At 46.2% G+C, this 60,948-nt stretch overlaps 2 protein-coding genes across 3 annotated transcripts; both read right to left on the bottom strand.

The window, feature by feature from the left end:
* Nucleotides 1-4,057: 4,057 nt before the first annotated feature.
* LOC115324537 (RING finger protein 150) lies at nt 4,058-38,023 on the bottom strand. 2 transcript variants are annotated; one of them, XM_029985184.2, is made up of 6 exons: nt 37,456-38,023; nt 26,385-26,638; nt 24,976-25,047; nt 21,343-21,425; nt 9,977-10,085; nt 4,058-7,050 (listed from the first exon to the last, which is right to left on the bottom strand). In XM_029985184.2, exons 1-6 carry the CDS (start codon nt 37,889-37,891, stop codon nt 6,766-6,768), a joined length of 1,239 nt encoding a protein of 412 aa, XP_029841044.2. In that variant the 5' UTR covers nt 37,892-38,023; the 3' UTR covers nt 4,058-6,765. The 2 variants fall into 2 exon arrangements, with proteins under 2 accessions (XP_029841044.2, XP_040072163.1); XM_040216229.1 differs by having other exon boundaries at nt 9,989-10,085.
* A 20,444-nt stretch (nt 38,024-58,467) lies between these two features.
* Nucleotides 58,468-59,010, bottom strand: LOC120844450. The gene has a single exon (XM_042289592.1). It carries the CDS (start codon nt 59,008-59,010, stop codon nt 58,468-58,470), a length of 543 nt encoding a protein of 180 aa, XP_042145526.1.
* Between the last annotated feature and the right edge of the window lie 1,938 nt (nt 59,011-60,948).

Here is a 60,948-nt window from a genome sequence, read left to right as displayed (position 1 = left end):
TCCATGCACAGCTGCTGCAAAGCGTCTATACGGCTCTGCCGCTGCCTGCCTCTTGAACTAGAAGTTGGGCCAGCTTTCTACACGCTCTGAACGCTGGGCAAGATTGGTCCGTTGGAAAATTTTGTAGCCAATATTCTCCAGAAATCTCGAGCCTTGTTGCACTGTCCGACGAGTCAGGTATCCAACCCTGAACAAAGTATCCAGGTCCAAATTCTAGATCCAAAATTATTGTAAACCAAACCTAAAGTTAACAAAAAAAAAAAAAAAAAAGTAAAAACGGAGTTTTTTTTAAGACCTGCTTGTAAAAAGCCTGGATATCGAACTTTGGATAGATTTATCTAAATAAATGTGCCCTTCAGAGTGTAGTAACTAGAACATACAGTACTTGCGACTTATATAGAGTAAAAAAAAATACAGTGAAACCCATTTAGAACGAACCCATGTACAGCGAATTGTCGATATCGAACTGTGGGAAAATTTTAATAAAAATGCATGTAAAAAGTACTTTTTATAAACTTCTTAGTGAGCGCGTTGGTAATGATGTAGGTTTAGAAAGAGTTATATATAACTCTTTCTAAACCTACTTTTTATAACTAACAACATATTTGATATATCGAACTTTTCCTCCGGGAAGGCTTCCAAAAACGCGCAAACAGTCGTCTTCTAGCCTGTCCCTTCCCCCCAAAAAAGTAGGGAAGAAAGAAAATTCCAAAAGCTCAAGTTGCAAACAAAATTGGGCGAAGAGAAGCGATTCAGAAGGGGAGAAAGCTAAAAAATACCCTCTACGCACGCACAGAAAAAACACTTTTCATCCCAAAACGGTTGCCCACGAAGAGAAGCGATTCAGAAGGGGAGATAAGCTAAAAAAAAAAAACTGCACGCACGCAAAAAATTTTTTTTTAGCGCGTTGTTACAAGGCGGAAGCGAAGAGATCAGAAAGGAAGAGAAGGCTCGCCTCACAACGAACGCACCGTGGAAGTTCATTGTAAATGGGTTTTGCTATATCGAACCGATCATAGCGTTTCCTGCTATTCGTTATAAATGGGTGTGACTGTATATATAAAAGTTTTTTTTTTTTTTTTGAGACCAAGGATTACAAAATGTCTGTGTGTCACTTTCAAAGACCAACTCCGCTGGTTTGGATTATTTATTTATATTTCAAGCTTTCCTCGATTTGTTTTATTTACTTTGTTCTGACACCTCTTGTAAATACTGGGTGCTAAGCACAAACATGAGCACATTATCCAAGAAAACTGTGACCGGGTTAATGGTTTCTGTTCATGTCTACAATACCCTCGTTGAAAACTGTGCCAAAAAGTAGTATGCCTACATATTCCACGAACAGCAGATAGTGACTGAACAGTTTTTAGCATTCTAAAAAGCGGTATTTCTTGAAATTCATACACCTGGGAGGTTTTGCTGACGTGTCAGTGACGAGGAGACATGAAAGAGCAATTTCATATATTTGCAAAAAAACAAAAGAAATGTACATACACCTTTTTATTCAACAGCCTAACCAGTTAGGCATTCATCACAATAAGACTAGCACAAATTTTTAATGCTCTAGTACTATATATATATATAATATACATATATAAACGCGCACAAAGTAGGATCTTTTCTTTTTCTTCCTGGAGACACCAAAAAATACGCGGGTCCTCCGAGCTGGTTGTTCTCGCATAAAATCAATAAATAATTGCCTCCAAGAAACGAAGCGAAAGCTCCGACAGAAACGGTGACGCGACAACAAACGCTTACGTCGCACACAGAGCAGGTCTAGCGGTTCCTTGGAGTTGCCGAGCAAACCGCAACTGTCTTGCAGAAATTTTTTTCGTACGGGTGTAGTGCCCTCTAGAAAAATGGCGGGCGTGCGCTAATTTGAACGATGGCATCGAGCGACGAAGGCCCTCTTGCAAAGAGAGCACAAACTATGTGCGGCCTAGACCCACCAAATGAGTTTCGCTTTGGAGTGACGACACTTTGGCCGTCTTGTCGCGTGTACCGTTGTTGCCAGTTGTCTAAAATCGCACGAAAAATTTTTTCGTTCCCCAGAAATGTTAAAGCAGTCCGCAACAGAAATCAAGACGTTGCATTTTCGAGTCATAACTATCGCCGATTGCGACCGCTTCGTGCTAGGCAACGCAAACGGCGGTGCCCACGAGGCAGTCGAGGAAGTGAGCGTCTGTTCTAGTACGGCTCATGAACTTTAGCCGTAAAGCCGATACGCCCTTTCCCTCTGAAGAGGAGCCAAGCGTGTGGTCGCGTAAGATCTAAATGTGAACAACCCTGCAAGCTTTCTCGCTGTGCCAGCAGTGCACAAAAACGTCGTTGCCTTACTGCTATCGGAACCTTTCCAACCAAAGGACTGAGTGCAACGAAACGTGCATGCCATCCTTGGCCAGGTTGCACGCAAAGCATGCATGCAATTTGGCGGATCCCGCACACAGACTGAAACGTGCATGCAATCCTTGACCAGGATGCAAGCGACTTGGCAAACGTAGCATACGCAGGACGTGCAACCTTCCGCCAGGTTGCATGCAAAAACGAAAATAAACGCAATCCGTGGCCAGGTTCCACGCAAGGTTTGCACGCAACTTGACAGAGGCTGCATGCAAAGAGCATAGCACATCATCTAATCCCTGGCTCGGTTGTGCACAGAGCTTTTTCGACCTATACTTTTTAACAAATGTGCCCGACAAACTATAAAACTACAATAGTGACATGTTTACCATTAACTACCCTGCCTCTCACAATGTTTGGAGTCGAAATCCCCGACACAATGGGAATTTTGTCCCTGCAATCTGTACTAGAGGGAAGTCCCATTCCCTTTTTTCTCCTTGCAATTAGGTCTTTACCACTAGTGCATGCAATTCAGCCGTAAGGAACCATCTATTTCTCTCTACAATTATTCCCTAATCTGGTTCAATAAACAAATGTACTTATTTCTCCAGTATTTTCCTCATCAGCAACGAATCCACGCGCCTGTTCCTATGCGTCAACTGCACGGTAAGAAAACAGCTTGTGTGTTCGGCTTCAGATATTTCACGAGCACACACCCTGGCTAGGGGTTATAATCACGCCTGCTAGCGTCTAGCTGATTGTCACCATACTATTGTCCCTATCAAGGGCTCAATTCTTGCTGTAGCCAAACTACAAAAAAAAACACAACTGAAAAAAGGACAAGTCTTAGATAGCTACACATCAGACCAAATGGAGCTTGAAGCTTTAGATTCAGGGCTCGCAATACCGTAATTACTCCGTTACCAGGTGTGTGCATCTAGTTACAATCATGCAGGCATCACTCAAGTGTAAAATGAGAGACTGTGCGGAAAGACAATCTAAAATTTCTCGTAGTTTAGATTAATAATCGAGTAATTTTTTTGTCAGTTGGAAGGTAGACAATCCAGTTTCCATTTCAGGGAATATCTCCAGTTTTTGCAAGAAACGTGAAGTCTGGCTGACGTTTTCTCGAGAAAATCGGGACACAGCCAAAGTGAATTTTGGTTGTGTACTTAAGAATTATGCGCAGTGAGAAAGAACAACTAAGAGACCCTTTCCCTTCGGAGTGTCAGTGGGAGGTCTAAGATCCCGTTTTAGTCCGAGCGGAGTTTCCGACGTCTGTTCTCGTTCAACTTAGATGCTGCAGGTGGTGGATGCACCCGTCTAAAAGACGTTTCAACGTCCCGGCAGACCCCCTTTCGGCCCGATTTCTTGCGCTTAAAGGGAAGATGGGGCACTTCTACATTTAAGAAAAAACGCTTGAATTGCGTTCATTTGGCTCTTAGATTAACAGATATCAAAATTGTATTTCAATGCGATGCGCAGGAGAGCCATACGAGCAATTTCAAAATAGGACTGAAGCCCCGCCCCCCTAGCCTTGGGCAGCCAAAAGATCCGTCGATGACGTCACGGACAGCGACTGTCTTTCGCGTTTTTCTCGCGTTTAACAATTCTTACGCAGCAAATGGTTTGGGTATTCGGGTTCACGGGGTAAAAATACACAAGAATTCACTTTTAACTCATTTTTTCCAAGAACCTCCGTAGCTTCCCTTTAAAGAGACAGCCAAGGACTGCCCCCACCTGCACGTCGCATTATCTCGGTTCGGGGAATTCGTGCAACGAGGCAGGTAATACGAGTTTGAACACCAAGGGCCTATTTGCTCAAAAAGCGCAGTTCAAACTCCTTGGCTACGGACGCAGCATGGGGCTTAACATCAACATTGTGTTGGCACTCCCCTGCGCGAGGCCCGGTCCTTTTCCGTTTGCATGCCGCTACGACGGGTCGGATTCCACGCTGTTGTTTGATTCACCGTAACTTCCCAAGTGTGAACGCTGTGATCCCTGCGAGCCAGTCGGAGTGACGGAGGCAAAGCACACGACGGCCCTTACCAAAGGTACAAGTGTCACCCAAGCCTCTTTTGTGTGTCTGGGACATTGCTTTTCTCCCCGTATAAAGTTAGCCTCACGCTCAAAATTCGTACAAAAGTAGCTTTGACAGCACTGCGTGCAACTAGCGAGATAGCGTATGGACATGTGCCTTCTTCCGATGCATCGATTGGCTCGCCGGGACCGCAGCTTTCCCCGTTTGCCAAGTTACGGCGAGACGCAGCATGGCGTTGATGCCGCACCGACTTAATGCCATCTCAATGCTACGCAGCACGCTTAAAGAGGCCTTAACGAGCGTTTCTGTGGGAAGAAAGGAAAGGTGGACGAACAAAGTTATTCAGTCTTTGATGCTTCGGGTTTAGGGCAGCCAACATAGGCATGACTGGAAGGCGAACAGAGTCTGGCAATTATGGCATAGCAATGGATTCACAGAGCATCGTGGAAGTCCTACGACTTGTTTCGTCGGCATAGACACTTCTAGAGCACGGAAGCACCAGACCGGACATTTTATGATCCAACGGGCTCCGTCGAGAAGACGTCCACAAAAAAAAACTTGAACGACCAAATCGACTCTCGCTCCTTTTTGTGTCTCGCCCCCCAAAAAAGCCAGTCCATTGAGTACCACATATGCTAAGGTGCTGTTACGTCCCAGTCAAAGACCACAGCACTGCACACAGTCTGGGGCAGCACAAAATAAGATGAGGGGGAGAAACTATGTCAAGCCACCCGAACGATGAGGAAAAACAAATGATCGCGGTTTTGAGTTTCAACAGATTTTCTGCTAAATTACCCGAGCATCAAGGACAATGCTGGGAATGCAGACGAACGCAGCGCTCGTAAATAATGAAAACAAAGCTTCAACGAAAGCACGCGCGACGTGCCACTTGTTTTACATTTCTGCTTTAGAGCAGCGAGTGCTGCAGACCAAAGCACATTTGGGGCACGCAACTATGCTCGCAGCATGCTTTTTTCTGGTGCTTGGGTAACTTAACAAGGTATATACTTCACTGCCAGACGATTGCCATTCGAGTTTTGCCAGCCTCCGTCACCTAGAGCCATCAAGGTACAAGGCAGCTCACGGTATTCCGCTTACTAGACACATTGTGTGACCAGGCTTTCAGAGAATCCACGGCCGTAACGAGAACACCGCGAGCCACTCCGCGTCCCAATCCAATCCGCCCGCGCTACATGAGGTTGTCCGAGTACGCAATTGCCGTCTGTCTCGCGACCATGGCGGCAGTCTAACTGGTTTCTAGGAACACACAGGCTCTCGGCAGGATTTATACCTACGTAGAATCTACGATGGGAGGGGAAGTGACTTGCACACTACACAGATCCATATCAAACGACGCCGCGCCCGACTGCAACTTGAAGCTACCGCGTGCCGTTCCGGACGACGGCCAACGTAACCCGTCCGAACCCGCCCTGTCCCAACAGTCCGCTTTCGTTCCCAGACGTCTCCCAACTGCTGCCAGCGCAGTGATGCTCCGTCCATTCGACGACGTAGGGAGGAGCTTACTTGCCACTCCAAACTATGCTCCGTTTCGCCTTGCGATGGACTGCAGGGGACGCTACGAGACATTTCGGCCAATCCGGTCCTATGATTGTTGTCGAGTAACCGCACATCCCGCTCGTTGCAGCGTCCTTCCTGAAGGTCACGTTTGAAGTTCATGTAACGCTTCCATGGCATTGGAACGGCTTCGATGGCATGTGGCATCCTCTGGTTTGTCGTAAAGTGAAGCGGAGCGCGTGCAGCGTCTTCGTCGCAGCGTGGGCGGAACAGCTCGGTGAGGCATGTTTCGGCGAGGCTTGTCTGCTTCATGGCCTCGTCAAGGTCTGAATTTGGCTCTAGTTAGTCGCATCACTTTTCAATGAGACTACCGTAATTAAAAGTGGCACAAGTTCATCTTTTACCGGTTTTACAGAAAGCGGCGAAACGGTGTTTAGTCTCACCGATCTGTTCAGCCTATGCTGGTGACAAATGAACTCTGAAACACAAGTGGCCAACTCCCTCTAGCCGTAACTGTGACCTTGGTGCAGTAGTTGGAGTAGCACACTAAGCCATAAAGCAACGGAGTTGCTTTATGGTAGTTACCCGGGTACCACGGCGGACACCTCCAACACTGACTCGCCACAACATTCCGCTCTCACATCGCCCACAATACAGCCGCTGTCCGCTCAACCTTACCTACGCGTACCAGCCGCCGCTAAAAACGGCGACTCATTCCAGCAAATCGTTTCTGCACCACCAATGGATCGTTCCAGCGCCACCGACGGATCGTTCTCACAGCGAGCGGAGCACTTTGCTCGTGTGCATTGAGTTGCAGTCCGCACGCCGACTTGGGGCACATTGCCTCTCGCTCTGGGACGGAGGGACGCTCAGGGCGTCTGCTCCTGGCACGTCTGCTGCTGTCCCAGTCTCGGGACGAGCGGCTGCTCCTGCTGGGTCGACGCGGTCTCAGCGTCCGAGTCGTCCCAGGAGGGGGGTTCGGCAGCCGCCCGCTGCACGTCGCGTGAGAGCAGCGCGGCAGTGCGCGGCGGGGAAGCGCCGAACGGGCGGTGCAGGGGTGCCACCTCGGCCTCGGCTTCGCCGTGCAGCGGGAGCGGCCGGTGAGGCTGTAGCACCTCCTCCATGTGTAGCACGCTCTCCTGGCTCCCCGTGTACTGCAAAAGAAACAACGACGACGGACGTGTCTTATTGAGCGAATCCTTGGAACGAATTCTAGGAAACGAATCCTTGGAAACGAATCCTTGGAAACGAATCCTTGGAAACGAATCCTTGGAACGAATCTTTAAGAAAGAACAATAGGCGCCTTAAAAACGGGGACCGAAAACGAGACGACTCGTCACGCTTTCTGTCCCTGCCTTTGATGTGCTTCTTCTTCTTTCGATGCACAGACCAGCCCCATCATCCGTTTTGCTACGGAACCTTTAAGGGAAGAGACTGGTCTTTAAGGCAAAAAACAACAAAAAAGAAAAAAAAAAAAAAAATTTTAATTTTTTTTTTTAAGAGGAACAAGCAATAAATATTTTGTCCCGAACTAATATATTGCAATAAGTCTCTTTTATCTTGAAAACATAGTAAAATGAGTCTGCGCATGTTTTCTGCTATTACTGTATTTACTTGCAGAATGAAGAAACTTTTTTTTCCCCGAAAAATCAAAACATAATGGGGGGTGCGTTTATTACACGGGGTAAAACTTTTGCATTTACACACTTTGCACAAATGTCATTTTAGCTGCCAATGTGACACGGCAGGGTACTGTGGCACGTCTCCACTGACGGAGGCACACCCTCGGCTAGTCATGGTAGCGCCACAGTAACCATGCTCTATAAATTGCAAACCTTACGGAACTTTCGGCGAGCCTTTTTGCCAAAGGCTAAACGCCCTACGAAGCTCACCAAGCACAGAGAGCGACGCGACTGTTCTGAGGCCTAACCACGTTTATGATTTCACTGTCTGCAAGCGGACCACAGACAGCGGTGTGTTTGTTTACATACACCTGACGGGCGAAACGTGTCGGGCCAGGCAATTCCTCTACTTCACTGTTGATCACCTCCGCAACTACACACTTGCAGCCATTACGAGCGCGTATACTGCTATGCTTGACTTGGCTTCGTTTGAGCCAGCTGCTTGGCAGCAAAAGAAAATTGGCTTCGTGGGCTTGGTGGTTGGACGCAGTTCGAGACTCACTGAGCCGAAAACTGAAGGTGTGTTCATTACGCGAGGGAAAAAAAGTCAAAATACCGACACCCGTTGTGGGGGTGCGTTCATTATGCAAGTAAATATGGTTTTTCAATATTAAATATGTAAACACTTTGATATTTTATGAAAGCCCTATCTCCACTTTCACGCATCCAATCTTAAAAAAGAAAAAGTCAAATTTATTTGATTTACTACTAGATGTATTCCTTAACGTTGATTGATCAATATGTCCGATCACTGAGAACAATCAGCAAGAAATAACTACTGTAGTACAGTTTAATTAAATATTTTTATATTGATGTAATCCCCACCATTTGATTTTTCTTTTGCATTCTAACTTGATTACAATAGGACACTCCTCTTCTATGTTAGTTCCTTTTGCATTCTGATTTTGTTGCTATAGGATGTTACGTAGCTCAGGAACAAAGTGGAAAATAGAAATCAAGCTCAACGCTCCGATTTGCTCGAGAGAGCACTTCTTTTTGCTCGCGTTCAGCCTATATACATTTTTCACGCTTGATAATTCTTTGATTTCAATACAAAACAAATGCAGATAGGAAGCATCAAATAATAGACAAATGTAAACAAAAAAAAATATTTGGGACTGTTGTTTGCAGGAAAGGTTTGATATAAATAATCATGATAAAACTGACCTGATTTAAACCTTAGTGACTTTCATTCTCCACCCTTCCGCAGGGTATTCAATAAGCTGCATAAATATGCTAAATATGGCGTTTTTACACTTTCTGCAATAGATAATTTTCAAACAAAATTCAAGTTTTATATATATAAAAAAGCTATAAATCATCCTAAAGCTTTCATCTATCCCTTATTGGACTTCACAGAGCTTCCAGTTTACTGAGGTATGTTTATTTTCTGATTTCAGTATTTCAATATGTCTTACTCCTTCCCATAATCTGCAAATGATCCGAGGGTCCCGCGTACAAATCGATTTATACGCAAAACTATCGTGCCATTTCCAAACCAAATTTAGCAGATATATAGGAACATACAATGTGTGCCAGCAGTATAGTAGTTATCCCATATTTTATTTTTGGCATATGTCCCAACCCCTTTAAAAAAACCTTAGAAAAGAGCAAAGTTGTTCGACACAGATCGCTCCTAAGCAACGAACAATGTCCACTGCACGATCTTACTGTCACTAGGTTTTACTACGTTCGTTGTTTGCCATACCTGCCAAAGACGACCTCTATCATTCCGATCTTTAGTGCAACATTTGGTGGCAGATGCTTTAGTGACCAAATCTGCTAGATTCCCAAATGTCCTATTTGGGCATCTGACTCGTCTAACGTTGCTTGAGCTTCCAGCAACCAAACTCGAAGCCCAGAATCCTATGGGCCCCGTGTTTACCTAATATTTGTGCGTAGCTTACTGGGCCCATTTTACATGGCAGACTTCGAAAACTAAATTCCCATATTAGTCACAAATCACATAACAGTTTGCCACTGTAGTACCTCAATGGCGTCGCAAGCGTTACCCTCATCGACAACAACTCTGCCAACAGTAAGTAGAGATAACATCCCCACGACCCTATCTTACCACAAAAATTAGGTTAGGTTCCGTAAACATAAACTCCGGAACATTTTGGACCACCAGAAGAAAGCACCAATGCAACTCGACAACCGCTAAAAATCCTGCAGCCCCCAAAACGGCCATTTCTCCCGCTAAACGGTTCGGAAAACCGCTAAACTGAGTGGGAAGACCATCAAACCGACAACCACAACTCTCAAAGAAGGGTAGCGGCATTTATAAATAAATAAACAAATTGAACGGTACAGCATTGTTATCTCGTAGGCATAGATGATACTCGGAAATCCTTCCCCCCCTCCCCCCGGAGAGCGGGTGAGCAAGAAAGGTGCCTACATAGCAGCTCACCACCAGGCCGTAATGCTTGAGTATGTCCATCTTGCACATGGGGCAGGAACGCTGCTCCAGGAGCCACGGGTCCACGCACGACTTGTGGAACGTGTGCCTGCAATGCCCACAGGCCCCGGACATAAGTCTAGCAAACTGACTTAGATAGCTTAGTAGATAGATGGTCTTATACTTTGTTTCAGCTTAAGAGGGCGCGGTACCTCTATTTATTCGTCCGTTTCAGCCACCAGATGGCGCGCGGCTCGAAACGTGGTTGAACGCGCAACTTCTAGATGGCGCCAGTATCGAGGTGTGAAAAGGCCCGCGTTATCCGCTGCGTGAAATAGATCCCGAAATGTGCCGTGTTCTCCTGGCGGAGGAAGTTTCTCCCTCCCTCGCGCGCGCTTGGTATGTACGCGCGGTGGCCGAGTCCGGCCTCTGCGCTTGTGATGCAGTGGGTGGCGCTCGTTTCTGTTCGGAGGTAGGAATAAAAATGCCGGTCCCCTTTTTTACGACGCTCGTTTCTATAGCTTGTTTTTCTTCTCTTTTTTTTATCTCAAGTGACCTACAGTACCGCCTGTTCGAAATCGTCCTTTGCGGTGAGCGATTGAGAGTCAGGTTAGCATTTTATTTGGGTCCGCACTACACGTTCAATGGAGACCTCGGGCGGCGATGTAAATATGCATTGCTCCCCAAAGTGTGTCCAAGGTGCGCAATGACAATTGGAAAGGGTATTGAAGGCGCGCGACCGTCGGTAGGTAAAATACGTGCGTCAGATTCACTTATTCAGTCTAATCATTTTTGCCAACGTCTTTTATCTGTTTCGACAAATGACATGGTCGAGTCTATTGATAACCTTAGCTAGATTGGACGTACGGAGTGTCCGCGCTTTAAATAAATTTGCTTCGTTTATGTGAATGAATAACTGTTTTCTCTTTTCCGTGCTCGGTGCTATGCAAAAATTGCTGAGATGTTATGGTAGCTCAGTGTGGCGGCGTTTTGCACGCTGACTCGCTATTGCATTCGCTGTGCACAATATGTGTTCAGATGGAATGTGCCAAATCGTATTTCCGATCGATATGATAGATTTACTTTGCTACAGTGTTAATTATATTTTCCTGATTTAAACTGGTTCGTCCCTGATCTGAGCCTAAGTTCAAATTCGAAGGGCAGACAGACTTAGCGTCGTAACAGCCGTAATGCGCAGAAAGAAATTAGTACCATGAAAGAAAAACAAAAGGATACGAGGTGGCTCAGTGTTATAGAAGTAATGAGTGTGCAAAAAATGCCATCGTACGTGTTTTTTTTTTTTTTTTAACTCTCCGCATCGCTGGGAAACGCTCAAGGTACCAGCAAAGACAGCAAACTGGCGTGAAATTTCCATCGAGCGGAAAACGAGTGTCATTTTTATTTCATCATGCACTTTCATTTTGATATGGCTCAAAATGGGCGCGAAATAGTAACAGGTAAGGCAACAAAATTTAGATGTTAGGTCTGGAGCACCGCCATACCCAGCCGTGTTGGGGGCATCTCTCGCGAGTCAATACGGCAAAGGTATTGCGCGTCGAACTGTACGTGAGAGTTATCCATTTCAGCGAAACCTTGATTTCGCAAAACTATTGTGGCTCGAGTCGTGGCTTCCAGTACTTGGAAGCCACGAGCGAGAAATAAATGACAGTTGATTTTGAAGGACAATCGCGACGTGGAAACCCATAAAAGAGAGTTCCAATAAGACGAGAGCTTCCCCTTCTCTTCAAGTGCGTGGGTTACGCTCTCAATCCTGCACCTGTGGTAACACTGCAGGCTCCTAAAATCGCTTTGAAAACGTTCCTGATCGCAACAACTTTTTTTTTTTTTGTCGAGGCGCTATTTCATTTTTTTTTTCTTTTTGTCTACCTTGATACCCCATCAGCACAAAAGCTACCAATAACTAAAAAAAAAAAAAATAGTGGGCATACAACGACAACGCACCCACTGGGACCCGAGTCAAGGCAAGAACAACTAACTACTAAAAGGGGAAAAAAATCATGTTCGCATACACGGACAGAACGCCTCCATCGAAAGAAATGAATCATGCGCTTGTTCTGCCAGTCTCGTTGTGCGTCTGTCAAAAGCCACAAAGGAGGAAGACAATCAGAGCCTAAACCACTCCCCTCCCCCCCCACCACCCCTAAAAAGAAGAAAAAAAAGGTTTCTTGGGCGCGCGCGCGGTCGCCCAAGCGATGACCTTGGAAGGGTATGCGATTGTAGCACGTTTGTCCCCCGGTTGTGCCCCTGTCTCAAATGCCACGGTCCGTTTCTCCCAAGTGCCTGTCTTATCTTCCCGAGTATCAACTCCGCAGTGATTCTGAATCATTCCGATGCTTTCCAACGTTGCAAAACTGTTAGACGAATATTTGCACAGAAGTATACACTGTTCGCAGAACTATCTACGGCGCTAAAATTCAAAAGCGCCGTGTTGGATTCGGGAACTCGTGTAGGTTTAGCTCCTTGCTGGAACATTCTTATTCGCTCGATGAACTCCACAAAACGTGTAAATATTAGAATGAACTTTCCAGAGAACGATAGTTGTTGTCGGGGTTCCAGGCGACCGGACAGGTCGCAATTATTGGCTGATTAAAAATTTTATTTCATAATCACAATCGTATCATCAAGGGCACGCCATTTCCTCATCACTTCTTCTACGAAAAGAGTTGCTGTATTCGTAGCACACACAGACGGAAACGGTTGAGACTGTGCCCAAATAATATCTTCTTTTGGCAGGTACTGCGCAGCGATTACACACAATACCTCTAACATAAACATGCTGCTCCACATGTCTATTCACAAGATGCAATACATCGTTCTCCCAACTTTGTTGAAATGGCCATGAAAGCGCGTAACCGTCACTTTTTTGAAGTTCTACTTAGAGGTGAAGTGTTTACCGTAAAAAGTCGTTAATTATTTATTTTTTTCCGTTCCACTACAAAGCTCGATTCCCTTAAATTTTTGTTTTTATATCGTCTCTACAGCGTTTTTACGTCGTTACTTTCGTGCATCACATACTGTGCGAAAAAAAAAACAACAAAAAACGGTAGGATCGATGCTGCATAGCCTTTTTTTTTTTGTGGACATCAAGAAAAAAAAAAAAGATAGTAGTTGTCTTCACTTCGCACTGCATGTTTTAGCACGGAAGTTCCTATTTGGTTATGATGTCTTTACTTTCTTAAAAATTGTATACAGTAATTTAAATTACCGAATTACAAAAATGTCGAAATTGTATAGACGCTTTCAGCGAGTCAGTTACTCGAGCTGCCACCAGTCGGCGCGCCCTTCGCGCGCTTTCCGGGCCGCCATAGCCGACCTTCATTTTTGCGCCGTTGCTCCGCGTTGTGTGCTGCACAGGCCACTACCGGAGCTTCGTTTTCGTGTTCTTTTGCGTTTCGCGTTGAAATCTTGTATTTTCTTTAGGTCTTTTCGATATTTAGGACTTCCATTTAATCATTCGATATTTATATTTCGACATAGCTCTTGTATTTTCTTATTTATGGAATGGAATCGGACAGCGAATGGGTCGACGATACACGATTATGAGGCTTCAATGACCATGTAAGTTCATGCCATTCTTACGTTTTTGTCGCTAATAAAGGGCGGTAACACTATTGCGACATATGTAAATTGCAACTGACGCAGTAAGGCTATCACAGTCGTGCTTCTCGCTGCATGTGCGCGCTCGTTTCCGTGAAGCCGACCCGCATGTAAGCGATTTAGCGCGCGATGAGACGAGCAACGCAGATTTCTCACTGTCGCCCGTCGCATCGCTCGGTTTTTGGATTTCTAGAAAACGTCGCTCACCGTCTTGGTCGCTTGCTCCGTCGCTTCCATGCGGTTTGCCTCGTCGTGCGACTGAATGAGCGACAGCGAAGCGGGTTGCCGTCGCTTATCTGGTCGCTCGCCAAATCGCTTACATGCGGTTTATACTCAATTAATTTCGATGCACACAGTATGTAACCATTGGCGCCTCGATATTAAGAATAAACCGCAAGCAAGCGATTCGGCGAGCAACGAGACAAGCGACGGTGACCCACTTCGCTGTTGCTCGGGCAGTCGCGCAACGAGGCAAACCGCATGAAAGCGACGGGAGCAAGCGACCAAGACGGTGAGCTACGAAACCCAAAAAACCAAGCGATGTAACAGGCGACAGTGAGAAATCTTCTTCGCTGACTGTCGTCGTTGTCGCCGTCGCTCGTCTCGTCGCAGGCTAAATCGCTTACATGCGGGTCGGCTTTACGGAAACGAGCGCGCACATGCAGCAAGCAGCACGACTGGATAGCCTTTCTGCGTCAGTTGAAATTTGCATATGTCGCGATAATGTTGACTGCCCTTTATTAGCGAGAAAAACGTTAGAATGCGACGAATTTACATGGTTTCTGAAGCCATAATCTTGTATCGTCGATCCATTCGCTGTCCGATTCCATTTCATAAATAAGAAAATTCAAGAGCTATGTTGAAATATAGACATCAAATGATTAAATGAAAGCCCGAAATATCGAAAAGACCTAAAGAAAACACACGATTTGAACGGGGAACGTAAAAGAACGCGAAAACAAAGCTCTGGTAGTGGCCGGTGCAGCACACAACGCGGAGGAACGGCGAGAAACTGAAGGGCGGCTATGGCGGCAGGGTCACGTGACGTCAAGATGGCGGCGCCCATGAAATGTTGCCTGAAAGGGTCTATAATTGCTTTTCGTTGGGACGCCATGACGACAGCGACACTCGTGTTCCCTCGTGGCTTTCGCCAGCCTTTCTACGATGAATTGCCAGGATCGCGAGATGCAACAGCGTGACACTCCGTCTTCTGTGACGTCATTTGTTGCACTTCGGAACCACTTTTGATGTATGGCCAGCATAAGACGCTAACCACACCAGTCAGAGACGCGCTGCAGGTGCCATAGTACTGCTCCTAAAAGTAGCTGTCACGTGCTTTGCTCCGCGACTGTGATTCCCTCACAGCAGCCCTGACTGAGGGTTACCAAATTAGGGTGAAACGGAGTATAGACAAAACAAACCGGAAACGAGCTGCCAGCATACGATAGTCAAACTCCAACAAAAAGGATTAGTTTCTTCCCAAGCTGGACGACATTTACCGGGCATCTTTAGAGCTGCGAAGCTCAAAATCACGCGTACTCATAAGATTTTTTTTTTTTCGCGTGTTTGTGATTTTTATGATGTCCTGCAAGCAAGAAAAAATATATATGGTGAAGTCACTCCGAGGGGGTACCGATAACTGCGAGCCACGAACATGAAGGATTCGCTAGCATCCGTCAGGAGTGTGAACGGTAAATAGTCACGCAAACATATTCTCACAAGCTGCAAATATTTATTTGGCTTAGCAAGTAGAATACTGGTATACTAACGACACGTGATTATTGTACACAAGATACCATTTCTCGGTTCTTCAAAACCCTTTCCCTAGTCTGAACGGTCGCGCTACGGGCCGCGGCTAGCCGTGCCCTCGATAGACTACGGAGCTGCGTTGTGTCGTCTGCTACTGTACCGCCAACAGGAGAGCGATAGCTCTGTGTGCTCGACAGATGCGTGTTGCGGTATAACTCTGTACGTCTGTCCTAGAGGAAGACAAAAAGATAGGCTCTGTGACCCCCTCCTAAGCTAACAAAAACAAACAGAAGTATACTCGTTTGGACTGAAAGGTTTACAAAATAGTGACCAGACATTGGAAAAGCATATGTCACAGAACTTGGTTTATGAAATGGCATCATTGTTTCGAGCAAGAAATCACCTGCTCACCACTGGGACGATGAAATCGTCACTATTTATTGCGTCAGGTATATTTGCGCTCATGAAGAAAAATCTGAACACATCCTTCTCCCAAAGTCCTATGTCGAATAATAAACACTTTTTTAAACATCTATGCACAAATAACTCATTTTTTTCTACACTTGTATATACACGTTAATTAAACGACGTCAAACCGCATTTTTGATTAGATCTTGATGTCTACACCAACTACATTCATATTTTTTAGGGCTTTATTGAACGATAACTTCAACTATAGTTAATGGAACACGATGGCTCGATCTCAACAAAAACCTCAACGTGCGAAGCTTCCACAGACGGTCGCTTGCGAGTATTCTCAATGTGAGACATCAGAAGCTTTCGCTTGCCATATGGAGCTTGCTTTCGACTACAGCACTGCACGGGCCCGGAAAGCGCGGAGCGCGCTGCTGTAGGGAGAGGTTGACTTACAAGATGACGTGTTACGTGGTCACGTAAGATGGCGTCATTTCGTGCAGCGTGATCACGTAAGATGACGTCATTTCGTGTAACGAGATCATGTAAGATGACGTGTTTGTGTCACGTGATCACGTAAGATGACGTCAGTTCGTATGAACTGACGTCATCTTACGACAACGCCAACAACATTAGTGCCGTCCGGAACCATTGACCTTAGAAACGCGCCTCTTCGCTTGAAGAGCTGATATGCGTTGATTGTTATTTGTTTCTTTTGCCTACTACAGACCATTCAAAAACTCGCCTTCTGGGTGCCACCAACTTCGTCTACTGGGCTGTGAAGCGCGTTCGAGCGTGCGCAATACCTCTCTAGGCCGAAAGATTGTACACTGAGTATGCGTTCACAGCTCAATGACTTAGGCATTTTTCGTCAGGATAGATGCTCCCACGAGAAGAGCGTAATGGATATGTGAATAGAATTGGAAATTTGAAATGTTCTTGTCCAATCGCATTTTTCTTTGGTTATCAACGCTTTTTAGCATCATCACAAGACGTTCAACCCATAATACACTGGTGATTAAAAAATAAGCACCGAAAAACATGCACCGGTTTTCGCTCAAAAATAAACACCAGAAAAAACATACCGTAATCATTACCCATGTCACCTTTTTGGGTGATATGTGAATTTCCAGAAGAACAGCAAGTTATCACCCTCCCCTAGGAATACCCTGACTACAGAGCAGGCGACCCGTTTTTCCCCGCGTTAGATTGCGGTGACCACGAACCATACGGAGGTCACAGGACGTCCGTGAAAAATAAAAAGGAGGCAAACAACGATCTACTCTGTGCACGCTTCATCCCCGATTTCCACGACCCCAAGGCCGAAGGACGTTTGTGTGAAGGATAACAATAAAATAAAACTTTGCGTCAAAAAAAAAAAAAGCCCGTTTTTAAAAGAAAAAAAAAAGTAGAAACAAGCACAACGCGTTGACGGACCGCGAGGTTGTGGAACACCTCGCGGTCCGCTTGCCACAGGACGGTTGTCTTCGACCCATAGCTCCAAGGTGAATTTGCCACTTGCGAAAACACGGAGACCTACCCAGCGAGAACCAGGAAAGCAAGACACGCACACTGACGCCTCGGCGTGCAGAATGAAACAGGATACGGGCGCGGAATACGGCCGCGGAAGAACACCTCGCACAGTGCCGATCCGGCCGATCTCCGAACGGACGATTTCGCATTTCGTGGACAGCGAGCGCCACCGCACGGGAGAGAGAGGTACCTTAAAAACGACGAAAACAAGCACCGACACCTTGGTTCTTTATATTTGCTGTAGTTACGGAACAAATCGACTTACATGAATAATTTGAATATTATTCGATTCCGTAATAAATTTAGAAGACATTAAGCGCAATATTTCTTATGTTTAAATTTAGATAATTTTGTAAATTCGCTCCGAACGCAAGAGTGCCGAATTAGCCGATTTTGACCATTTTCATGATTTTTTAAAGAATATAAATAAATTTATGATGAAACATTTGTTGCGCTTAGTGACTCGATAATGACTCAATGTCTTTAAAGCCGAAATTTTCAAGAAGATCCGCGCAGCCGTTATTATGTGAGAATTTTTTTAATTTGGTGAAAAACCTCATGTATTCTCTATGGGGCTCTGAGGTGCGCCCCCTCTTAAGTCCAGATACAGCCAACGCTACGAGGTAATGGGGGCAACCAAGCAGCGTCGGAAGCGCAAGTCACTAGGCCTTTTTTTGTTTACGATTGCTTTGGCAATGCTGGAACACGTAAAGAAACATGATGAACACCATGATGGTGCGTCTTTGACACTGCCCGATTGGTCCCATCCCCAAGTACCGTCAGCTGCATCTGGACTTAAAGAAACACTGATTACCCAATCAATATTTTGCTACAGCATCACATATATTTTTAATAAAGTAAAAAAATGCAACTGCTCGAAACCGGAACCGAAACTGGGGAAGAAAACAAAATCTAGAGGAGAGTGTCGTCAAAAATCACGTAGTTGTGCAACTTTTTTTTTTTCTTTTTTTTTTTCACTCAACATATTTGCAGCTTTTTAAAAGCCACAAGATATTAATATAACTTTTTTTTTTCTATTTTTAATATTGAGTGTGTTTCTTCGATGACCCACGACTTTGATTATCTTTGGTGGTTGTGTTTAGACCATAGAAAACGGCACATGACCACAAAGAAGAGAGAGTGAGCACGCCTAAAACTGGCTGGCTCTCGATCGGCGGTTTCCGGGCGGAAAGAAAGCGAATTTCGAGCTGCAAATTGTGTTCTGGGTAGTTGGGCTCTCATATTATCATGTCATGTAGAAATGAAAACCTTCGCAAAAATAAATACCCTGTCAGTGTCCCTTTAAAGGAACACTGACAGGCAATTTATGCTTGCCAAGGTTTCTATTTTTACATGACATGATAATATGAGAGCCCAACTACCCAGAACACAATTTGCAGCTCGAAATTCGTTTTCTTTTCGCCTGAAAACCACTGATCGAGAACTCGCTGGTTTGAGTTGCGCTCACTCTCTTCTCTGTGGTTACGCGTCGTCCTGCGTGATTTAGACACAACCACCAAAGATAATCAAAGTCGCGGGTCATCGAAGAAACACGCTCAATATTAAAAATAGAAAAAAAAAAAGTTGCACAGTTACATGATTTTTGGTCACACTCTCCTTCTCTACATCTGTTCTTCCTCCCCAGTCCAGTTTTGGTTTTTAGCAGTTGTGTTTTCTGACTTTATCAAAAAATACATGTGACGCTCTAGCAAAATATTAATTGGGTAGTTTTCGGACACCATAACAAACTGCCTGCCAAAAAATTAAAAATGTTTTTTTTTAGTGCTGTTAGTGTTTTTTTGCTGAAATGAAGTATAGACAGTCTTAGATAGGTAGTGTAACATATGCAGTATTCCACAGTCTAGCTGACTTAAGCCTAACTAAAAAATGAGCGCTTCCACATTCGTTTCACACCGTTACTTTTTGTAGCCTGTCTGGGAAGAGCCGCGTTGTCCCATCATAACGACATTCGACGTCACATTCCCAGTGTTGCTGACAGATAGCCCACCTAAAATTGAGAACAAATCAGGTGAAAACAGGAAGTGGGCTAACTTTCAATGTCTAACCAAAAAAAGATTAAAAGAAAAAAAAAAAGAACTTGTAACAAAGGAATGTGAAAGTGTGTCGCTTCGTTTGCTCTCCCTCAAAACTTCTAAACGAGCCGTCGTCATCACCGCCCAAAACAAAATGTCGATCACTTCGTCACATAGGTCGTGCAACCTTTCAAACTTGTTATCGCAGCGGTGTGGGCGGGGGTGCTATGAACCAAAGATGACAGTTCTTCGCAGTCAGCATTTGTCACCATTTGTCACCTGCCTAACTTTCCCGTCCTTGTTTCTGCCGACATCGCCCATGGCCCTGCCGGTGCAATTACTAGAAGTGGGCCATCTTTCGGTGTTTCAGGGAAAATACAGAATCGTGCCCAAAGTAGGGGTGGGCCATCTTTCGGGGTGGGGTTTCTTTCGGGTTTTACGGTAGTTTGGGTGCGTCTGATAATGTGTTAAACCAATTTTGAGGAAAATTGGTAACGAAATTTCGCCAGAGCTTTCCTTTAGAAGCTGAGCTACAGAGTCATACTACAGACACTCGCTGCCCCACCTAACGTTTTATTTACAACAGGGTGCCGAACCGGAACGCTTTTCGGTTACGGTTCACACATTTTGGTTCGGTTCAGGTTTCATTGCAGAACGGAAAAAATAATGGCTTCAACTGCATTAGCTAGAAGCCAAATTTTTAATAGTGATTAAATCGGTAATGTTCGAAGGAATACAGAAAGTGGAATCGTTACGAGATTTTCCTCCTGTTTACTAATATCAAAGACAGCTAAACGAGAAATCTTTTGGGAAACAGCAGCAATGAAAAATCCATTATTGGAACGACTCCTTCAATTTGTACGCAATGAATAGGACGCCTTACGTCCTCGCAAAATATAGTGGAAAAATTGATGCCATGTGACAGGCACGTATCCACACTCTTCTCCTCTCCCAAAAAGAATGAGTCTCTTAGCTGCTCCCTGCAAAAAGGACAAAAAAAAAAGCCTTCCTCCTTTGTGGAATGGAAAGAAAGAGGATGGTTTCTTCTTTTCTGGTACAGCGCTGGAAAAAGTACTACCGTAAAATACAGAGACCCCACCTAGTCTACAATGAGTGCCCACCCCTCAATTTTGTAACATTTAGAAAAATACACAAAAAACATATCTTTACACATTGTTGACCTAAAAAACGCCCATCACTCAGTTTGATGAGATTACCTCCAAATTTCGAGCGGACGCTTCCCTGGGATTTTACGATAACTCAGCGCCGCATTCCCTCCTCGCAACACCCCTCGTCAGAGCAAGATTGATTTCATGACAGAAGCGCACTCGGCGCCGAGTTTAATTCTGTCTGCCATGGTAACAAGATGACTTTGTTCTGAGAAAGACGAGGTTGGATGTATTGGGGCAGGCTCGGTGCTTCGGCGGTGTGCCTCGCATGCGCCGAACACGTTGATCTCGAACGTGGGCGAGTCCCCAGAACCCTAAGCGCCATGTTGCATCCTCAAAACTTCTACAACACAAAACACAAGATGGCGCCCGTGAAACCTCTTGTCCCTGCCACATCAACACTGCACCAGCAAGTGCTGTCTCAACGCCAAGGTCAGCGCGGTTTCCCAGTCGTACCGAGTTCTGAACGTGGTGATGAACGGCGTACAGGACTCAAAGCGCATTCTCTGTTTTCTTTCACCATGTCTTTGTCACCTGTGTGCTGTTTATCATCATGTTCAATGCACACCAACTTGCCCGACTCACCACCTTGCTAGCTAGGTTGTATTGTCGACGGAGCCACTCGCCGTGCCTTTACATTTTGGCAACACCAAAGCGGGACGCCAAGAACTAACTGTTTGCATGCCAACTGATGGAAACAGTGGCAGACGCCGTTCATCAACGCGGTTAAATGCAGCTTACCAGAAGTGAAAAGGCATCCCGGAAAACCGCCCGATAGGACCCGGTCGCGTGACACACTCTGCGTTACAAGCCGCTGCCGTACGGATTGCCTGCGGCGTGGCACACTCACTTGCACGGCAGGAGACGGACCACCTCTCCAAGCCTGAAGGGCTCGATGCAGACTGCGCAGCACTCGACCTCACCCTCTGCCTCCTGCAAATGTGAACGACGCACACGTCAGCCACGCTCGCGCACGGTTACGGGAAGAATGGCTGACACTCCCTCTTGCTCATTGCGTTCCTGGAAGATTTGTGACCAAACCCAGTGACAACTGTTCCCAAGTGTTTACACAAAGTTTGATGGCATGAGACGACTGCTCCGGAAGCTTGCTTTGGCGCTCGCACCACAGCAAGAAACAAGTGTATGACATACAGTGTTTTCCAGGCTATGGTTTGTAGGCTACGAGTCTTTAAAAGTTGAAATTTTAAGTGGTGCTGACTATCTATCTGCGGGTGCAAACTGTACAAGGATTTGTTTCTTGAGAATGTCACATTACGACCATTCATGACGGTATTTGTCCTTGACACATTACGTTAATGATGATTTCTGTCTAGTACAAGTTTCTTTGTGTGCTAATAAAGCATACATTTTTCGAGGTGCACTGTGCATAAAAAATTTTGTTTTACGTGCGGATTGTGCACTAGGTGTAGAGTAAGCACCAAGAGTGGACTATGCACTGAGCGCAAACTATTTAGGAAAAAAACCTTTTTTTTTTCCTAAATTTGTTAGGCACAAACAATAAGTTTCGTCTTCCACACTTGGTGCATCGTCTGGTGCACACTTTGTATGTAAAACAATTTTCATACACATCTCACTTTGAACAAATGCTTGCTTTACAGTGCACAGAAAAGCTGCAGGTACGGCAGTGATTACGCATTTGAAAGTTGCAGCCTATACATGAAACCACACTCACCCTGGGAGTTTCTGCTGTCTGCTCTGTACTTGGGGAAACTATAGCTGGTGCGTCGACATGCACCAACATGCACTGCACGGTGTTTCGCCTTGCTGGGACTATTTATAGTCCCGAAATTAGACGCTTTGTGCACTTGAAACCTGTGAGACAATTGCTTCGTGTGCACAGCTGCTCTGGTGGTAGTGGCAATCAAAGCACCCACTCTTCCGATTCAGACTTGAGTGATGGAAGCGGCATGGGACCTTTTGTAGTAGGTTCTGTGGCAGGCAAAATATTGCTTTGGAGCAGCCACTGATACTTTTGGAGCAGATGCCAACATCTGTTAAAACAGCACTTAAGAGTAAAAAAAGTGCTTGCCGCTCAACAAGTTCATTTATGATCCGTGATCAAGGGTTCCTCTTTGATGCTTGAGTGTATTACTCATTACTGTATCTGATGAGAATAGATAGGGCATTAAAAGGAACACAGTCTTCTAATGTAAGGCCTTAGTCAGAGTAGGTTTCATTTAAAATGGGTTTTAAAAAATGGTTGAAAAGCGAATCTTAGTGCAACACTTCACTGGGATAAATCCTCTTTCCTCTCTCTATTTTACACTCGGTGGTTTGTTTTCTAGCCTGTAGATACAATTGCTGTAAAATGCCAGCAAGAACCAACATATCCGCTAACGCGCCTACAGATAAAAATGTATCCCATAAGTTTAGTGACCCTATTAAACTCGAGACTGACACCATAAACTGCGAAAACCACCCCAAAATATTATAAAAGCCCACACTCGCTCTTTAAAGACAATACTACCCTTTAGCGGGAGGGGAACCAGGATTACGTCAAAGTTCGCTGCTCTTTCGATCGACAGCTGCACGGGAACTACCGCGACTACCGTATTTATTCAAATATATAAACACCCTCCTTTTCTTCCCTCTCCTTTCTCTGCCGTTTTACTTTTTTTTAACTGTAGAGATTACCTCACACTTAGGACAAAGAAGTCCGACCTGTAATAATCCTGCGCATTATTTGCGTGCCTATCGTGCCGAGCCAGGTGCTCCCCCAGGTCAGTCGCTGCTCTTAGCACTCCGGTAAAAAGCGGTGAAGGTCGACGTGCGCACACCGGTGAGAGGTTAACGTGAGCGGCGCAAGTGCACGGTACTCTGCAGCCATGGAATGAGGGGCACGTGCCAGACACACTAGTCGAGCGATCTCATCCGGAGTACGAGACTGTGGTTCCGTTTTGTCGCAGTGGTCGCAATCGGCAATCCTACTATTTTGCAAAGTTTTCTCGAGACCCCTAGTTCTTGGTGTCGACGATATCATCTGGAAATTTAGACAACGTCGGCGATCAACCAGCCGGTGTATAAACTGTCCAGAGCGGTTGATACCCACCAATCAAGCGAAGCGAATGTACGGTGACTTGCGCTTTCAGAGCGTGTGTTTGTAGTTGCATGTGTTCGAGCCTTCGAGTGTGCTCCGACCAAAGACGAAACAAACTATACGGTGAGTAGAGACAGCGTGAAATTCATATTTGTACAATTCTTATTTCCTCCTACCTCCCCGAATATTAGGTTCGACCAAGAATAAAACGTCAATCTTTTTGCTGTAAGTCCACCTTGGTGCAGGTGTGGCGCGATTCTTGGCAAAAATGGCATATCCGCACAATATGCAGCAGACGTTCGTTCGTGGCACGATTTAGCAAAAACGGTGCAGCACTTCTGTCACTGAAACTTTGAATGCTTCTCGGAATTGAATTCAGAGGATGAAGGCTAGTCGTTTCCGCCAACACGAAACCGAATTGATATTTTTATTTATAAAATACTGCAAACTATAAGTGGTTCTAGCAGAGAGGAAGAAAAACAATACCAATATCCTTGCAAATCAAGTATAAAACAAGAGAATCACACGTGAGGAACAAATAGCCGGTCAAAGTTCCCGAGCACATATAAAACAGGCACATTGCTACTGAAAGGTCTAAATGGGGAACGGTAAAAAAAGCGAAGAAACAAAGAAACACCCTAGTGCAGTCCACAGTTTCAGCCGAAAATAGAAAGAACAAAGTTGACATGGAAACAAGAGTAATCATTTAGAGAGGTACCAATCTAATCTTCCAAAACTAAATTACCTTAGCTAACGCTTTACTGAAGCACATGGAGGAAATAACGTAGCAACAAAAACAATTCTAGTCACCAGTTGTATGAGGAAAGAATAAACACTTAAACGGATTACTATTTGTGTAAAACGGGTTTGAGGAGCATTGGTGATTGTAACGAGTACGACGAGTTGAAACTAATTTCAGGTTTCAGAATGCGAGAAAGGTAAAAATTTCTTGCCTTCATTATTTCCGTTTGACGCGTCTCAATCTGGGCAGCTTGCAAGCACTGCACGTGCTCCCGTCAGATAGTAAAAATAAACCCGCGCATCGACTTTTTCTTTGTACCATCCCATTGAAAGAAAAACAAACCTGCTAATACACATCTTCCCGAAATGGTTAACATAAGTAGTCACTTACAAACACCGTTGCGTTTCGCCACGACGAAGAATCTTTTAAAACAAATCCTCGTATAGTCCGCACCCGAAGATAGTCCCAAAACGTCGTTTTTTAAAATTTTGTCTTAAAGTGTACTTTATGTTTTATGTACTACAACCCGCACCTTTTATGGCTTCAAACATGAGCCGGCAGTATGTCTGAATAAAAACAAAACCCGTAAAATTAACACTCATCGTCCCCGGAGTGCAGTCCGGAAAACATGGTAGCCAACGTGGTTTAAACAAACGAAAGCCTAAAGAAGAAAAAAAGTTCACCTTGTCGCCCAACCTGAGGATCTTCACTGGAATCCTGTCCAGCGCCTTCTTGGCAGCACTGCACAGTCTTCTCTGCAAGGACAGTCCGTCGTCACCCCAAGCGGGAACGGAGCCACTAAGTATGCTGCGCTCAAGAGCGACGACACTTCGGCCTGGCTTAAAATCGTTGTTGTCGGTTGCCCAAAGTTTCATCCGAAATCGCGGGTAAAGTGCTACTGTCCTATAAAACTTTAAAAGAGCCCACGGTGGAGCAATACAATGTCGTCCGAGCTTCCAGACACCGCATTCAAAGCTCAGGAATTTGCATTTTCGAGTAGTAATTACCGTCAATTGCGCCCGCTCCGCACAAGGCAACAAAACAGCCGAGCTCACCAGACGACCGAGAAATAGAGTGCAGACACTCTAAGAGTAGCTGGCGCTAGGCAGGAGGATGCTCGCACACCAACCCTGAAAGTGGACTATTGCGCGAGTGACGTCTGCAATCCATCACTGTTAGCGTAACGCGAGTGAATGGATAGATGGTAGTGGCTATGGACGTTCTTAGATCTATCAGTTGACAAGCTTTGCGGAAGAGCGTCGTTTGAAAACGGTTCTTCTTTGTTGCCCGCAGGCAAGCGGGTACGGGCGAATGGTGTTCCTAGTGCCACCATCGGCGAAGCCTCCACGGGCAACGAAGAAAGACCGTTGCCTGTGGACAAACATTTGTCAATATGTGCAATGCGGCGAACCACAATAATTGCTACAAATACTACGCCAATCCATATTATTATTAGTACTAGAAATCATTTGTAAGAACAGCTGCGATAATCCTTGCACAAATTTGGTGCCCTCGACCCCATTCGCACGCTGTCTTCGGCTACAAGTCACTCAAACATCCGTGCTTCTTAAGTTGCATGCAAGGCGCTCTTTAAATCGGTTGCCACGCTTTACATAGAGCACAAGTGTCCCGGTGACTCGCAGTCCATAACTTGACGTAAAACCTCAGAACATAGTCAAATGCAACTGTGCAAATGAACTTCGCTTGAGTCATTTACACAGGGAGAGTTTGCCACTTCTGCGAAGACGCCGACGGTCTAACAACCACGGCCAAGGGCATCGTTGTATGTCGCGCTGCCGACTCGTAACAAACCGTGACCGCCTCTTTGGCTTCCCTTCGGTACCGGCTGATCGCATAACTTTGGATTCTGGATCGAACCAGTGGGCTCCTCTGTCACCGTGGAGGCGGCAGAATAGCCCACTGGTTAGATGCAGAATCCAAAGTTTCGCGATCACCCGGTACCAAAGGGAAGCCGAAGAAATCCAATGCAATCCAACAGCAAAAGCATCGTCGCTCTGAATTGCTGCTGGTCCAGTGTCTCTAGAACGTCTGGTCATGTCAAAACGAGGACAGACAGAGGGGGGAGACTTACTGCGAGGAGGTCCTTGGCGTGAATGTAGCGAAACCTCTGGACGTAGTAGAAGACGAGCCAGGCCAGGGAGATGATCATTAGGATGATAAAGGAGATGGAGACAAACAGCACCGAGGTCCGGTTGATGTTGGGGTAGGGGAAAGGCCGGTGGCTGCCCACCGACACGTGCATCACTACCCGGGTGCCGTTGTCCACCAGGCCCGCTATCTGCTCCCCCTTCTCCCGGCTGATGAATACCGAGATGATCTGGAACACTGCGCCAACGAGGAAGCAATCCCCGTTAGGCACATCGGGGGTAAAGAACCCAGGTTCCAAGATTCGAGACACAGAGAGCGTTTGCAACTCGACTGCGGACGCCGCGTGCACAGGTTGGTCGCATGTGTACTTGCGTCGCATGCACGCTTGCGAGGAGGAAAGAGGGTCAGAGAGGCAGAGACACTTGCAGGCAATCGACACTTTCGTTGCCTCCTTGCAGCTTGTATTGCAAATGCAGCCCGCGAGTCACGTAGCCTTGATCAAGCGGTTGGAAACGCTAGGCACACCAATGTTGTTGGTTGATTGGGGGTTAATGGCACATCAGCATCTAAGGCCATAATGTGCCAAGAGTCTGAACTATAGCAGTAGCTAACGTGGGGCAAGTGGGTGCCATATGGTTAAAAAAAAACCGAGACTGCGGGTAACACTAAAAAGTCTCTAAAAGTGTCAAACAGGGTATGGGTGGCATACCCTGTTTGACACTGAGGGGCTAAGACAAAAGCAGAATGCGACAAGAAGACCAATTGGTCGTTCCAACACACTGCAACAAACAGCAATCGATTGATCGATCGTCATTATTAGGATTATTATTATTATTATTGAGATGTTTCGGTACGCCTCGCACGCCTCGACACAGGTTGTTGGGAAATGCCAGAAACCCCTTGCATGCATGTTCAAGAAAAAAAAAAAAAAAAAAAGATTTTGCTTTTTTCAGGGGGATGAATCGGAAGCAGCCAACAACAAGGCTTAAGGAGCATCGATCAACGGGAGAAGCCCCAAAGATGCTAAGCCTCCCAGATTAAAGTGGGAAGCCCTTCTAGGGATTCCCTGGCATTTTCCATTCCAAGGAATTTTGCGGTACCTCCTCGCATAGCCCCTGCCAGATTGGAGCCATTTGAGCTTTGGGCAGGAGCAACGAACAACTCAACAATGAACAACCTTTTTGTTTAAGAAGGAGCACAGAAGGTACACTTGAAACTAGAATTGGCTTGCACGAAAAGAAAAAAAGAAACTGGTGCTTTTGATTCTTAAAGGGGCCCTGCAATCATAATTAAGCGTCTACCTTTTATGCGGTTCCCACGTCTCTTGGGGTTCGGGCAAGCCAGCGGGCACGGAAAGAGTAGCTAAATATCAGTGCACCATATTTTAACCGGACGTCACGGAAAACTCCTTCACCGACAAGGGCGACCCACGGTACCGAAAGTGCGCAAAATGTGACGTCTTTGGTCCTGGGCTTACTACTGGTCAGAGCCACTAAAAACTTCTTTTTGGCCGAAATACAAAATATAAGTGGCGCGAATTGTTTCAATTATTTATAAAAGTAGTTTTTGTTCACTATTATAGATGAAAAAAAGAAAGAAATGCAGTTTATAAAGTACGGAAACAAGAAATGACCCGTCGACATACGCGCCGCCAACCCGACACGGAAAAATCCCCGATGTACGCGGTGGCGCTGCAATCGTATGGACAGGAGGATCCGACCGGCTCCGAGCGTTCCGAAGGCCTTTGGCGAGAGGCTTTGTCTTGTGGTTTGGCCGTTTCACGGTATGGCAGCGCAAAGTGGCTCCCATTCTGAACTGATCTTTACCCCGTGTTTGCTGTCGTTTGTGGCCAATGAAGTGTCATGCCGAATCAGTGTTTAATCACGCAGCAAATGCAATTAAAGCCGCTTTGGCTGCCCGCTGCATACAGCCTATCCAGAACATGCTTTAGTGGCGCCCTCTCGCGCCGCCGACACGGAGCGCGGCGGCCGTGAGCGCTCGATGAGCTCACTATTCCTCCTCTAGTTCATGGCCACTCAAGCCAGGACCTACGACGTCATGAAGGAGGTTATTTTTTGCTTGTTTTTGTAATTCTAAATTGCCTATAACTTTTAAAATAAAGCGAATTTCGCAAAAAGAAAAGTTTCACTAAGTTGCTACGTTCAGTGCGCTCAGGTTCGGTGCAAATTAAAAAACAGTAAAAAGTCCTTGCAGGGCCCCTTTAAAGCACAATGTGTTTTGGGGAAGCTCACTGTACCATAAAGTTTACAAAAAGGCTGATATTGTATGTTCATAGAAGTAATAAAGGTGAAACTTGGACAGTTGAGCATGTTGGCATCTAAATGACAAAATGCAAACTGGGGACATAGAAGGCAATACAGGCGACATGGGATTTCAACATGCAACAAAACGCTTACTCGTTTGGTTTTGTTGCAAGTTGAAGGCCTGCATCATCTGTATTGTCTTCTAGGTCTCTTTTTTGTTTTCCTGAAGGAAATAAGTGTATTATTCTGGCTAGTCGTACACTGAACAACCAATTCCAATATTCAGTCTTGTTGCCGATAGTATTTTGTTGATCAGTTTCCTTGTTGCAGCAGTTGCAAGGAGCAAAGAAGTCAACCGAACGGCTCCATAATGTATGCGGGTCTCACAAATTAAAATCTTGAAGATTTATCCCGCAACAATGATGTAACATTGGAACTTTTTCCTAGTATTTCTTAAAGTGTATTGACAAAGACAATTCAAAATGACTATGGTAAAGGTCCAAGATGAGGCCTTTGCACCACCCAAGTAGCCTTAAAGGGGCCCTACAAGGACTTTTTTACTGGTTTTTAATTTGCACCGAACCTGAACGTCATACTTGGGTAGTAATTCATTTACAGTAATTGAATTGAATTACTGTAATTTGATTACTTTTCTTTGTAATTGTAATTAATTACTTTAGACTAAAAGGAATTGCAACTGTAATTTAATTACTTTCTAGTGTCAGTAATTGCAAAATTTCAGGCACAATTACAATTACAAGACTTTGTTGAGCCGACAGAACCTCACCGAAAGCCTCAGCACTCGCACAAGCGGCCTAGCGTTCGGTGACACACTCGCACACATAGACACGCTTGCACATACATGCACAATAAAAATAGTATTGCATTGTTTGTTGTTTTGTTGCTCACACTGCGGGCTGAGAGACAATCCTCTTTGGAGTCTACCAAAACGGCAGTGTGTGGCGCCGTCTACAGAGTGAGCAAAAAACAATAGCGTAAACATGCCAAAATATTGAAAAGAAAAAAAATGGAGCTTCAGCTTTCAGCCGAGCTTAGCAAGTTTAATTGTCTATGTCTGTTTCTTTTTCCGGCCAGCTTTTATGTTTTTCTTCCAGTATTGTCGCATATTTGTATCTATGTATTATTTTCAAGTTTATTTCCTGTTGGCTCTACTTCGGATATTATTTGCATAAGCATTTCGGACTGACCTCGCACCTGTGAGTATTGTCACCAATGATTCGAAAGCCTGGCCACCTGATCGTTGGAACTGTCGTCTGCTCTTTCAAACGTTTCTGACTGTCGTCCGCTCTTTTAGACAACACCGGCCCATAGACCAAATGTTGGCCCAGTACTTGCGATAAGAAGTAAGTGCAGGTCTCAAAATACTTAAGTTTTGAGGTTGGTAAGCAGGCTCGATGTAAACAGTAGATGCAAGGAGATGTTGATCATTGTTACCAGTGGCCACCACCGATTTGTTATGCCTGATTTACTTGGTCCGTCCGATTCTGCTTGCCATTTTCAGCATCAACGTCGACGATCTCCGCTATGGTTCACGCTTTTGCAGCCCGAGTGACGTCGCGACTGAAATTTGCGAGCGAACTCTCATCATGCGAATCAGGCTTTAGCATCCATTCTGCAGCGTCCATGCAGAATGAGTCGTCGCATGTCACATTATTCACACAAAGTTTTGCAGTGTAACGAGCCTCAGTAATTTCACTGAGACCGCTGAAGTAGTCAGACATTGCCAGGAAGACCTAGAATCAACAATTCAAACTCGAAAAAGGGCAGGGGGACTCACGCTGACGCCAACAACATAGCATTTCAATGGTTTGTTTATGGATGACCGCGAGCTTCTTGCCGATACTACATCACGCATGCGTGGCGCCGGTGGCGTCTGCTAGGGGCGCTCCGGTTTGTTTGTAAACATGAGTTGGTGTATACAGCGCTGTGACTTATATGCATTTTTTTTCTAGAAGCATGAAGTTTAACTGCGCAAATTTGCCACAGAATTTGTATCTTTCGTTCAATATGCTGACGAGAATATTGAAACTTGCTCTCGCCTGTGCATATCTTGAGATCATAACACACATTTGTGGGCTATTCAATGCAGTTTCGCCGTGTCAACCATACGAATACATAGGCACTATTTATACAAAGATTGAAGTTGCATACCAACTTTTTTTTCTGAAAACTGCCATTTATAGGTTGGAGCAACTCAAACAAAAATGTGACTTATAGAGCAGCAAATATGGTAGTTTAAACGAAGGGATGACCAAAACTCTTCCCTGTTATTAACAAAAAAAAAAAAAAATTCTTTCATATAAAAAAAAAAAAATAAGTACCTCTGGTTCTAGAGAGTGCAGAAGTGTTTCTCAATTTCTCAAATATAAACAGTAATGCCCAAAGTTTGCTCCTGAAGCTAAGCAATAGAGTCGGCGAAGCTTTAAAAACAGGATTCCTTTTTTTTTTTTAACTTATATTTAGTCACCGTCTGGGCTTACATTCTACCGCAGGCCGATGAGCAAAAAGGTTCCATAAACATCCTCTGAGAGATTTGCTTTCACGGTCTCGTGCCAAAACATGTGAAACCGGTCGAAGGCGGCACATACTCGCAGGCTCTAGAACAAATCTGGGCAACTATAAATGGGCTTTGTCTCAATAGAAGCTGACAAGAGAAGAAACACAGGAAGCAGGTCCCATGCGATAACAGTGTGGAATCCGACGGAATAAAATGTGGCAAACTCACAGTAAAATGAAAGTGAAAGGTTCCAACACAGTCGCCAAGATTACAGGTCACTGACCCACATTCCGACATAATACCGGGCTCGGACAAAGCAAGAAAGATAGCAAAGAGGTGTAGTTAGGCGACAGAAGACGGTCGCAACTGACCACCAACCTGCCAGCCTTTAGCGGTTGGTAGGGGACGATATAAACCAGAGAAGACGGTTGGGAAGCTCGGAAGGAATAAACACCCTTAAAAACTGGTGTTCTGCAAAACCAACACAGTACAACCAGGAAATGATAATCACATAATTGTGCTGTCCAGTAAACCTTTTGCAATGACAGTTCCTTACACTGAAACATTACATTACTTAGCAACACCGTCGCATATGCTTTTAGACCACTTGGTACAGATGCGGAATGTCAGGGGACCAAAAACGTTTGCGCTTGTTGCTCAGCGTCGACTGCCTTTTCTGGTCGGAACCTCCCACTCCGCACCGAGACACGCGGGAAACGGCAAAACGACACCTTTGCCGTCCTGTCCATTTCTTTTGGTTCGGCTCACTATCTCATTGATAACTTAAAGGGCAACTCCTCTTCATTTTCGGTAGTGAGAAAACAATACAATTCTCTTCAGTAGCATCAAGAACAACTGTATGTCAAATATTATAATGTAATACCACCTAAAAGTTTATTAATGGTGAAAATAAAATAATAATAATAATAAAAAAAAGTTGATTAAATTGGCCAACAAATTTTTTGGTGCTCCGAAGCCAACATTGCACTTTTGTTTTGGTGACGTCTAGAGTGGAGGAGCGGATTTTTCTTCTTTGCATTTTCTTTTCCAGGCAAAGCCTGCGGGTGGCACGAGCAGCGCGCTCAGTGGAAATTTGCGTGACTTGCAACTCGGAGGCTTGGCTTGAAGCAGTAGCGGGAGCTACGGGGCTGACGTCATGGCTTCTCCATGCCTCCTTGTATCCGATGTGGATGTCCCTTACTTCCGACGTTGGTCTGCACTTTAACCGTTTTTTCATTGCTTGCAAGCAATGAAAAAACGGTTAAAGTGCAGACGAGCTGGTGCAAGTTATACATGATGATTGAAAACCTGAGACTGTGGTTTGAAAAATGGAAAAATGTGAAGTAGAAAGAAAAAGGGGCAAAAAAGGGTACAATGTTGCCCGCCTTTGCCAAATTTTCGGTTTTGGTTTCGCTTTTGAAATTATGGTTGTATCACAACTGCACGAAAAATATTTTAATTTTCATCATGAGACAAATGACGAAGGGTCGTTCATGAGTGCTTTTCAATATGAGATTATCCAATATCTCAAAATTTTCCAAATTGACCCGAGGTGCCCTTTACAGGGATGCTGAACCGAAATTCAGAGCTCACAAAACAAAGCTGCGATTGGTGGGATGCTGGAAAACCTCTAAACACCACTCATACAGTGATATCTCTAACGGATGGCCGTATTTTTTGGAAAAGAAGTGGACGATTGAACAAGGCCGACGAGACATCTTGCGTCACAATTCTTTTTCTATCTTCTCTTTGTTTTGTCCCCTCGAACAGGTGAACCGAAGCGAGGAGAAAAGAAGCGAGGCCACTTCTCCTTGCTCTCTATTGTTCCAGGAGAAAGTAAACATCTTTGGCAGAAATCTGTCTGATATGGGAAAACAATACAAAGAAACAAAGAATTCTCAAACCAAAAGCTCAGAAACAATCAATTCCCAACGTTTCGGGGTCAAGTCGACCCTGAAACATTGGGAACTGATTGTTTCTGAGCTTTTGGTGAGAGATTTCTTTGGTTCGTATTGCTCCAGGATAATCGTGACGTCCCATTCATTGCTTGATCGTGCCCTTCTTTTCCAAAAATATGGTGATTTGTTTGAGATATCGACATAAGAGTGATGTTTTACAGTTTGTAGTGTCCCGTTCAACGCTTCTGCGGCCTTTTTTTGTGAAATCCAAATTTCGGTTTAGCATAAGAAACGCAGGGCATGCCTTAATAAGTCCACACTTCTTCGTGATCAGTTTTTCGTCATTCTTACTGGCGAATGCAGCAATTTCATTGGCTGCGGAGAGGTAATACGATGCGGTGGACTCGCCCCGCCCAGCGTCTCATAAGCCATCAGCGACTGTAATTAAAACCAGGGTCCTTATTCATATCACAGAATGTCTGGTGTCTGCCAAAGCTGTCGAACACTTCAAAGTTTTCATTTTCCCGTTGATTCGGAGACTGAATACAACCAGAAAAGGGCAACAGACGCGCAAAAAGCCAAAAGATGGTTGGGAAAACCTCTTGTGCAGTGAGTCGCCAAGCGGCCAGGAGAGTAGGGCAAGAGGCTGCCCGTCCAGAACAACACAACACGCGATAAAGTCCGGCGAGATAAGCAGACCGTCACTGAACGAGAGCTTATCGTCCAGATTAAGCAGCGACTCCTTCTCGGAAAGGGACGAGAAAAGACGGCCTTTGTGAAAACTTTCTTTCCAAGCTCGCGCTTCCCCTCGCGTGCCGCCCACATTTTCCGCGGGTCAGGTTTTATCTCGGCGGCATGTCGTGCGCCGGAAATCATGCAACACGGGGGGGAAACAACCGAACGGGCAGGAGCTCCGAGAATGCCCGGCTGCGGCCGCGGACCTGCCGCACCCACCACTCCGCAATCTATTCCTGGACTTACCTGTGGAATGTCTACGCGGTGTCATGCTTCCGTTACTGCGCACCGACCGAGTGACGTGCCGCATTGCTAATGCCGATGAAACGTCACGCAACAAGCCCGGAGGCAAGCAAAAGGAGCTCGTCGGCGCTTGTCCCGTATACTCCTTCGCTTGTCTTTGTGTTCTTGTGCGCTGTCTCAATAATGTTCCTCATGAACCAAATTGCCACTTAAGTTCAGGCAACATTGCTTTGGCGTTCTCTGTTACCGACCGTGGCCCCTGACCACGTCCTTTACGGGACAAGGATACCACAAGGCGCTCGCGGTTGTCCTACCTTTGGCATGACCCTGCTGCCCTTTCTAGTTCCTTGCATGCTCGTGTACGACACACGACAACACTGTTATTAAGGCGCTTTCGCACTTGCGATGCGCAACAGTTGCGCGATTCACTAGTGATGTGCGACAAGTGACCACTGAGGTTCACACAGTGGTGCGATTGGCAGGTCGCTTCTGGGAAGTTCTTGGGAATCACGGTCGAGTCCGTCCTTACCGCTAAAACCCAGGTTCGCATTTCGCTGCTTTTCCATTTTCCTACAGCTACGTGTGCGTCATTTTCGTCGCGATAGAAAGACTAGATATTGCAGAAGTGTTGTAAGTTGGGCGAGTTGGTATGATGACACGATGAACAGAACAGCGCACACAAAGACAAGGACAGAGAAAAGGAACATGCAGGACACGCGAGCACTCGCAACTGAATTTATACACAAAAGTGTATAAATTCAGTTGCGAGTCAGCGCTTGTGTTTCCTGCATGTTCCTTTTCTCTGTCCTTGACTTCGTGTGCGCTGTTCTGTTCATCAAATCTAGATATTGGCAGGGGTCCTTCGGAACCGTACATTCAAAGCACAGTCACAACATTGGTGTTAAACTCAATCGAGCTTCCGCAGTACGGTACACACCTATTGAGCCAAAAGTCACGAATTAGCTGCCAGGCCGAGTTCTTTTTCGGGCGCTCATTCGAATAGGAGTGCTGCTGGTTACAACAAAATGGGTACTGTTTAATAGCGTTACCAGAGCCGCCAAGGAGACCTCCACAGCTCCATATCCACAGCCACTACCGCAAACCGTTGCAAAAGTCATACTGGAAGCGACTGCCCTGAACCAGTCGCTTTTGAAACAAAAGCTGTCGCGCGACAGTTGAGACTTGCAAGTGTGAAGGCACCTTTACTGCAAATGTGACATTGCCAATTTTACTTCGAAAGGGTACTGGTAGGACCCACGTATTCCCGCTGAGGGGAGTGCCCAAAATGTGCATTTTTCGTCACACTAGTACAGAAAAAAAATTTAAGATTGCCCGTTCGCGTCAGCAGTGCCATGCCGAGCACACTCCTGCAGTGCAGTGTCAGAGTATAACTAATCGCTGAAGGCTCGTGCAGCTGGAGACAAGTTAATTAGAGGACCTACCCGCCACTCTAAAGCGGTCAGACACCATAAAAACTAAACCTTACCGGCAGTAAAAACACAGAAAGGAATGTGTCACTTCGTCTGTCATTGTGTTTAACCTTTCAGCAACGTCCGATTGCAACCAACGTGTTCACTCATGGAAACGTCGACAGGAAATGTAAGCAGACGTCATGAAGTGCACAGAACGGTTGCTTTGGGTTCGGGCCAAACACTAGCTCGGCCGAGGGACTTCTTCGACCGGTCGGCAAAAACGCAAATGAGTGGGACGTCGGTGTAGCATCGATCTGCTTGCCTGTCATCTTCCAACTTCAGTGGCATCTGGGATAGTGATTTGTTCATTCCTCGTGATGTTATGCTGCCGCAGCACGTATACCTCTAATGCACCAAACACTAACCATTGCAATAGGAGAGGGATAGAGAGAAAGCAACTCCTATACTCTATTGCACCGTAACTTGGCGGACCGCGAAAGCTTTTGGCCCTAGCGTGAGGGGGCCTATTGGCTCACTGCATCACGTGACAGCTCTCCTCCGTCGGAGGGGCGACGCGTGAACAGCTGCGTTGCTCAGACTGTCTCGACGGGGCCATAGTGTTTGCTCTTTGCCATGTTACGGTGATGCAAAAAAGTAACATGAATCTGGACTTTGGTTTTCTCACGCTTGGCAGAGGGCACCAGAAAAAGACGGAGGTTGAGCATGAAACACAGTGACAGCTGTCATCCGCCGAAAAATCTAGGCTGAGTGTAAAGAAGCAGGTATGTCTTTGGAGGCTGAAATCCTGTGAGATGCATGGCCAATTACTCTCTGAGCGGGAGTGCGAAGATTATTTAGAAGTGTTCTTAAAAGAGGTCGCAAAGGTATGATTGTCACTCGGGTTCATACAATGAACACGTACAAGAAACAAGCGTGCACCAGATAAGCAATCTTGGCAGCGTTCATATGCTGGGATGTCTTCTCTTGTGAAAGCTAACTGTGTATGGCCTACCCACCGGAAACAGTGTCACCCGAGAGAAATGCCCTTTGCGTTTCACATTTCGGTAGTCATACAATGAAGATCTTACAGCATGCACTTTGGTACTGAATACTTCATATTCTTTTTTCACGACAATAAACTTGGTAAAAAAAAAAAAAAAGGTTGTTTTTGATTTTGAATAGGAACGGAGACGAAGGAGCCTACACTGTTCTTCTCAACAATTGAGCGTTCGTCAACTGACGTCCAAAGCATCCCGTTTAAGTGTGAGAAAGGTGCGGTTCCATTCTAATGTTTTGTGCTTTCTTAGAAAACAAAATGATACAAATGGAAGCTAGGCAGATATCAGCAAAAGGAAGCTGGAGACAACGACATCCCCGCCCGGCTTTACGAGATGCTGAACAGGCGCTTTGACGTCAACTCTTTCAGCCTGTAGTTGCGACATCCGCGTGCGCGAAATCTCCTTAGCCAACTTCGCCCTCAAATCGACCAGCAGGCCATGCCACTACCAGATGTCACCACTAATACATTTCACTTTCTTTAGTTTACGATCATCATTAAATAACTTCGCTTCTCTTTCAAGGTTCAGATCGCTCGCGAGAGATATCGACCCATAACACTAATGAACAAACGTGACGATTATGTGAATTCGCAGTTGTCCGAACCCCTTTTCCTACTTTTACGGGGCTAAACTCGACCAACAAATATTGAGCGTCTTATGTATCCACGAGAATGCGGCTTGGTCGGAGATGCAGAGATGCGCTGGGAGGGTGACTCCCGTCGCATTTGAACCCAAGGTCTGTTCCTTCGGCCTCGCGGGTAGGTTCTTGCGAAGTTCTCCGCACACGGAGTCTTAGGAAAGCTCTATAACTGGGTTCGAGAAGCGACTCAGAGGCCGCTCGGCGTCGGGCAGGTCTAGTCGAGAGAAAGGACTCCCGCAGCGCGCGCGCGCCATGGACCTCCAGCCGCGCGTCGAGGATCACTCACCTTTGTGACGCATCTTGACGAGTCTATTGCCCGGATTGTTGTTGTACACGACGGCTCCCGAGGCGTTGGTATTGACCGCGTGTCGCATCTTGACCGATTCGACGCAGTTGCCGTGCTGTATTAGGGCTATCCAGGGCTCCTGCGGTATGTTGGCCGTGTCCAGCGGCGAGCAGGCGTCGTGCGCCGTCCAGTTATTGCTCGTCACGTGAACCACGACCCCGCTGACGGAGCCCACCTTGCCCGCGCTGTACTTGCCCAGTTCTTCGCGTTCGGACACCACCAGGCCCGTGGCCGGGCTCACGTAGGTGATGTTCACGATCGCGGTGTAGTACTCCTCGGCGTCGTGCGCGTACGAGAAGTCGGCCCGCGCTCGGTTCAGGAGCAGGAGGAGTAGGGTCGCCACCTCGGGCCCGCATGGAGCCGTCCACCGGGCCATCGGGCTGGAAAGCCGAGCTACATCGGGTGCCTACGGGCTGCTCGAAGACTGCGACCACCATAACACTGGCAAGATTTCATGCTTGCTTTCTTCACGGCCACCGAGAGAAAAAGCGATGCGGATGGAGGAGAGAGAGAGGAGAGAAGGGATAGAGAGGCACCGAGTACGGTTAGAGCGCTCTCAATCGCGGGTCCAAACGTCGGCGGGCATTGTGTGGTTTCGGCGGCCATTGTTAGCCGATGGGGAAACTCATCCGCAGGGTGTCGAACCGAAATGTTTTTCGTTCCGGTTTTCGTTCCGGTTCAGGAAAAACGGTTCAGCTCCGGTTCACCTCCGGAGTGAAAAAAATAAAGGTTTAAACCGGTTCGAACCGGTTCGTACTCATATGCTACAAAAACAATTGACGACAGCAAAAGATAAATTATGCATATTTTATAAAAGTGTTGCATATAAAAAGCAAAGTCTCACATTACTGTGTGGAACGAATGAGCTAATGCTGGCGCACCTCGGGACCTGGGTGAAAGTGCAGTTTAATGTCAGGCAGCTGACCGAAGAGGCAGGACGTCGTCAAGCATATGCGGGAAAAGACGGCACCTCTGAGATGATGAAATTAACTTCAGTGCAGAAAAGGCTCGCTCCACGCTGACCTGGGTCGCAGGCACTCCCGGGGCTACTTGAGCCAATGCGCAGAGTTCTGGATGGCACTCCCGTCTCTCCTCCCAAAACTGCATCACGTTAGCCTCCTTTGAAGGCCGCGGCTTTTTCTTTAGCATTTCCAGAAGGCATGCTATAAAAAGTGGGCTACTGGTACCTCGAACGTGCACGCTAGCCTCAACCTCTTTTTCCTCGAGGAGCGGTTCCAGGGCGTCTTCCAGATCTTCTGGAGCCGCCGCAGTTTCAGAAGGCAATGTAGAATCTTTCTCGCATTGCAGAGCTGTGATCCGCCTGCAAGTCTTTGTCAAATGCAACGTGGCCCGGTACTTTTGCTCAGGGCTGAGAGGAAGGCGGTAGTGGGGATCCATGTACACAGCTGCACAGAAGACATCCGTGTCAAGAATTTGTCGCTTCCTCTTTTTCATTGACTGGATCAAGGCATTTTTTAACGGAGACGATATCTTGGAAGTGTCCATGGAATATCGCAGCCATGCGCCGTTGAGATCTCCTACAGTGAGCTGTCCCTTCTGCAATGGCTTCGTCGCCACTCCTGCGGGGCGAAGCGATACTGCGAGCATTTCGACTTCCGCCCACAGGTCTTCAGTCGACCTGGAGCCTTCTTCTTTTGAGAGCAACCCTCCAGCGAAGCCTTTAGTTCAAGTAGCCTGGTGAGCGAGCATATATGCAGCTTGGACATCCACCGCGTTGGACTATTAAGCATTGGTTTCCTCAATCCTAGCTTCCTGATCAGGAACATAACCCACTGGACACGTAGTCTGTTCACAAGCGCACGGCTTTCTCCAATTTGCGCGAAAATAAGTATTTTTTTTTTTTTTACATTTTCGGTTTATTTTTAAGGTTACTGTGTTTTTCGCCACGTACTTTTCACGCCACCTGACTTGGCGTATGAACCGAAAACCGCAAGGAAAACATATCGGTTCCGCTCAGGAGCGAAAAAGATTATTTCGTTCCGGTTCAATTCCGGTTCGAGCGAAAATAACGTTTTTTTTTTTCCGGTTTTCGGTTCACGGTCCGAAAACCCATGGGCCATGGGTGTGGCGGCGAACTAGAGTACCCGTTCATACACACGCGCGCTTTTGCCTGAGTGGTGACATTTCAGCCGTTTTCCCGCCCAATCGTTTCATTTTAATGCATTTTGAAGCGCGCGCAATTTGGTGTCACTCATTTAGAGCGCGTAGCTTTGGCTAATGCATAGATGCCATTTTACCGCCCAAGTCACGCACCGAGTGCGTGAGAGCGTCACGCTATAGTCACGCGCTGGCAGATTCAGGGCAACAATGGATGTCTTCACCCTCAGACATGTAGGAACCCTACGGCGAAGTACGGCGAACTAGAGGCGCGCAACTCTGGCTCCATACGGGAGCCAGAGTTGCGCGCCTGTTTTCCACGTGCCGCTGCGCCGCGCAGAGATCCGATCACGTGAGGAGCCGGATCAAGTGCCGTGCAGCAAAGTAGACGTTGCACGCGCCCCGCCGTACGTTCCCCTGCTTCTGTGTGTATAACGTTATTTGAGGGTGCCTTCATGTGCGCTTCGCGTAGGGCATGCCAACTGCCTGTTTCCCTTTCTCACACCCTCGTCCACCGCCATTTAGTTCCTCATTGTTTCCCCGTGCGTCGGAAAGTGGCCTTTGTGTCCATCGGTCCTCCCATCCGAGGGGGGAAATGGTAATCCTCCCTCCGTGGGTTCCACAACGCTGCTCCGAACTTGTGAGATAAGGTGCTTGTTTCCGGGTGGGTTATAAGCCCCACGGATTATCGCCGACGACCAAAACGGCTGCTGGTTTGTCGGCGAGTGGTATTACAAAGGGTGGCATCACCCTAGCAAAGCGCACATCAAGGCTCCCTATCGTGAATAAGATAAGGTCTGAGCACCTCGAACGCGCGACGCCGCTATTCGCCGAAGTCAGTCACGTGAGGATTGATTGATTGATTGGGGGTTTATGGCGCATCAGCAACTAAGGCTATACTGCGCCAAGCTTAGACTATTGCAATTCGGGTTTAAGAAGAGGAAAGAGCTATAGTAGCGAAATATATGATAAAACCATGAACATGAATGTTTATAAGTGTAAACAATATGACAATGAATTTAGGATAGAAAGTAAAATCACAGTCGGTGTAGAAGGCCGATATCAGTGAGGAAATTAAGAACACAACTGTATGAAATGAGCGGTTCGTCACCTAGTTGTAGGGCGAGGTGTAGTGGAATGTGTTCTTTATAAAGCAGTGAGAAGTGTTCATACCTGCATTGGTCATACTTAGGGCATTCAATGAGTATGTGCATAATACTTAGAGGTAGGTTACAGTGCACACATTCAGGGGCATCCTCCCCGCTCAAGAGGTGTCCATGTGTGAGACGAGTATGACCGATTCGTAACCTACAGAGTATGACTTCATAAAAGCGCTCCCGATGTCGGGCACTCTCCCACTCGCCTAGAAAAAGTTTGATTGCGTTCAGTTTGTTGCTGGTTTCGCTGTTCCACTGCAGCTGCCACTTTGCTTTGATGCAACATTTCAGAGAGTTGTGGTAATCTTTGTAGGGTATTTGGTGTGTGTCAATTTCTCGATCATTAGCAGAGCTAGCTGCACAATCAGCTGCTTCATTTCCAGGAATGCCAACATGGCTAGGAACCCAGCATAAGACTATGTCAAGACTTTTCTTAGCAGCCAGGATAATCTTGTGCTTTAACTCAGAAACCAGTGGGTTTTTTACACGGTTCATTGATGCGACAGCCTTCAGAGAGCTTAAAGAGTCGGCCACGGAAACCAAGATCGAACAAATCCTGCAGTATGCCGTAACGCCAGATTGTGTCGTATGCCTTCTCCAAATCAAAGAAGATGGAGAGGCACTGTTGCCTGTTGACAAACGCCTCACGTACGAAGGTCTCAAAGCGGACGAGATGATTGACAGTGGACCGTGCTGAACGAAAGCCACACTGGAACTTGTCAAGGCAGTTGTTTCGTTCTAGGAAAAACATCAGTCTCTTGTTAATCATTCTTTCTAGTGTCTTGGAAAGACAGCTAGTTAGAGCTATTGGTCTGAAGCTAGATGCACAAGAAGGATCTTTTCCGGGCTTCAGCACTGGTACAACGATAGCAATCTTCCAAGAGGATGGAAAGCGGCCCTCGAGCCAAACTCTATTAAAAAGGTACAAAATTAGCTCCATAGTGGATGGATGAAGATGTTCAAGCATTTTATAATGAATACCATCTGGTCCAGGGGCAGTGTGTTTGGGACAAAGAAGTGCCATTTGAAGTTCATATAATGTAAATAGAGTATTATAGGGTTCGTGCGTGCCACCTGATGTGTTAACAGCTTTTTTTTCTGCATTTATCTTGTGTCGCTGAAACGTCTGAGTATAATGTTGGGAACTGGAGACATACTCGAAATGCTCGCCAAGGATGTTGGCCTCTTCCTCAAGACTTGCAGGACCCACTCCATTTCGACTCAGGAGTGGGACAGTGAATGCCCGGTAAGAGCCGTCAATTTTATGTACGCGATCCCAGACTTCCTTCGCAGGTATAGTGCTGTTAATTGAGGAAGCGTACCCTCTAAAACTTTTTTTCTTTGCTTGTCTTCGAATCCACCTTGCCTGGGCCCTTTGTCTTTTAAATTCAATAAGATTGTGTGCTGTAGGGTAGCGCCTAAAAATACCCCAAGCTCGATTTTGTTCTTTTTTGGCCAAACGGTAATCTTTGTTCCACCAGGGCTTAGGTCTCCTGGGTAGATGCGAGGACGTCATGGGGATGGAAAGAATGGCAGCCTGTAAAATGTGAGTGATATGTTCAGTGGCTCTATCGATATCGAGATTGTCAAGTGATGTGCATGCCAAAAGAGACGATTCTTTGAAAGTTGACCAGTCGGCGTTTTCAAATTTCCATCGAGGAGAGCGCGTAGGGACTGTCATGGGAAGATGGTTAAATTCTAAAATGATGGGAAAGTGGTCACTTCCGTGAGGATTCGGGATGACCTTCCATGAAAACAATGGGAATAATGATGGGTGACAAATAGATAGGTCAATGGAAGTGAAAGTGTGAGTTGTTGAACTAAAATATGTGGCTTCATTTGTGTTAACTAGGCACAATCCCGAGGAAAGAAGAAAGCGTTCAATGAGAGCCCCTCTGGGATCTCTTCTGCCACCCCCCACAAAGGATTGTGTGCATTAAAATCTCCCAAAAGCAGAAAAAGTGGTGGGAGCTGACTAACAAAGTCTTCAAGCTCTTCAATCTTTAGCTGATAACTGGGGGGTATATATAAGGAACAAACTGTAATTAAACGATCTAACAAAATGCGGGCTGCCACAGCCTCCAGCGAAGTCTGCAGAGTCACTTTGCTACATGGGGTTGAGCGTTGCACTACAACCGCAACGCCTCCAGATGAATGAATGGCTTGTAACCGGTCCTTGCGAAACACCTGGAAGTGCTTTAATATATTAGTGTGGCTCGCGTTTAGATGTGTTTCCTGCACGCAAAATGCAATATATATATATATATATATATATATATATATATATATATATATATATATATATATATATATATATATATATATATATATATATATATATATATATATATATATATATATATACCAGAGAAAGCTAGAAACATAAATTTACGGAGCTTTTGGTGCCTCAACACGTGGGATTGTTTTTTTCTTAGAAGTGTCCTTTGGTCGTCCTACAACCTCAGAGGAGACCAGAGGAAAAGACTCTGTTTCAGGGAGAGACTGGTCGTCTTCAGAGAGTGGTAGGCTCTCGTCCATTTTTTCATCCGGCGAGAGCGTTGGGCCCTTGGGCGGAGGAGGAGGTTGTTCTGTCCGCCTGGGCTTCAAGTGGCTGCAGGAAGCACGAGGAGAGAGCCCTCGACCCCTGCCAGAAGGGCCAGCTAGGGCCGCTGATGGCACCTCTGGTACCTTGGAGGGAGTGGTACCCTCCTTGGAGGGTACAGCACCCTTAGGACACGCAGGTGACTGAGTGTGCGTCACCTTCAGAGGTTCGGAAGGGGACCCCTGTGAAGAGGACAGGTCTTCCGAAGAAGTCTGTGTCTCCACAGATGCCGTAGACAGTGGGGGTCCCCTCATCACTGCCTGGGCATAAGAACCCCTTGCCTGAAAGGCAAGCTGTTCTTTGGCTGCTTCGTAGGTAAGGCTATGTTTTACTTTAAAGGTCAGGACATCTTTTTCGTCTTTCCATTTTGTACAGGAGCGAGAAAAAGCAGGGTGAGCTCCGCTACAGTTCACACATTTGACTTCATTTTCGCAGATGTCTGCTACATGGTCAGTACCACCGCACTTTCCACACGTTTCTCGGCCGCGACAGTTTCGGGAACCATGCCCGAAACGTTGGCAGCGGAAACACCGCTGAGGATTTGGGATGAAAGGGCGGGCTCTACAGTTCAAGTACGCTGCCTTCACGGTGGATGGAAGAGCATGGAGCTCAAATGTGAGTATCAGATGGCGGGTTGGTTTTTCTTGTCCGTCACGTCTTAAGGTGATTCGTCGAACAGCAACGACAGCACTCTTGCGAAGACCTTCGAGGATCTCGTCTTCGCTGCATTCGAGAAGGTCATCTTCTGAGATGACACCGCGAACAGTATTCAGGGTACGGTGGGGGGTGACAGTAACCGGGTAGTCTCTCAGGCTTGTCATCTTCAAGAGTGCTGTGCTCTGTGGCTTGTTTTCTACCTCAACAAGGAGGTCTCCAGCAAGCTTCTTTGCCTTATAGAATTTTCCAACCACTTGTTCTAAATGCTTTGCAATGACAAAGGGAGGAACTTTTGACAAATGCACAGTGTCACTTGCAGAGTGAACTACAAGAAATCGAGGACATTTTTCTTGTTCATTAGCTTTCTCGAAAGTAGGGGGAGCGGGGCGAACCCTTTTGGGGGGTCGCTCTGCTCGGGGTTGAGAAGACAGGGGCGCCATAAAAAGGCAAAGGGTTTTCGGAATCTGTGGCGCGCCGCCCACCACGGAGTCCAACGAGGGAATAGGTAACACCCCATAACAAATATGGCTTTGCTGGAAGCATTACTCTATTAGCGCTACCCAGAAACTATAACCATGTGTGGATCTGGACAAGGGGTCTGTCGCCACCCAAGGTTAGCCCTTGCCGCCAAAGGAGTTGAAGAAGGAAAGAAGAGAAATGAGAAGAGTGAAAAGAAGGAGAAGACAAAGGTGAAAGAAGGGAGGGGATAGTAGGAGTGGCGACTAGACTGAATCATCCTGGCCGGGCCTTACCAGGACTCCCGTCTGTGAGAAGCGGGGGCCGAAGTGATGTATTGCCTCGCCCGGGGGGCCCCGAAGGGTCCAAACCTACCCCGGGCTCGGCTCAACCACCAGGATGCCCTTTTCCCCAGACACGGGACAGCCACGCACAGCCAGACGTGGGCGGGCAAACCCGCATGGCTCGGGGTCCGTGGAGACGCCACTCTCCAAACACCTGCTTTCACAGGTGCCCCCTGCGGGGACGTGAGGAGCAGGATGAACATAAGAAATAATAAAGAAGAGGAACCCCACACTTGAAAGCTATTCATCATTATCCCTCTCCAAAAGCACGGGGACAAAAGAGGGGGCCCGATCGCTCCAACGGATACCGACGGAACGGCGGATATTCTGTAAGCCTGTCACAGATTCTCCTCGGGGCCCCGCGAGTATGCCGCGAGCTCGGGGGATCAGCGAACATCCGTGACGCGGAACACGTGACCTCAAAACTCGATGACGTTCATTCTTCTCCTCGGGGAGAAACTCCGTCGTGCGAATCAGACTTGTACGTAACGCGTTACAAGTAATTGATTACTTGTAATCAATTACAGTTAAGTGTAATTTTGTAACGCTTCAATTACATTTGTCAAGCTGTAACGCTGGGAGTAATTCAATTACTTTTTTTCTGTAATCAATTACACAATTACCAATTACATTTTTCATCCCACAATTTTTTTTCTCACAAAAATCAGCATAGTGACTCAGCCATGGAGCAAAAATGATTGACATTTTTTTAACATCTAAAAAAAATAAAACTAGGATTAGTCGGCAAATCCTTTTTTCTTTTACGCCACGCTCTTCTACAAGCGCGCCACCAGCCTTGGCTGGGGAGTTCCGGATCTCGTTGCAGATTGCTGATAAAGTCGACGGGAAGCGGGAACTCGCTATTGACTTTTTAGTGGGCTTTGTTCCTTAGGTCGACGCGTCAGCTACACGACAAGGTCCGGGTCTGAAAACAAAAAAGGAAACAATAACCAAACAAAATTGTGTACGCAACATTTTACTGTGTATTTGTGTATTTCTGTCATCGCAATAAAAAGTAACGTGAAAGTAACGTGAAAAGTAATCAATTACTTTGCAGTAATTGTTCAATTACTTCTGGGAGGCAGTAATCAGTAACGGTAATCGGTTACTTTTTTGACTGTAGTAATTGTAATTGTAATCGGTTACTTTTTTTCAGTAACGTGTACAAGTCTGGTGCGAATACACCACCAGTCTTGTCCCAGCGCTCGATCCTGCCGTTTCGCCGACGTCGACGCCTCCGAAGCTAGCCTTTCTCTATTTTGTTTTGGGCACAAGTTGGCCCAGTTATACGTTTAGTTTCTTCAGTTATTCGCCGCCTCATCATTTGTCATTCGTGACAATATCCTGCTCCTCATAGTTGGACTGCTTAAAATAACCCCACGATGCTTTTCTTTTGCCGTTTTGTTGTGTTGCGTGTTAATAAACCATTTTGGTAAACCAGATTTGCGCAACTGTGTAATCGTCATTGATAAAAATTACGCAATGCGGAAGTATCTTCAAACGAAATTTAATTACATTTCTAAGTATTTGTACTCTACTCAAGATACTTTACAGTGAAAGCAACTTGAGTAGTATTTTAAATACTGGATGAAGCAGGTATTTAGTAACTTAACTTAAATACTTTTATCGATTATTTTGTCCAACACTGGTTTTGCCTGGCTTACATAAGTTCTGACAGAGTGTTTTCTTCAGAAGGGTCCGAGAATTGCACCCTGAAAGCTGCAGCATCTTTTTCACACGAAGAAAATGTCCTTCACTCATGAGGTGGCACCTATTTTTTAACATTGAAAGTGACGAATACCCGTAACAATTTTTTTTTCATTGGTCACCTTACATGGAGATAGGAAAAACCAATGCGTTGTGAAGAATTCGTCTGCTAGCAGAAACTCCGAGCTCGCCAGGGACGCTGCGATGACTTTTCGCCCTATCTTCGCTGGAGTTGCCAGTATTGGCCTAGATGGTATTTCATGTCAGTCTTCTGGAAGAAGCATCGGTTGTGATTCTTTCATAAGATTGCTAGACTTTTGTTTCAAGTATTTAAAAGCCCCCCCCCCCCCCCCCCCCAGACACACACACACACAAAAACAAAACAAAAATTGAGATTTTAAATTGTTCATGAAATATAACTATTAATCCTTGTGATTCTGCTCACCAGGTTGATCTAACTAAATGATCAAGACAAATTCAAATTTCATCAGGGGTGGGGTGTTTGTACGGTGTTTGTTTTAACGAGAAGTTTACACGGGCTCTGCAAATACTTTTCTTAGGGTATACAAATTACTCCGCTAATATCCGATGGCCTTGGCGCCGACAACTTCTGCGTATTTGAAACGGCTGGACGCGCACCTCAGTCTTTTTCTCTGTAAATTTGGAGCAGACATGTACAGTCGCCGGCCATATGAGCTCCCCCGGCCGAACGCCGACCGGATCAGCGAAAATCCCGCACGCGGCGCGTCGAGCGTTGCCGGGTTTTGGGAGCGGGCTATGGGGACCAAACCATTCCGTTATCAAAGGGGTGGACGCATAGCTTTTATCGGGATTTCAGCATTTAGAAATGTGAATCACGAAAGCATGGCCGATTAGAATTGCCCTCTTCGGGTGTTGGCCCCAAGTGTTCGGAGATGCACTTCTAACTGTTGATAAACTGGAGCTTGCTTTAGGCGTAGATAAAGCAGCAGTGTTTGATCGGCACTTACAAATGTAAAGACCCTATGTTTGATATGATATTAGGCATGACAACAATGATCCCTCGGCAAGCGAGAAGTGGCCGACTAGGAAGCCATCTGCAAAGTCATCGTGTAGATAATTACCCTTGGCGAAGCAACACGCTACTGAGCGCAGAACAATAGAGTCTCTTCGATAAAACCCGTTCATGAAAAGTGCCTGGATCTTTATTCTGCTTCGACACAAATCTTTTTTTTTTTTGTTATCTATAGCATATCTCTATAGATTAAATAAATTATTTCAAAATCGCTTATCATTGTCTAGGTTAAGAAAGATTGTAAGAAAGCTTGTGCGTAGGATTACTCTTCCGGTAGGAAATCTTTAAAATGACAAACCGGTTTTGCAAATAAAAAAGTAGCATATAACACGTCAGAGATATTATGCAGTGAAGAATTTCGATAAGCCGTCTTCGTTTACCTACAACCGGAAGCGGGATTGTAATCGGCCGTGCTTCATACTCACGTTCCAAAACGCGGAATGCTATTAAGCTTCCTGCGTCCACCCCTTTGATAACGGAATGGTTTGGTCCAAATATCCCGGCTCCCAGAACGCGGCAACGCTCGACGTGCCGCATGCGGGATTTTCGCTGCTCCGGTCGGCGTTCGGACGGGGGAGCTCATATGGCCGGCGACTGTACAAGTTACTAAAAAGTTAAGTTACTCAAAAGGTTAAGTTAAGCTACTCAAAAGGTTAAGTTAAGTTACTCCAAAAGTTACTAAAAAAGTTAAGTTACTGAGTATTGCCCTCAAAAGTAATTTTAGTAGAGTAGAAATTACTCAAATGAAAAGTTGTTGAGAAAATTACTAATTACCGTGAAAAGTAGCGAATTACTTTTGAAGTACATAGGTTTTGATCCGTCAGCGAAATTATGCTAGCCGAGTATGAATCGGTTTGTTTTTCACAGAAGTGCTATAATAGCTGGTTCTGCTTCTGCGTCCCTAATTGTTTTGTACTTTTTTGTTCTTTGGTCAATGATGTACTGCGGTCTGCGAATGTATCATTTCTACTTTCAAGTTTAGCACTGCCTGAGCTCGATTTTTATGAGTTTTTGCTTGTTTACAGTGTTGCGTAAAGTACATCTAAAAGTACTTGAACTATAGCACAAAGTAAATTAGAGGTTATGTACTTCAAGTAAAGTAGCAAGTACACCGGGTGCAATTTACTTGAAGTAACGGACTATAAATACAATATATTTTAACTTAAAGTACAAGCACTTTTAACACGATCGTTCATGATGCCTTTTCATTCCCCATACAGTGTTATTTTAACTCGTATGGATTGCTCCAGTGGTAATCGGAGGTGCATCAGTTTTTTTTTTACGGAAATGGCAGCAGATATTTGTAAAGTCAAGTCTCCACAGAGTAGCTGTTTTACTCGTGCTGACGAGATATTTCACACACTCAACTTATAAGGCATTTATTTGTGCAAAAATTGTAAGGGTGCAGGCGAGCTGGTGGAAGTTAACCATAGTTTTGTTTAACCCGAGACTGGGGTATTTCGGAAAAGGGACGAGAAGAAAAGAGGCCACAAGGAGGCGACGTCTTGAGACGTCGCCTCCTTGTGGCCTCTTTTCTTCTCGTCCCTTTTCCGAAATACCCCAGTCTCGGGTTAAACAAAACTATGATTTATTTGTGTCGTTCTTATAGCCGTCATTACTTCACTCAGAGAAATGACCAGATGACGTCTCGGAAGAGCGCGTTTCCACAGGACGACACGCCACTTTTTTATATTTTTTTTTCAAATTCGGGAAATGTGCATTGAAGTCGGGAGTTTTACTTTCCTCGGAAAGTACCAGAAAAAATACTTTAATGAAGTACAAGTACATGCTCAGAGAATATGTACTTCAAGTAAAGTACAAGTACATGCTCAGAGAATATGTACTTCAAGCAAAGTACGAGTTTTCTAAAAAGTAGCTAGTACTTTTAAGTACCGCGTACTTAGTGTACTTCCGAACACTGCTTGATTATTATGTATTATATAAAAGCGTTGGGGGAGTTACTAAGGTTTCTCGAACGATCTTCGAATCTTTGAAAATTTGCAAATTCTGAGTTTAGGGAGGAAAGGCGACGCAAAAAATAACATTTTGCGTTGCCCTTTAGTACGCGATTCTTCGAGTACAGCACAAACTACGGGAGCACCAAATGAGCTTCAGAGCGGGTGCTGCATTTTGTTGCCTCCTTTGGGTGAGGATGCAGCGTGTATACCACCTGTAAAGAGCGAGAGTTCCTGCTTTGGGGAGAAACGGGTACCAACCCTTTCTTCAAATGGGTTAAGTCTCCTTGAGCTTCGGGACACATTGAGACGCCGGTCTTCGGCGCTAATCTCTCTTGCGTCGTGTCTGTTCTCACCCCGCGCCTCATAGTAATGCTGTTGCAGTGGGGGCTCGTGAAAATTTTGGGGGGTTTTGGACTCTCCAAACCACTTTTTTCCCCCCTGCCTATGCCACATGTGTCCCCCTCTGCAAATATCAGCTGATCTTCCAACTGCACTTTTTGTGCAGGAATGTTTGTTGATAGGCAAAACAGCCACTAAAATTCGAAAGTAATTAGTACTTTGAGTAGAAATTACTCGGAAAACGTAATTAAAGTAAACTACTAATTACCACAATAAAAATGTAAGTGAAAGTTACTGAACTACCCAGAAAATTAGTTAAACTACAGTGTACTAGAATACTTGGGTAGTGTTGGGACCGGAGCGGCTCGGCAACGGGAGCTCGTGAGGCCGCGTGTATTGACAGTTCGTGGCGGCGCTGTAGTCGAGTTATCCGAAGAAAATCACGCAGCCCGCTCTTTTTTTTTTGTTGTTTACTTTGAGCGGTGCACCTGTCAGTACCACGATTTTATACACTCCGTTTCACCTTATGTTGTACCGCAGCGAAGGCTAGAAGCGCGAGCTCATAGCGTCGGCAGCTGCCCTTGGTGCACGAGAGCTTGTGCCGCCAAGATGTGCCCTGAAGCAAGGAGCTCGCGCTTGTAGCCTTTCGTGCGGTACGACACAAGGTGAAACAGAGTATATGGCACATAAAAAAATCGGTATTTTAAAATTTTTTTTTTTATTTTTGCGGTAGGCAAAGGTTTATTGGGCAATGTTGCAATTGTGGCTTTAAAGGGAACCATTATCAAAGCCCAACCCAATTTAGAAAGTTCGCGAACAAACAACGAGCTTTGGGATATTCATCGCTAAAATTTTGCCTTTCTTCGCTTAATTAAAAAAAAAAAACAAAAAAACCGCGCGCTCAAAGCGCGAATGAGGTTGTGCTGATATTGATGCGTAGAAGAATGACACAGTTGTTTCTGTCCCCTCGTCACTAACTCGACAGCGTGTCTTCGGTGGACTCGCCGGCGCCACACATCAAGACGACTAAGTCACTATTAAAATAATACGTATACGTATTATTTTCATAACGCGGTTTCTGAATCAAGCGAAGAAAGGCAAACTTTTAGAATAAATTTCGCGAACCTTGTTGCCTTTTCGCGAATTGTCGAAATTTTGTTTGCCTGTTATAATGACTCCTTTTAAAACTGCAATTGCACCATGGCCAATTAAGCCGTTAATAAACAAGTTAACTAACAGATTTTGGTTAATTATTAAACATTGCAACGGTTATTCACCTATTTGGTGTCCACCGAGCACTACAGATATAACGAAAGACGGCATCCACATATCTGCCACATCCTTTTTTTTGTAAAATATGTAAAGTTATGTAAAGAATAAAACAGAAACACCCTGTATGTCTGCGAGAACCAGATACGCCCCGTGTGGAACCATGGGTCTTTCCCTGCGAATAACTAGCTCAGGCGAGACTTATCTGGTTGTCAGAAAGCAGCTGTTGGTTAAATGTATTGTTATGAACGTGTAGGTTTCAGATGGTTTACCCTCAAGAGGGTATGCGCTGCACATTGTAACCATTATTTCAATGCCGTGCTGTAAACTATTACATTTTTTTTCCTTACTTGATCTACGTGTGCTCATGTTTTCTGCTCAAAATGATGTTAAATAGTTGCTTGTTTTCTTTGAATCTTATAAAGCATTACTTGTTCAGCCTACGTAGTCTCAGTTTTTGGGCTTAAGTTCAATGTTAAAACGCGTGATAAAGATTGTCACGGCTTATAAGCCATTTCTTACAAGTGAACGTCGAGTGGTCCTCGGATGGTCGTGGCAGCCATGAAGAAATAAGACTCTCACCCTTTTGCGACCGTCGCTTGAGTGGTTCGTCGCATAAATGAACACACTAATGAGTGACAAGTGAAGCCAGCTGATTGAGGTCAAGAAAAATGAAACGGGCAGAAAAGAAGATATAGAAGTTAACCTGGTATTAAAAACATACTATCACAATTTCGGACTTTAGTATGTGCCGTTTCGTTCCATTATAAAATAAGATAGAGAAGAAAAAAACTGCTTCCGAGTTTTAGATATCCCTTACAAATATCTAATGTTCGGCCTTTGCGACCAAGGAAATGGGCATTTCATTTAAAATGCTCACCATCCGACAAACCGAAAGTCGCAGCAAATTCTACGCTGAAACAACTTGCAATCCGCTTCTTTAAAGTCGCAATTGTTTTTATGTAAAGGAAGGGTAATGTAGCTTGTACCATCCAATACATCGAAGCATCATGTTGCTAACGATCGTGCCGCAGCGTAATTGATGTCGCGGTATGACCGCTGGCAGGTCGTAGCTGTATCAGAAATACTATGTGCACTCCACCAAAGATTCATATTTTCGCGCGTGCAGCCGCGCATGCGCACACCTTCTGGATAACGCATCGGTGTCGACACCTGTCGCGATCAATACCACGGGCTTCAGGCGAACCCCTCCGGTCCCAACACTACCCAAGTATTCTAGTACACTGTAGTTAAACTACAGCAAACTTGGGTAGAGTGGTTGGACTATGTAAAAGTATGATTTGGAGTAAAATCCCTCGATGAAACGCACGCTTGGAGTTTCTTACAGGTACCGTCAACTATTGTGAGAATGCGCAAGACACGTACCACAGTCGAGTGCTCCACCGACATTCGCTTCCAACAGTCGCTCATTTCAGTGCAGCTCCGCCATTTGCTTCCAGGGGCACGAGCTTCGTGCATTGTCGCGTCTGAAGCGAAGCTAGTTGCAAGACAAAAGCAGACACAGCAAGGGGTTTAATTTGGAGCGATTAGGAGATAGAGCGTCCTATTGTTTGAAAACCGGTGGCGTCGCTGCTTTTCCATAGAACTTATTCCTTTTTCTTTCTTTACTTTTTCCTCGGGTAAGTTCGCTCTTTGAAAAATTTATAGAGCCCAGGCTAAAATGTCTAACTGGGACAAGTTGGCATCTCAACTGGTTTCAACTGGAACTATCTCGTACCAACTGGAAATCAGCTGGGACCAACTGGGACCAGCCAGACCAGCTGAGGGGTCTACTGGTTTGAAATGGTTTGACTCCCAGTTGAGAATGGAGTAAACGGGGACCAGTTCAGGAAGTAACTGGTCGGAGCGATTCCCAATCGGACTTCAAATGGTTTTCCAGTTCCCAGTTCACATGGGGCAACGATTTTGACAAGTTGGAGGTGTATTGACCTTTGCTAATGAAGAAAACTAAAAATACTTACATTTTTAGATTTATACATGTAGGGAAATTCTTAATTACAAGGTACATTCAGGTATTTATAAAAAATAAACAATATTTTATTGAACTGCATAATATTTTTTTTAAACTGGAAAATATAATTAGTGGCATGAAATGTGCTTACCTAAGTGAACATTTATGTAAGACTATAAAATATATTAAAATTGAAAGACCTACACTATTTTTATATACTTTTTTAGAAATAAAATGTTTTGGGCAATCAGAGCCAGCCGGCCGCCGTGGCCCGCGGGTGCGGATTAGTGTTACGCGCTGTCGACAGATGGCGCTGCATATGCGACGCGGGTCATGCAATCATGAAGGCATGAGGGATGAAATCCCGCATTTAGAAGATGCCCCGCAGAGTACCACAGTCGACCAAAATGCAACAGTCGTGGGGTGTGTTCAGGTAGAACGTGCACTGGCGCGGCTAAACGGCAGCACAGCACAGGGGCTGGATGGAATCTCCGCCAAGGTGCTCAAAGGTTTAGGACCCGACGCACGAGAGCACCTGGCACACCTGTTTAGTCAAATCTGCTGCGGCGATGACCCGATTCCCAGCGACTGGAGACGTGGTCGAGTTTCCTTCATTCCAAAGACAGGCGGCAACAAGCAGTTGTTACACGACTATCGACCACTCACGGTCACGCCGGTTGCCTACAGGGTGTTCGCGACCATAATTAATGGGCGTATAACACAGTGGGCCGAGGAGAGCGGCATACTGACTGAGTTGCAGAACGGTTTTAGACGTGGGTGACGCTTGGAAGATAATCTTTTTACGTTGACGCAATGCATCGAGATTGCACGGAGGGAGAAGCGACCAATGATTACTTGCTTCCTTGATATAGCGAAAGCATATGATTGCATTCCTCATACCATGCTTCTAAAAAGATTAAAACAGCTTAATATGCCTGAAACCTGGGTGACGTTAATCCAGCGGCTCTACGATAAAAATGTTGTGACGGCATCTTTCAACGGTTTGAAATCTGACGAGGTTATAGTTGAAAAAGGACTACGACAGGGTTGTCCATTGTCGCCGACACTGTACATGTTGTATGCATCTAGCATGGAAAGGGCGCTAGAGAAAACGGCCATCGGTTTTTCTTTGACGCATCTCCAACACGGGGAGGTGATTACATGGCGGCTACCTGGACTTGCATACGCTGATGACCTTGTCTTGATGGCCGACAGTGTGGGCGACATGAGGAAACTGCTGGCCACATGTGAGACCGAGGCGGATCAACTCCAATTACGCTTCAATGCTGACAAGTCAGCGACAGTTATTTTTTCCCGCGAGGAGGAGAACATTGTACCATTCATCCTACAGGGTGCGGCGATCCCTGTTTGCACCAAGTACAGGTACCTTGGCGTGACACTATCAGCTACAGAAAACTACCTCGCTGAGCATCACCAAAACCTCAGGACGTCCTCAGTGCGTAAGCGAAACATACTGCGAAGACGATGCCTCTGGAGCTGCGACCAATACGTCGTTACCAGGGAACTTTGGAAGGCCGTCGCGGTACCCGGGCTGACTTTTGGAAACTCTGTCATTGGCATACCCAGCGAGCTTCGTGAATATCTTGAACGACGCCAAAGAGATGTCGGACGTCAAGCGCTGGGATGCCATGGACAAGTGGCCAACGAGCTTGTTGAAGGAGACGTCGGATGGTCATCTTTCGAGGCACGAGAAGCCAGCAGCAAGCTAGAGTATTACGCGCGACTCCGGCATATGGACGAAGACCGCTGGGCACGGCGACTTTTCATCTACATTCACCTCAAGAACATCCATTCGACGTGGAGGAATCGTGCCACCCGCCTCGGCACAAAGTTTGGAGCCTTTTGCATGAGTGATGAGCCTCAAGCTGAAAAAGATTAGGTGCGTAAAGTGCGAACGCAGATAAAGGCTGTCGAAAGGGAGCGCTGGATATTGGGAATGCAACAGCATACTAGCATGCATTTGTATGCATCTTTCAAGACCGAGATCGCTCCAATAACGTTCTGCAAAAACACGCTGGGAAGTCACCTACTCATCGAGGCCCGCGGTGGTGCCCTGCGCACAAGACCGTACCGTCGAAAGTTTGACAGCAACGTGACGGACATGACATGCAGCGCCTGTGGAGAAGACGAAGAGACCACCGAGCATTTGCTGCTCACGTGCCAGAAGCTCCTGCCAGCGCCCATTGGGGATTCCCGCATCGAGCAGGCACTCGGCTTCACGAACGAACATGACCACGTGGCCTGTTCTAGGCAAAGACTGGAGGCGTAGTGGAAAGTGCGACGGTGATTTGCGCACCGAGAAGTCAGCGCGTACCGATTGGACCACCGTGATCGTGTAGCTGTTACCCTCCGCCCACCAGGGGTCATCGACGACAGATGGTGGGCCCTGACGACCTACCCCCTTCTCTCCCCCTTTTTTTTTTCTTTCTTTTCTTTCCTTTTTTTTCTTTTTTAACTTTTTTGGCGTGTCGAACTTCGACTCTCGTTTCAAAGAGATTGCGCCGCAGAATACAATACAATACAATACAATACAATACAATACAATAGAGTGCCTCAATGTTGCTGACGCGGGCCGAACCAACGCAATAGAACGTATTGGGTGCCGAATACGCTTCATTGCGAAAGCGGCATTAACTGTCTCATGGTTGGAATATGCAGACATTCTTTGTTTTATATTAACGATGGATAAAAGTATCAAAAAAGTGTATTTTGACTTACAGCCGTCTGATATGTAAGTAGATTATAATGGACATTTTCCGAGAAGCGTTCTGCGCACGCGCGAGCGCCCGATGCCAAGCGGTGGAAGTCGGAACGAAAAATCGAGGAAATTCGGATTGAGGCTGTAGATCGACGAGTAGAACACGTAATTGCAGCATATATATAATTGTGTTACACAAAAAAAGAAAGTGGACGGAAAGAAAAACACGACGTTTGGGTGGACGCCACGGATTTCCCTCTTTAAAGTCGCGTTGGGCACGCGACGCAGCTCAGAGAGCGAAACAACAGGTAGCGTAGCTCCCATTATCGATTGGTAGCGCAGGTAGGTCAGTTCCTCGATTTTTAGTTCGTGGAGCCACCGCCTGGTGCCGTCGGTATTTGGAAAAGGTCTATTAAAATGTTATGTAAGTGGCAAGCTGAAAAAAAAACCGGAAATGCCTCTCAGAGGAAAATGTAATCCTACGCCGAGAAACGCCAGCCAATCGTTTTCATGACGTCACGATTCCGTAAACCAATCGCGATCCTTTTGAAAAAAAAAAAAAAAAAAGCTCAACATGGCTGCTGGCCTTAGCCAACTTAGCAACGCGACGCTAGTTTCTCGTGACAATTATTCTGCTTTTTTGCACCGTGTTTCAAGTGCCCGAGGTTACGCCACGAAATCTTAATGGTATCGGCTTGCGTTTGCAGCAGTGTTTGCGCGACAACGTGAGAATCCAGCGACGCTATCGCCAACGAAAATTTAGAAGCGGACGCGAGGCTTAGCACTGCTGAGAGGTGAGAAGCTACGCCGGACGTCGTCTGCTTCGTTGGATTTCTGTCGCCTCTGCCCCACGTTGCTACTCAATATAGTACCGGCACCGCTGCTTCAATTCGCTGTGGTTTCCGCGGGGTGAGCTGAGATCGCCGTGCTTATCCGTCGCAGGTGAGATCTGTATACCGGGAGTCCCAGCGCGCTGTTCCGTCGTAGAATGGACCGCATAAATCAGTCGGTGAACGAAGCGCGATAAAACTTTCCACGGAGGTGTATTTAGATGGTGCGTTTATCATACGAAATTTTAATGAGCCTAGGTTTCCTAAACGAAAAGCGAGAAAAGAAATGCCGTAAATCCATGCAGACTGGGACGCGGTCCGTGTCCCAGTCTGTCTGCCCATAGAGATTTACGACTTTTCTTTTCTCGCTTTTCGTTTAGGAAACCTAGGCATGAAATTTTAGTATGATAAATGTCCACGAAGGTGTATCCAAATATACCTTCGTGGAAAGTTTCATCAGGCTCCGTTCACCGACCGATCTATGCGGTCCATTCTACGACGCAACAGCGCGCTGGGACACCCTGTACCTTGCGTGAGATGAGCATAAAAACTTCCAGGACTGAGTTGCTTCACCAGACGTCGTCCGCACTGTTGGTGGTGCTACAGTAAACAAATAAACATTGCGAAAATGGGTTTGTCAGCGGTATTCATTTATACGACAAGCCTGCCGTTTTCAGTTTTCGTCGTGATCAGTCGTAAGGTAACATGATTGCCAGAGCACCTTCCGTCGGAATAGCGGCCTGATAAAGCCAGTGATATTTGAGACACAAACCTTTCCCTGGTGTCATTTTGGTTATCACCGTGCAGGAGACGTTGGTCAGTGTGCGAGATATTTCAAACCCTGACTTGCACCCCTAAATCATGGACCCCTGGGGTCAACCAACTTGAGACACTGCAACACTACCAAAAAGAGAAACAACACTGCTGCTATGCCCTCGACTGTGAAAACCAGAGCACCTTAAAACCAAAGAATACCGTTCATTCCAAGCAAAAACAGTTCCAGAAGCAAGTCAGGCACCGTATTTACTCGAAAATAAGTCAACCTCTATATATTGAACCCCCATAAAAAAAAAAAAGAAGATAATACGAATATAAGTGGACGTGTATAATAAGACAACAGTACAGGAGCAGCAGCAACTGGAGAACGAAACGGCCAGAGAAACAGCTTAAAAATAATGATAGCAGGTCGAAGAAGGTTCGCAAAAGAAGAACAAAATGTGGCGGAACTAACGAATTGACCCTCACAGTCATGATAATGTTTTGTACTTCGCTTCTCTTTTCTGCAAGGTGGAGTCACCGTGCATGCCACTGCTGTTAGCTATTTTCAGTTTCATGTTGTTAACCGAATTCCATTATTTTGATCTGTTTCAAGATGATCGGTATGAACTGAACACGCTTAAAACATGTTTCAGACGTACAGCGCAGATGTGATGGGCGCAAGGGCAGCCCATGATCTTTGATGACGATTACAAGTCGACATGCTTTGGTCACGTTGATCTGCGTCCCCCTCAGGCTTCGGTTGTGGTTGTTGAAGGTGTTGTTGTTGAAGGTGAAGTTGTTGAAGTTGAAGGTGTAGGTTTCACACTTCCTCGAGCGGCTCCACACCAGACAGGTCGCTCTCAGATGTGTCGTCTTCACCCAGTTCGACGACGATCGGCTCTACATGGGCACTTTTCTCGTCTGTAGCCTTCCTCCACTCCAACGACACGCCTCACAGCATTGCGCCAGCTGTCAGCCGTGACCTTTTCGACTTCTTCCTTGAGCAGCCTTTCAACGTCGCTGATCTTGTACGTTGTGTTCCTGGCTGCAACGCCGTTCTTGATCTGTGCATGCCCAGATGAGTTCAAAGGGGTTGAGCTCACAGTGGTAGGGTGGAAGTCTCACTACCGTACAACCAGCCTTCTCTGCAGCAGTATCGACGCGATACTTCAAATACAGTGGCTTGACCGACGCCACGATGTCAAGGAGCTGCTTCTTCTGCATCTTGGCATCCCACGAGATGTCCTTTGACGTGAGCCACTGCTGGATCACCTCCTTCCGGGAACCCGTCGTTGGCACTGCTTCCAACCACCGAGAATGGTAGGAAGCATTGTCCATTACGATGACGCTCCCTGTCAGCAGCATCTGAAGAACAGCTTCGAACCACGTCTCAAATTGTGCGCCGTTCATCTCCTCGTGGTAGTCGCCGGTCTTTACTCCGCGGAAGACGTCCAGGCACCCAGCGACGAAGCCGTCCTCGCTGCCGATGTGCGTGACGATGAGGCGCTGGCCCTTCCCCGACGGCTGCTTCAGGCCCGTCGTCAGACCCCTCATGAAGGCGTCGTGGGACGAGGTCACGGTGCAGTCCACCCATACCGTCGAGACAGTGCCCTGCCGTCACCCACGTTTCGTCGAGGTAGAAGATCTGCCGACCCTCTTGCCTGCGACCAGGGCCGTAACCAGGGGGGGGGGGGGATAGGGGGTTCTGACCCCATCCCCCCCCCCCCCCGAAATTTTTTTCTGTGTACGGCCCTGGTCGGTGCACTGGCAGCCAGCCGATTTTAATCTCCACCTCTGCGCACGCGCAGTGGCGCCGGTCGGCTACCGGGTACCAAACCGGGACCGGATCTCCGGTTTGCTGTAACTCTCCATTATATGCCACCGATGCACATGATTCATAGGCGAAAATAAGACAATAGACACTTTCAAAATGGCCGCCGTTGTCCCCGAAACCCCCCCCCCCCCCCCCCCCCCCCGAAATTTTTTTCTGGGTACGGCCCTGCCTGTGACGTGCAATGTCCCGCAAGTACCTCTCTTGCCACGTGATGATCTCGTCTCGCTCGATCATGCGCGAGTTTCGACCAGTCTTCTTTCGCTCGAAGCCAATGTCGTGCAGAAGGCGAAGCACAGTCCATTTCTGCAGCGAAGGGAGCTCAGGGCTTGCACAGAACTCAGCCATTATCTTTGCGACGGTCGGGATCTCGTTCTGGCGAAAAAAACGGTGCACACAAGATCTCATTGCACACAGCACAAAGTCGCCGTACTTCACGCTACGCCGTTGCTTGCCTGAACTCGCAGGTCGCTTTCGAGAGGGTGTCGAACCCTGTCCGTCATCCTCCTTCGCCTTCTTCCTGATCTCGTGGACGCTCGACACGCCGACACCAAGCAACCGGCTGACAGTTTTACAGACCTCGTTGACTGTCAAGTCTGGCTCGGTATGTCGCGTCCGAACGTAAGCGTTCAGGATCAGCTCCCGCCGGCCGCTGTTCAAAACCCGACCTCGCTTGTGCTTCTTGAAGAACCGCTTTGGTGTCGCCAAAGCGGCTGTTTCGTCCAAGAAGAATCAGGGGAATCGCTTTCCGATGTCACCTCAGTGGGATTCATGACGGAAGACAAAGAGAGCGGGGCGTGGTCGTGGTGTCGATGACTTGGGAGGGTGCCGATTTGTCAAAACCCGAAAAGTATAATTATTCTTGTTTTCTATTCATCCAACAAAATAAAGGCACACATTTCGTGCGCAAAGCCCACAAAACTAAGTAAATCACTAAATATTTATTATTTGCAGGAACTATAAGTGCTTCGCTTTCCTCAATCGAAGGCGCTGGAAGACGGTATGTTAGAGAGTATCTTGGACAGAAAGTGAATTGGGAAGACGGTACATTGGACATGACTTTATTTCTTTACTAAACAGCTATTTCGTTGACAAAAACGTTTTCTAACTTATTTAAAGGGACGGGGGGGGGGGGGGGGGGGGAGAAGAAGAGCGGCCGATCAGAGTGGACGCGTCGCGTCGAGCTCCCGCTTTTTGGCCCCTTTTTGACCTTTTCTTCGGTTTCTTCGAGCTTTTTCTTGCTACCGGTCTTTTCGGCACGGTGAGCGTACCCTGTGGACCCTTTTGTGCACGATGTAGGCGTGGTTCTGGACTGTTTCGCCCAAACCTTCTTTCTGCACGGTGCGGGAGGGAGCTAAGCCTACTTCCCACCGGGAAAGCGTCGACGGCGTTCGTGCGCCCCCTTCCACCGGGTGCCTATGGATACAGCTCCGATGAGTGGTACTGCGAGCTCTGAGATCACCAAAAGCCAGCCTACCGATGAAGGATGGACGACGATCGTCCGCGGTAATATTAACCGCACCGTGAAAGAATCCATGGCGGCCCGGGCTGCGAAGAACGAAGCCTCCGTACCGAAGAAACAGGATGGCGACGCTGCCTCGGCTCCTGCCATCAAGAAGCGGTCCACCCCAACCAAGAGCCGGAAGGGTAAGAGGACGATC

Source organism: Ixodes scapularis, unplaced genomic scaffold (genome assembly GCF_016920785.2).
Source record: "Ixodes scapularis isolate PalLabHiFi unplaced genomic scaffold, ASM1692078v2 PGA_scaffold13__105_contigs__length_92229423, whole genome shotgun sequence".
In the NCBI taxonomy this organism is placed as follows: Eukaryota; Metazoa; Arthropoda; class Arachnida; order Ixodida; family Ixodidae; genus Ixodes; species Ixodes scapularis.
This window is presented reverse-complemented; position numbering and strand designations above follow the sequence as displayed.

Coding starts and splice junctions, on each gene's coding strand:
- LOC115324537 (XM_029985184.2), bottom strand. CDS start 37,891: ATGGCCCGGTGGACGGCTCCATGCGGGCCCGAGGTGGCGACCCTACTC. Junction 25,048..26,384: donor ACGCCAAGGACCTCCTCGCA/GTAAGTCTCCCC, acceptor CTGTCCTTGCAG/AGAAGACTGTGCAGTGCTGC. Junction 7,051..9,976: donor GCCTGGTGGTGAGCTGCTAT/GTAGGCACCTTT, acceptor TTTCTTTTGCAG/TACACGGGGAGCCAGGAGAG.
- LOC120844450 (XM_042289592.1), bottom strand. CDS start 59,010: ATGAGGGGTCTGACGACGGGCCTGAAGCAGCCGTCGGGGAAGGGCCAG.